General features: G+C 47.2%; 1 protein-coding gene across 1 annotated transcript; it reads left to right on the forward strand.

Moving 5' to 3' along the window:
* The first annotated feature begins 17,510 nt into the window (after nt 1-17,510).
* Nucleotides 17,511-28,982, forward strand: Chrna9 (cholinergic receptor nicotinic alpha 9 subunit). Its single transcript, XM_051165159.1, has 5 exons — nt 17,511-17,693; nt 17,945-18,090; nt 19,592-19,746; nt 22,282-22,814; nt 28,436-28,982. The coding sequence occupies exons 1-5, from the start codon at nt 17,630-17,632 to the stop codon at nt 28,975-28,977; spliced, it is 1,440 nt and encodes a 479-aa protein (XP_051021116.1). The 5' UTR covers nt 17,511-17,629; the 3' UTR covers nt 28,978-28,982.
* The last annotated feature ends 22,141 nt before the right edge of the window (nt 28,983-51,123 follow it).

The raw sequence follows: 51,123 nt of genomic DNA on the forward strand, positions 1-51,123 counted from the left end.
TTGTTTTTGTGCCATAACAAAATACTTACAGCTGGATAAGTTACAGAGAAAGGAGGTTTATATGTTTCACAGTGCTAGAATCTTAAACAGCCACATCTCATGAGAGTCCCGTGTTGCTTCATAACACAGCAGATGGCTTCACACAGTGAGAGAAAGAAAGAAGCAGTAAGGTGCACCAAGGTCAGCTTTGGCTACACAGAGAGTTCTGGGCCACCCTGGACTATGTGACTCTGACACAAAAGAAAACAATAGCCACAAGAGGGCTCAGCTCTGGTGCTTTCTTTTTTCTTTTTTCATTTTCTTTTTTTTTTTTTTTTTTTTTTTTTTTTTTTTTTCTTTCTTTTTTCCTTCTCGTTCAGAAAATTGCTCTTTTTTTTTTTTTTTTTTTTTTTTTTTTTTTTTTTTTTTGCTGAAAATATAGTCAAGGTCAACAAAATACACCCCCTGGGCTGAGCAATGCCTTCAGCGGCACTTGGGAAAGATCACATGTCCCTAGAGGCTGAAAGGCTCTTGGCTCAGCCCATCCTCCAGAGCCAGCAGGCAGAGCCAAGGGTTCTTTTGCCCTGGTTCCAATTTTCAGTGTTTTCCTCCTGATTAAAAGCCCTTTGGCTGCCTGGGACCAATGACAGTAAATGACCCCTGAGACTGTGAGGCAAACCTTTTCACATCTTAAGATGCAATCTGTCTTGGGTAGTCGCATTCATGGCAGAACTATTGTGGCGTATGTGGGGCGTGGCCTTTGGCTCCCCTCTCCCTCTCAGTGTTTTCCCACACCTTCTGAAATGACTTAGATTTCAGTCAGATTATATTCACCTATGGCAATCCTTATTAACTCAGTCTGTCATCAGTAATAAATTAAAAAAAAAAAATCTCTGGCTACTGTCTGCCTCTGGGGTCATAGTAACTCAAGTCCCCATGACCAGAACTGGGTGGCGAAAGCTCGTTTCTGTCTAGCAGGAGTGTGATTGCAGAAGCACTCGTCTCTTACAGTTTCTTGCAGGCCCATGCGCGCGCACACACTGTAGCAACTGTGGAAATGGCCATGGTTTCCCAAGCCCGTTGCCTAGAAACCACACCTTGTTTCTGAAACTAATTTAATCAGGAGAAGTCAGCTCGTGACTCAGGCCAGACATGCACGGCAGGCTTTCCTCTGGGTTGTACGTTGGTTTTTGTGGTTTTTTTTTTCCTTTCAACGTCTTAAAAAAAAAAAAAAAAAAAAAAAATGAGAAGAATGGGGAAACAGAAGAGAGGTCTAGAGGCACAAAAAACGTCTCCTACAGTCTCATTACCAGAGCCAGCCCACCCTTGTCTCTCCGGGATATTTTCTCTTTATTTTTACTTTTCTTGTTTTCTGTTGGTTTGCCTGTATGCACGTGTGTGAACCATATGTATTCCTGGTGCCCTAAGAGGCCAAAAGAGGGTGTTGGATGCCCTGAAGTTACAGACAAACATGAGCCATCACATGGGCGCTGGAAACCAACCGCCAGTACTCGGCAAGAGCAGCAAGTGCTCTGAACGCTGTAGCAGTCCTTCTAGCACCCCCCTCCCAGGCCCCTCCCATCCACTAACACCCATGCCACCTCCCCCCCCCCCCCGCCCTCTCCCCCCACCCCCTCGGGAAGGGGGTGTTTTCTTTTAAGTAACTATTTAGTTACTATTGTAAGTGTGTGTGGTGGAGGTAGGGGGCGATGGATGAGCCGCAGCTGGCACACGAAGGTGAAACAATGTGTCTGCACAGCTGTTTCTCTCCTTCTGCCTTTACCCAGTGTCCCTGAGCCCTCTGAGCCATCTCTCTGTCCTGGAAATATTTTCTTCCCCCTGAATTTTAAACATTATTAGGAATAATTTTGGCATTTACATTAATATTAATATTGAATCCAGCCATCTGACAAATTGTTCCAACTATTTTCTAAAATCTATATCATATAGCAAGTCTTTTATTTACTTAACCAATCTCTGAATGCTAGACATTTTGGTTATTTTTGTTTTTTGTTTTATTTTGTTTTGTTTTTTTCAAGACAGGGTTTGTCTGTGTAGCCTTGGCTGTCCCGGACTCACTTTGTAGAGCAGGCTGGCCTCGAACTTACAGAGATCCGCCTGTGTCTGCCTCCCAAGTGCTGGGATTAAAGGTGTGCGCCACCACGCCTGACTCATTTGGGTTCTTTTCAATGTATTATATCTAAAAGAGTTATCAATCATTTTAATGCAAACATTTTTTTGCTATTTTTTTGTTCTGTTCTGTTTTGTTTGTTTGTTTGTTTTGGATGCTTTTGTTTTGTAGCCCAAGTTGGTCTTGAACTTGTCATCCTCTTGCCATAGCCTCCCCAGAATGAGAGAACAGGCTGTGCTACCATGCCTGACCATCAAAAGACAAGACGTTTCAGAGACCCTGAACAGTGTATGGCCGCTTAAAAATATTAAACTAATACATGCTTATGACTCTATGTAATGAGTGGGAGGAACGCTGAGGATACAGCCACGCCTCAAACTCACTAGCAAGCGCTCTCCCCTGAGCCGCGCACGCAGCCTTCTGTGATGCCTTCACACACTATCTATATGTAAGAGGAAGGTTGCTCACTTATCGTATGTGCGGTGGGGGAACACATGTGCACAGCACGGCACAGGTGTGAAGGTCGGAGGACAGCCTGCGGGAGTCAGTTCTCTCCTTTAGCCACGTAGCCCTGGGGCTCAAACTCAGGTCATCACGCTTGGCTGCAAAGCATCTCTACCCGCTGAGCCTCTCACCAGGCTGAGTTCATACGTGTGAGTACAGGGACTTACATGATATAACATGTGTGTGAAGATCAGAGAAGAACCTCGGGTGTCTGTCTGCCCAGTCCATGGAATTTGAGACAGGGACTCAATTCTGTATGCACCAAGCTAGCTGGCCTGCAAGTTTCCCGGCATTCCCCCGGCCCTACCTCCCACTTCACTGTAGAAGCACAGGGATTGCAGATGCATGATGGGATATTATTCCCTGCTTTGTGTGGTTTCTGGAGACCCAATCGCAGGGTGTGGGCGTGGTAAGCCCTTTACACACTGAGCCATCTATCCAGCCACATGGATAAGATTTTTTTTAAGTTTCAACAGCACATTAAAAAGCAAATCCCCCTCTTAGCCCCTGCCGGACACAGCTCCCACCACAGGCTTTCTGTGATTGTAGAAGCCAGTGGGCACATGTCCTTTGTTTGACAGTATATCTGGTTCCACCTTCTGTTTGTTTCACTTTCTCTATCTCAGACGTCTTTCCAAACAGGCCCACTCTTTTTAGAAGTGATAGAACATTCCATTGGATGACGTTGTCATTTATTTGTTCTAGACAGGGCCTCTTCAGGCACAAGATGCACATTCCGTCAGTGAGCTGCCAGCTGCTCCTTCAGTGCCATGCCTATGCTGGGGGAACAGAGTGTGACAAAGGCAACACATGGCTGGAGTTAGTACTATGGTCTAACCTAGGGCTCCTCAACACTTTTCTGACTACTCTGTACTTTTTTGTTTAAAGCGGAGTTGAGAGTTGGAGTTTATTTAAGAGATTTTTTTTAAAAAACATAGAATCAAGCACATGAGTTATTACAGAAAGGTGTTCAGGGAGAAATTAACACACACACATGCATGCACACTCATGTGCATGCACACGCACACACATACACACTCTTTTTTTCACACATACACACTCATGTGCACACATACACACAAGAGTTGTGAGCTTCTCAAGAGACCCATTCTCTGTACTTTTTTTTTCTCTTTTTTTTTTTTCTCTCTGTACTTCTCCATTAAAATTTTCAGCAAATACTTCCAGGTATGTATATTTTCCATTTATAAATTATATTCTTCTATAATGTCATAAATATATTATTATTCACATGACAGAAAATGCACAAAAATAGGCACAATTGCCAGCCACAGTAGAACACAGCCACAGAGCCAGCATTTGGGGTCTGAAGCAAGAAAACTGTGAGTTGCAGACCACCCTGGGCTGCACACGAAAGTCTTGTTTCAAAACAACAAAATCCAAAAAAGCATCTTAATGAACAGAATTAAAGGTAAAACAAATAATATTAAAATCATTTATTTGTATGATTATACATTATATAAAATAGAAGGAGGAGGAGGAGGTAGTAAGGCGACTGGTGTTGTTATTAGAAGGGGAAATCCCAAACAGTCAATTTTATCAATAAAGACTCAGAAGCCAGATGCTGAGGTAAAGACCTGATAGCTCAGAGAGGCAGAGAAAGCACCCAGCTGACCTTCCTACTCAGCTTGTGTCCCAAAGAAAAAAGCCAAAAGCCAAAATCCCAAGGCCAGAAGCTTGTTGGCTCACCAGACAGCCCAGGAGGAAAAAAAGCCAAAGAGCCAAAGAGCTAAAGAGCTTCCTCTTCTCAATGTCTCTCCTATCTACTTAATCTCTGTCAGCTGATTTCGTGGTCTTGACCTGGGGTTAACTTTATTACATCCTGTGCACAGAAAGCTCTTGGATTAAAGGTGTGCGCCAGGGCTGAGCCAGACCATAATCACCTGCTTACAATAAACACAAAGTTCTTGGCTTAAAGGTGTGTGTTAGGGCTGAACCACGCCAAACTAAAGACAGGTTTTTACAGTTCACAATCTCAGGGTTCACAATAGGATCAAATACCCTGAAACAGGGTGGAAGGCAGAGGCAGGTGGATCTCTGTGAGTTCGAGGCCAGAGTGGTCTACAGAGTGAGTTCCAGGTTCCAGGATAGCTAGGACTACACAGAGAAACCCTGTCTTGGGGGAAAAAAAACATATAAATTAAAAAAAGAAAGAAAGAAAGAAAGAAAGACAAGCAATGCAATTGGCTATGATCTGTAGATGGGGCATCTCTACCAACACCCGACCCTCACCTCTGCCCAGACTCAGGGAACAGCAGAGAAAAGAGGGCAGAACAAATGTCAGAGCTGGAGCACAGGAATTCGTGCTGTGAAATGCCGTCCTCTAGAAGTGACAGACGTGCTGTTGAACATGTGAACAGCAGCTGTGACACCCATACAAGCACAAGATTGAGCCGGTTAAAGACGAGGGAGGAGCTACTGTGCCCCAAAGCCAGCTAAGGAGCTGCTGTGCCCCCCAAGGCCAGCTAAGGAGCTGCTGTGTCCCCAAAGCCAGCTAAGGAGCTGCTGTGTCCCCCAAAGCCAGCTAAGGAGCTGCTGTGTCCCCAAAGCCAGCTAAGGAGCTGCTGTGCCCCCCAAGCCCAGCTAAGGAGCTGCTGTGCCCCCAAGGCCAGCTAAGGAGCTGCTGTGTCCCCAAGGCCAGCTAAGGAGCTGCTGTGTCCCCAAGGCCAGCTAAGGAGCTGCTGTGCCCCCAAGCCAGCTAAGGAGCTGTTAGCAGTTGATGGCCTCCAGGGAAGGGAGAGTCACTTCTCTTTGGGGTGAGGGATCATCACTCGTAGGTTCCCATGCATCTATGGGCAGCACTAACTGCACTTAATGGGTTAAAAAAAAAAATCAGTTTTATTTTTAAATAAAAATGAGACTGTTATTATAATTGTTCTGGAGTTTGCCACAGGAAGAGACCCCTCCCAAAGATGTAAAATCCAGAAGAGATGTTCAACAGAGGAGCAGAGGGACTCATACTTACTGCCTTTCTCTGTGTGCTAATTCTTCAGGACAGGCACTGTTCCATCATTGTCTCCAGGCTTACCACAAGCCCACCCTGTATATGTGTGTGCTCACCCCTACTCCCCCCCTACCTGTTTTTGTCACTGATGAGTATCCAACCCAGAGCCTTCCATATGCTGGGTCAAATATTCTACCACTGAGCTGCCTCTCCACGTCACATGGTCTTGACTAATATATGGAGCCTGCCACAGTTTGAATATGGTTTGAGTGTCCCCCGAAGGTTTATGTTGGAAGCTTGGCCCCTAGTGGGGCATAGAGCATTTGAGAGCAGTGTGTGTGGGGGGTGGGAGGGAGTCATTGAGTTGTTGGGGTGATTCACTGATTCAGGGGACAGCAGTGGTAAAAGTCTAGGCCTGACTCCTAAGTGTCTCTCTGGCTTCCTGTCTAGCAGGATGATCACTCCTGCCATAAGTCTCTCTAGAACCCAACAGACACTGACACAAAACGCTTGAATCTCCAGAAACAGAGAACCCATGATCTGTGTCTCCAGTGGCAGCCCCACCTGGGTCCTCCTTTTTCCTGGCCTCTCATCTGGAAGGTAAGTCACCCTGCCCGCCCCTCCTTGACTGGTATACTCTCCTGGCATTATTACATAACTCATTCTTTATTACTCAGCTTACAAGGGCGTCTTTTTCTCCAATTTGTCCATAAGCACCTTAACAAGGCAAGGATTCTCTTATGAGCTCTGTGCTGTTTTTCGATAAATGTTTCAGTATTAATTGAATGGCAGAGTTTTGTTTCTGTTTTGGTAAACAGGCTCTTACCACACAGCCAGGCTGGCATGGGACTCATGATCCCGCCTGCCTCAGCTTCTCAAATGTGGGATTACAGGCCTCTGCCACTAAGTCTGGTTTGGCCTCAGAATTCTTACAACACTTGCTTCCTAGTGTCTGGTCATCACACTTGTAAACATCTCTAACCACATTCCCCAAGCCAGGCATTTATTCTTATTTTTAAAAGGGGTCAGTAAGTCGGGCGTGGTGGTGCATGCCTTTAATCCCAGCACTTGGGAGGCAGAGGTAGGCGGATCGAAGTGAATTCGAGGCCAGCCTGGTCTACAAAGCTAGTCCAAGACAGCCAAGGCTAACACAGAGAAACCTTGTCTTGAAAAACAAACAAACAAACAAAAAGGGGGAGGTCAGTCACCATGGGCTGGAGAAATGGCTCAGAAGTTAAGAGCACTGACTGCTCTTCTTGAGGTCCTGAGTTCAATTCCCAGCAACTACATGGTGGCTCACAACCATCTATAATGTGATCTGATGCCCTTTTCTGGCGTGCAGGTGTACGCATGGGCAGAGCACTGTGTACATACATAAATAAATAAATAAATAAATAAATAAATAAATCTTTAAGAAAGGGGCGTCACCACAATCTTGTTGCAGTTTAAGGGAAGGTAAATCTGGGGTCATCTGCCCAGCAGCTTACAGTCTGGTGCATATATTGTCTTGGCTGTTTTTCTGGATTTGAGTCAAGGGCGGAGCCCAAGTTCGGTTAGCTTCTTCCATTCTGACTGGAATCTTTCAGCTCCAAAGCTAAGAGGGATCTGCTCTGACAGGCTGGGACATGGATGGGAACAAGTGCCTGGAGTCTCCACCAGAGCCTTTACTTGTCTGTAGGTCTGGCCTCTCACAGATACAAGTGCAATCAAGTCTCGAAGGGCAGCTACTGTGCTCCCCTATGGTGGACACAGGGCAGCCCCCTGTTTACTGGAGGCTAACCAAGGCTGCCCGAAGAGGGTGTTGTGGGAGAGGCTGTGCTGGCACTCAAGAGGACCCCAACAGGACTGGCTCGAGCCATGGCTGTCCGATATTTCACGAGCTTCTATTGGGTACCTCTTGTATTCCAGGTGTGGAGCTACCAAGACAAACAGCATTTGATGTCGGTCAGCCTGGGTTTGGAGAGAGAAACTAGGCAACAACAGAATTAAAGAGGAGGAAGGAGTGCTGCGTAGCTAAGCCAGAAACTTGACAAACATGGCTGAGTGAAGGGCAGAGTTCTGCCTGGGGAGGATGGAAAAGGTGTCCTCAATTAAGTGATTTTCAAAATGAGTCCTGAAAGAAAAGGGGCTCACCTACTGGGCAAGAGAAGGGTACATATTCTTGGCTAAAGGACAATCTGTACAACGTGGAGGCTTGAAATGGGGCAGCAGGTGTCTCCTGTTGAAAAGTCTGGGTTGGACAGCAGGAAGTGAATCCGTGGAAGGTAGGTAAAAACAGGGCTTTGTACGTTGTGTTTTAAAACAGAGGTGAGATCAAGGAAGTCTGGTGGCATGTTAATGGCAATGTGATGGTAAGATGGGGGTTGAAATAAGACACCTTGGGCTGGAGAGATGGCTCAGAGGTTAAGAACACTGGCTGCTCTTCCAAAGGTCCTGAGTTCAGTTCCCAGAAACCACATGGTGGCTCACAACCATCTACAATGAGATCTGGTGCCCTCTTCTGGCCTGCAGGTGTACATGCAGGCAAAACACTGTATAAATAATAAGGAAGGAAGGAAGGAAGGAAGGAAGAAAGGAAGGAAGGAAGACAGCTCTCAGGTTATGGCCTGAAGACAGGGTAATAGAGACTGCATTCATGAAAACACAGGGCAGGGAAGACTGAGGCTAGAGTGAGTTAAACTTTGGCTTTATCTGAGGTGGGGACATCCAAGTAGAGTTGTGTCATCAGTGGTTGGTCTGAGGGAATTGGAGTTCAGGGAAGATACTGGTTTCTGATAAAGGCTGGATGGTGCTTCCTTCTTCATTGTCATTCAACAAACATTGTTTTATGCCACCGATGAATGATTCCAGGGCACTGGGGAAACAGAGCAGGGCTGCCTGTAAGTGTGGGTGCTCTTGGAGTGATGGACTGACAGCTGCAGATAAGCTCAGGCCAAACAAACACAAGATTTTCAGCTATAAATAAACCTGCCTCTGCAGTCAGAGAAGAGGAAACATAGCCATGGAAACATCATGCCTGCAGGGTGACCATGTTAGCAAGTCTCAGCCAAGAGCCCCAGAGTGGTGGCCTGGCTGCCAGAAAAGATGCAAGTCCTGGGTTCAAGGGCAAGCTGGGTATCTGCCTTTGGAGACACTGTCGCTGTTTAAGATCTTTGCGTGTGTCCCCACATGCAGGCCTCAGAACTGCCTTGCAGTGTATCTTTTATTTGAGTTCTTTGGAGATGAGTAAACTGGTCCAGGTGAATGTGACGGTTCCAAGATTTGAACGCAGGTAGTATACTTCTCAGGGTCTCTTAACCACTGTCATTGGGTTCACTTTTCAGGGGGCTTTTGTTTTCTGAGCAGCCTACGGATTTTGTGATGGGCAAGATGATGTTTTATATTGAGGCCTCAGTTATAGGCGTGTATTTTCCCCTCACGAATGTTCTTTCAAGGAAGCAGCATGCAGAGGCTTGTACCGAGCCTTCTGAGATCTGAGTGTTCCTGTCCTGCAGAGTGCAGCAGAGGGCCTGAGCAGTGACATCATCAGCACTAGGGCTGCTCGCAGAAGTCAGTGGTAATGCTTTTATGCACTCACAAGAAGATCTTGGCCCTGGCCCCCATCCTGTGGTGTGGACCTGTTACTTACAGCCCTCCACACCTGTTTCCTGCAACTGCTGTAACCCTGGAAACATCGCAGGGGATGAAAGATTATGGTGGAAAGTTCCTCTGCTGTCATGGAAGCCAGAAAGAGTCACTAAACACCCAGCACAGAAGTCAGCATCAGACATTGGGGGAAGTGCATTCTAGGAAAAAGGAACTTAAATTTTGAACCTGCAGGAAATGATGTGTCTAGTACAAGACCAACATGGCTTCTCATATATTTCTTAGGCAATTACATTCCTTTAATCAGTATTTTCCAGGAACACAGCACACATATAACTAGGAAAGTGAAACTTAAGGTTAAAAAAAAAAACGTCTCCTCAAACAATTAGGCATCTTACCTATTTAGTTAAAACCACAACAAGTACAGATTGGCCCTTAAATATGTGAGAAACCATAAGATTCTGCTTATTATAATTGCAGAGATAATTATATAAAATTAATTTTTAAAGTGCTACTATCATGGGTTGAAAGTCGTGCCACTGATCTGTCACCTTGGAGCCTGCTCGTGGGCTCTTCTGTTGAGCTCTGTGTTCCATCACAACTGCTAGGAGTTTCCACAAATGCCCAAGGGGAGGAGGGCTGGGACTCCATCCTTAGAAACCCAACATTGAGGGGATGCTTTTCTGAAAAGCTAGGAGAAAGCAGAAGAGATTTCAGTGCCACGGAAACCCATGAAAACGCCTGTGCAAGGATAGTGTCTGCAGATTCTCTTTGGAGGCTTACGAAGCCACTGCAGGTACTCTGTGGCCAGGGCCTGACACTGCTCCTGTGGTTCACTTGGAACAGAAATGTCTAAAGGAACAAGGAACGGTGGATTGGGTAGGTTGGAGAAACAGAAGGAACATTGTCACTGCCGTTTCCCAAGAGCCCTTGCAAGGATGGGTTGTTTTAGTTACATTTCTATTGCTGTGAAGAGACACCATAACAGAGGCAGCTTAGAGAAGAAAGCATCTCGCTGGACTGACAGTTGCAGAGGGCAGTGGAGTTCATGACCATCATGCCGGGGAGCATGGCAGTAGGCAGGCATCGGAGCAGCAGCTGAGACTCACATCTTGATACACACACACACACACACACACACACACACACACACACACACACACACACACACGGAAGAGACAGCTGGACACCAGGAATGGCAAGAGTCTTTTGAAACTCAAAGTCCCCCCTTCTCCCCAGTGGCACACCTCCTCCAACAAGGCCACACCTCCTAATCCTTTCCTCACAGTTCCACTAACTGGGGACAAAATGTTCAAACACAGGAGCCTGTGGGGCTGTGCTCACTCACACCACCGTGAGGACGTTGACCAAGGAAGGGATTGTTTGCAGAACGAATGCAGGAAAAGTTCAGGTCAGGAAACCAGTGTTATCTGAGATAGTGTATCTTGTGGGGCCTGGATGAGAGGAGACGCTGACAACAAGCCTGGTAAACTGAGATTCAGTGGCCAGCACAGCTTGTCCAGCACTTCGTGTCAGCCTTTGCTGACTTTACCAGGCAAATGGTTTGCACAGTGTTTTCAAAAGTTCCCATCCTAGAGCTGGTAAAAGAATGGCTCAGTAGGCAAAGGCATTTACTGGGCAAGTCTGGAGACCTGGGTTCAATCCCTGGAAGCCAATGTTGTGTGAGAGAGTTTCCCCCAGGGAGATGCAGCGTGCACATACAAGCTTAACTCACCCCACCAAGGGAGACCACAGCAGACCAAAGCAACGTCTTGTCTGGAGAACCGGTGAGTTCTGACTAGGGTTGTTCACGGGAGTGTGGGCGAGGGGTTACCTAAAGGAGCAGGGATGACTAAGCACTGAAAAGCCCACCCCAACCAGGCTGACGACTCAAAAGCTGTAAGCCTGGACACTGCCCAGCTCACAGACAGCTCGACAGGCCTGAGAAATCCCTCTGCAGCTTAGCTAGTCAGCATCTTCTCCTCTACCAGCTGCTTACTGCTTCTATAAAGTGGGGGTGGCACCTTCCAGAATCTTCCAAGTTTCTTCTTTACCAGATATGTTGCAGTTTTGTTTACTTCTGGAATCCTATGAGCCTTGACGTCTTCTGCAGGGAATGTTTCAATTCAGAGGAATCCGATAAGCCACACCTACCTAAGAGTGGACACATATGCGCATGCATACACACACACACACACACACACACACACAAACCACACTGCATTTAAATTCCACCTTGTAGAAGTGCTTGGGATTCAGTCCTCCAAAGCAAGGGACTCACTGCTCTTCTGAGGTGCTTCTGGAATATTCTGTTCTGGTCTAACAGAATTGTGCTGCTGTAGACATTGATCTGGCTGAGGTTGAGGAAAGAAAATGCAAGAATATTCTAGGAAATATATTGATTAAAACCATAGACTCCAGTCTATTTCTTAGCTTAAATCAATTGATAGATTTTATTGCCATTAGCATTTTACTGTTAACCCGAAATCCTATATAGATGGATGTATTTATGCAGATGTGGTACTTCAAATGATGCTGGGTTGGGCTGTTTTGTTTTGTTTTGTTTTTTGATGCTGTTTCTTGGGTGGGTTTAACACAGTAGATTTCACCTCTAACACTGTTTTCTGCTCTGTACAGAGAGCTGAGGGAGTGTACAGCGACACCTGGTGGCTAGTGAGGTGAAGTACCTTGGCTTTGTTTGAGCCTTGTGAATTTGAATTATTTCTCAAATTTGGTTTGTTGCTTGAGAATTACATCTTTCTTCCACTTCTTTTAGTAGGTTTGCTGTTCTATATTTAAGACAAATAGACTTTAATTCTTTTAGATTATTTCTAGAGTGTCCAAACTTTTTAAAAAGACCATTCATTGGGTGAGTTAGTCAGGTCTATAATGACCTAAATATTTTGTTTTGCTTTGTTTTTTAAGACAAGGTTTCTCTGTGTAGCCATGGCTGTCCTGGACTCGCTGGCCTTGAATTTATGGAGATTCTCCTGTCTGTGCCTCCCAGAGTGCTGGGATTACAGCGTGTGACACGGTACCTGGCTTGAACTGAATCTTACCTGGGTCAGGACCAGAGGAAGGCAGGAGAGTCATTTGTCCAGACTAAAAGTCTAAAGGGTGAAAAAGAAAATCTTAGTAATGAATAGAGAGGATGATGATGATGATGGGGATGGTGATGAAGAAGAGGATGATGATGATGAAGGGGATGATGGGAGTGATGGGGATGATGATGATGGGGATGATGATGATGGGGATGATGATGATGATGGGGATGATAATGATGGGGATGATGATGATGATGGGGATGATGATGATGATGGGGATGATGATGATGATGGGGATGATGATGATGAAGAGGATGATGATGGGGATGATGATGGGGATGATGATGATGGGGATGATGATGATGGGGATGATGATGATGATGGGGATGATGGGGATGATGATGATGATGGGGATGATGATGATGAAGAGGATGATGATGGGGATGATTATGATGGGGATGATGATGATGATGGGGATGATGATGATGATGGGGATGATGATGAAGGGGATGATGATGATGGGGATGATGATGATGATGGGGATGATGATGAAGGGGATGATGATGATGGGGATGACAATGATGATGGGGATGATGAAGGGGATGATGATGGTGGGGATGATGATGATGAGGGGGATGATGATGAAGGGGATGATGATGATGATGGGGATGACAATGATGATGGGGATGATGATGACGAAGGGGATGATGATGGTGGGGATGATGATGATGAGGATGATGAGGATGATGAAGAAGGGGATGATGATGATGATGGTGATGGTGATGATGAAGGGGATGATGATGATGGGGATGATGGTGGGGATGATGATGGTGGGGATGATGATGAGGAAGGTGATAGTGATGACTGGTCAGGAAAAATCACACAGGGCATTCACCGCTGTCTTTTGAGAGTTTCTCACTGGCCTGGAACTCTCTTGCTCACTAGGCTGGTGGACCCAAAAGTCCAGGATTACAAGTGCAACCACATAATCTGCTGGGTATGCACGAGTGTGTTTAAAAGGAGTCTGGGGCATTGAACTCAGGTCCTCACGCGTGTACAGCAAGTACCTCACCCACTGAACCATCTCTTCAGCTTGAAACTTACCTTTCAAATTCACCTGTTAATGTGCTCAAGAGGTGGGCTTTTGGGGTTAGATGAGGCCTTTTTGCAGGAAGGTGTGGAATTAACAGCATTTATGAGGAGAGGGAGAGAGGCTTGAGCAACTGCACCTCTCCTCTCTTGCCAGAAGATGCTCTGTGTTGCGCTGTGATGCAGCAGCGGGACCAGAACTCAGCACCATGCTCTTGGACGTCCCAGCCTCCAAAGTGTGAGACATAAATCAGCCCACGAATCCTCTAGTCCTGGTTGCTCTATGGCAGCAACACCAAGTGGGCCAGAGACAGGTGTCTCAGTCAGTGTTCTGTTGCGTGTACAGAGGAAAGCAGCTGACTGGGCTGGCCGGCAGCTCAGGGGCTAGTCCACTGTCATCATGGCAGGGAGCATGGCAGCATGGTGGCAGACACGGTGCTGGAGAAGAAGCTGAGAGTTCCCCACCGTGATCCGCAGGCAGCAGGAAGAGAAGACTGTTGCTGGGCCTGGCTTGGGCTCTTGAAATCTCAAAGCTCACCCCCAGTGACACACTTTCTCCAACAAGACCACACCTACCCAACAACACCATGCCTCCTAATCTTTCTAAGGAGTGCCACTCCCCAAGGACTATGCATTCAAATATATGATTACAAGCCGGGCGGTGGTGGCGCACGCCTTTAATCCCAGTACTTGGGAGGTAGAGGCAGGTGGATCACTGTGAGTTCGAGGCCAGCCTGGTCTACAAAGTGAGTCCAGGACAGCCAAGGCTACACAGAGAAACCCTGTCTGGAAAAACCAAACCAACCAACCAAACCAAACAAAACAAAAACAGATATATGAGCATATGGGGGGCCATTCCTATTCAACCCCCACATTAGGGAACACACAGTTGAGAGAGAGGTTGGGAGCTCCGCGTTGCAAAGTATCCTGGGAGGGCGTCCTTTGGTTTGCCTGGTGCCGGCGTGTGTTTCCTTATTTCTTTCACCATGGATTAACATGGGAAGTAGGCTGGTCCTATGAACAAGACAGGAGGGTCTCCCCCAGACCTATCATCTACCCAACTCTTGTATTGTCACCAAAGAGATGAATGAATGGTGGCAAACAACAGGGAAATACCCTGCGACTGTGACCACACTGTCTGAAGTGAAAAGAGGAATTAGAGCCAGTGGGGTACCGAAAGGCTCAGGCTATTCAAGAACACTTGTGACCTAATGAGGCAGCTAGAATGTTCCCAAGGAGGAGAGAGCCTCTCAGCCCAAGGTGAGGAAAGACCCAGACCTTAGGGGGCTTTGTGGGGAACAGTGTGTGTCTTCTGGCAAGGCATGGATGTGAGAGCCTGCTGCCGTCCCGCAGATGGTTCACCTGGTTAGATCAGGTGCCCGGATCATGTATCCATCACTCTTCTGACCCAGAAACGGCACGGCCCTGAGCACCTGCTTACGTCTCTTCGCGAACTTGGCTCTTTTCTTGGCAACTAAATGGAGTTTTTACTGACTCTTGGAGCCTGTGCGCCTTAGTGGGGGACATCATATTAACTTTTGTTGACAGCTTGCCATGTACCAAGTGTGTGCTTGGCAATTTTTCTGTTTTCTCTTCGGTCCTCACGATAACCGCTTGGGGTGCGTGTTATGTTTCACTCTTGCAAATGTAGAACTGAGGCGTCGGGAGCCTCACATGACTGATATAGTTGGGCCTAAGAGTTGAACATAGGTGGCGAGACTCCTACTGTGTCCTAACCTCTTTCTGTCACATGAGGCTCAGTAGAGATACAGCAAGGAGTGGGAGGGGGTGGGAGGGGGTGGGGGAAGAGGGAGACATGGGACGAGGTGGAGCACGCCTTTAATCCCAGCACTTGGGAGGCAGAGGCAGGTGGATCTCTGTGAGTCCAGCCTGGTCTACAAAGTGAGTCCAAGACAGTCAAAGCTACACAGAGAGACCCTGTCTGGAAAAACCAAAAAAAAAAAAAAAAAAAAAAAATAAAAAAATAATAATAATAAATAAAATAAAAAATCAATCATCTAATTCACTAATTTCTTCTGACACTTAATGCCTTGGTAGCAAGAGTTTCAGGTCTCTTTTATTGGTATGACTTGGAGTTATTGGAGAGATGGGAGTTATATTTGGTAGTTATTCTCTCTCTCTCTCTCTCTGTGTGTGTATGCATGCGTGTGCATGTGCATATACGTGTACATGCATATATATATATATATATGAATGCTGGTACTCGGGTGTCATGCATGGTTTTGGAAGTTAGAGAACAAGCTGGAGATGGTTTCCTTGCTCTTGACTGCCAGCGCGTGAGCTCCCGGCAGCCTCCTGACCCTCCCACCTCTTCGGAGTCAGGGATACAGATGTGCATGGCACTGCCACTTTGTGTGGGTTCTGGGTATTTGAAGTCAAGTCCCTGCGCATCACCCGCTAAGCCATTTCCCCAGCCCTCCCCTCGTGAATTTTGGAAGGAATTCACACTTGATCTTAGCCAAGAGACCAGAAGCAACATCAGAATTTAAAAGTTTAGTTTGTGTTCATTGACATCTTGGCCTCAAGGCACGCCCCCACCCCAAAAAAAAAACTCCAACAACAGCATTGGCTTAATTAGCATTTTGTTGGCATCAGGAAGTGACCATCATCATCATCATTTTTAATTCTAAATGACCCATTGAATGACCCGCTACTGAGTTGGACCACAAGTAACTAGAAGCAGCCACTAGGGCCGTGAGTGCCAAGTCTTTGAACACCCGGTACGAGAGCCTGCTTGGAGCACTGTAGGGGAATAAAAGAAGCAGGTGGCAAGGCAGAGAGAGTTTTAGCCTGCATCGAAAGTCATACCTGTTGAAAGCCAGCACAGGCGTGCGCATGTCGTGTGAGTATAACAGTTCATCGGAGGTGGCCTTGACCCATCACTGGCCACCAGCTGCGGGAAGCAAGCTAGCATGTTTATGTCTGGACCTTGGCTTCTCCTCCCCACCCCAGAACAACACGGTGTTAAATACAGCTACAAAAGCACCCACAGTTTTGCGGATTGGGTGAGCAGTTGTTTGTCAAAGGAAGCGTGACCCTACTAGGACCTAGGGCTTGTGTCACTGGATGATTGAGACTGGGGCATGAGGGCAATGATGTCTTCTCAAAGGACAGAGGCGGGGGGGTGGGGGGGGGTGGGGGACAATTAGAGACACACTTAGCTGGCGGCTTGGATGTCTGTTCCACCTGGGGCATATGTTCCTGAAGAGGGATGGTATGACTCACAACGGCCTGTAACCTGAGCAAACAGAGCTATCCAATTTCCTCGCTCTGATCCTAGGCAGCTTCCCCGGGCAGGAAGAGTATAGCCATGCGATCCCAGATTACAGATGCAATTGGAAACGGGCATGTGTGTGTATGTGTGTGCGTGTGTGTGTACAAAATTAGTTATGTGAAAAGTGAATGAAACCATATAAAATAGAATTTCGGTGGAAAGCAGAAGCCCTGTGGAGCCACGCTGGTTAGAAGTCAGTCCTATAGGATCTGGTTAGCCTTTGAAACATCTTTTTTTTCTTTTTTCTTTTTTGGTAAGAACTGGCAAGTCTTTGCTGACTTGGTAAACAGAGACGTTCAGAATCTGCAAAGCTGAGAAGAGGCGGGAGTCTCTAGCACGTCCTTGGGGTTGCATAGGTGTGGACTGGTGGCTTTGGGGGGACAGGATTGTTATTTTCCCTAGTCAGTTTGCTCAGACGCACTCACACAGTAACCAGGAAGCTCACATTTCTTCTCCCGTCCAACACACCCTCGCACGTGTGTGTTCCGTCCATTTGCTCTGCCCGATCCCTGCCCGGTGGGAACATGGAGGACAGGGAGCCAAGAAACTCAAACAGCTACTCATTCTAGAGACAAGGCAGCCATTTTCCCTCCCCTCTTCAGACGCTTCTAGAAGGGCAGGGTGGTCCTCGGATGTCAGCTCTGTGCCTACAGTCATTCGGCTTCTCTTGGACTCTGACCCAAACGGAAACCAGCTGTGTCAGCTGTAGCAAGCTCCCACCCTGCTCTCATGGGGTCTTTGAGTGTCAGGTGTGCCCTTGGCTCCTGCTTCTACCTTTTCCTCTTTGGTCTGGAAGGAGGGTAGCCATGCTCTCAGCTCCCTCCCCAAGAGCAATGTCGCTAGCCGCGCTCCCCCCCCCCCACACCTCTCTGGGCTCCTGGCATCATGGTTACTGGAACGGCAGTCTCATCTTACCACAGGGGAGGGCAGGCAGTCTCCATCTGTTTTGTGACAGTGGCAGTGAGGGTGCTTTGGGTCCTTCACAGACAGAAGTGGAAGTCCTCGCTCTCGTGCTGGGACAGTCTACATGTTGCGGAAAGATGAGCCGGCCCTGTTCCTGCATCTCATTCTGTTGGATGTATTTTGCTGCCTCTGGACTCAGAGGTGAGAGGCGGGTGCCACACTCCCATATGGGCGCCTCTAGAATCTTTCTGAATAGGGCCAGAAAGACAGGATGACTGATGTGAGTTCGTGGACATGTTCATGCCTCTTTCTGACTCACGATGACCGGGTCAGAAAAATAGCTCATCCATTCACTTCAGAGCTGTCTCTAGCTGGTTTGGAGCCATCCCCCATTTTGACCCCAGAGACGGTATTGTTTTGAAATGCTGATCCAGGTCTTTCTCTTTGAGCAGCTGTCGAAACAGCAGAGGGAAAATACGCCCAGAAGTTGTTTAATGATCTTTTTGAAGATTACTCCAATGCTCTGCGTCCGGTAGAGGATACAGATACGGTCCTGAATGTCACACTGCAGATCACGCTCTCTCAGATAAAGGATATGGTGAGTGACGTTGGGTGGCGACACTTTGGAAAGAGGGTTACAGTAAAAACAAGCATTTGCTTCTGAGGCAAATGTCTTAATGGGACCTTGGGAGAGAGTGAAGTGGGCAGTCCTGGGTGCCAGTTGGCATGAGGAGAGAGAGCCAGGGAGAGGAAGCATTCTATAGACCAAGTGCTGCCTAATGTCGCTACCATTCACAGTCTAAGGCAAGGGAAAGAGAGACAGTGCTGCATGTGATAGGATCCTATTCATGAAATGTCCAAAATAGGTCTGTCCATTCAGTCAGAAAACAGAACATTGACCGAGCATGGTGGCACACGCCTTTAATCCCAGCGCTCGGGAGGCAGAGGCAGGTGGATCGCTGTGAGTTCGAGGCCAACCTGGTCTACAAAGTACAGGACAGCCAAGCCAAGGATACACAGAGAAACCCTGTCTCAAAAAAACAAAACAAAACAAAACAAAACAGAAAACAGAGCTTTGGTTGCCAGGGACTGCTTAGTGCCTATAGGTATGACGAAAGTGTTCGTGAATTAAGATAGTTGAGATAATTGTACGGGGGGAGGGGTAAGTTTCTGGAAGCTCCTAACAATTATAAAATAGCTAAAATGCTACTTTTAAATATTTCATTTGAAAATATTTTATTTTATTTTAATTGTGTGTGTGTGCCTGTGTGTTTGTGCATGTTAGTGCAGTGACTGCAGAGACCAGAAGAGGGCATCGAATCCCCTGGAGCTAGAGTTACAGGCAGTGGCGAGCGGCGTGACCTGCGTGCAGGGAGCTGACCACAGATACACACGCTTTGAACTCCGGTCCCCTAAAATAGTACTTTGAGGTCATGTAGATTTAATCACAATTCAAATAAAGGAAGGTGGTATTTTAAGATGACATGACTGATTTCCTGCATATATGTATTTAATTATGCAAAGTTAGGAGGCGTGGATGGTGTCTTTTTTTGCACATGATAGGTATTTCTTGACTCTTGGCTCAAGTGTGTCCTTCCTTATCGATCCATTTTCAGAGAAAATTGAGCAGTTGGCCTATGGAAAGATACAAAGACTTAAATACCCGTCTCTTTTACATCTTACACACTATATCAAAAAGGCATTAAGCGTGGCCAGATAAAATTTGATTTATATATTCATTTATTTTGGTTTTTCTTTCTTTTTCTTTTCTTTTCTTTTCTTTCTTTCTTTCTTTTTTCTTTTTCTTTTCTTTTCTTTTTTTTTTTAGACAGGGTTTCTCTGTGTAGCCTTGGCTGTCCTGGACTCACTTGTAGACCAGGCTGACCTCGAACTCACAAAGAGCCACTTGCCTCTGCCTCCCAAGTGCTGGGATTAAAGGCGTGCACCATCAAGCTGGGCTTCAAATAGAATGTTAAGAGGTCTTGTTTATGGGTGGAAAACAGATGGGCATTCTTGAGAGTCCTGCTATCAAGAACAAGTGTCCCATAGCCAGCCGGAAGCATATACTGGATAAAGTGACTCCTGGATTCATCCTTTAGGATGAAAGAAATCAGATTCTGATAGCCTATCTGTGGATCCGCCAAACCTGGCATGATGCATATCTCACGTGGGATCGAGATCAGTATGATGGACTGGACTCGATCAGGATTCCCAGTGACCTGGTGTGGAGGCCGGACATTGTCCTGTACAACAAGTAAGTGCAACTCAGACTAGGTGGTTCCCTGCAAAGAACCCACTGGTTTAGCAGAATCTCAGACATCACGTCAAGGGGACGTTTAAAATACACTCGGAGTGTGAATCCATGTTCTTATCCAAATCTCAGATGACAAAGCATCACGCCCTAAAAGCCTAGAGAGCTGGACAGAGACCATCAAACTTTACACCATGCACCTTTCAGGGACAAAAAGCAGAGGCATTTGTCTAAGGTAGAAGCAATAAGCACAGACGAGGTGACTTGAAAAAGACATGTTTGTTAGCTCATACTTTTGGAGGCTGGAGAGTGAAGTGTCACTTTGTTTCCTTCTGTGGGCTGGCCAGCAGGAACCCGCTCCATGCTCTTCCCCCAGCTTCTGTCATTTGCTATTCTCTGTGTCCCCTGAGTTGTAGAAGCATCACTTTGGTCTTTGCCTTCATCTTCACACGGGGTTCTCTCTCAGTGTGGCCTGTGCCCAAATCCCTTCTCTTGTAAGCAGACTCTTGGTGCAGGCTGAGGTGGCCACCCTGTTCCAGTGGGAGCTACATCTTAGCTCACTGTATCTACACTGACCCGTCTCCTCCTCCCCTGTTCCCTCCTTCTCCTCTTCCTCTTATGTGGTTTTGTTTGTTGTTGTTGTTGTCGCTGCTGCTTTGTTTTGTTTGTTTGTTATTATTTATTTATTTTTGTTTTTCCAGACAGGGTTTTTCTGTATAACAGCTCTGACTGTCCTGGAACTCGCTCTGTAGTCCAGGCTGGCCTCGAACTCACGGGAGATCTACCTGCTTCTGCCTCCCAAGGGCTGGGATTAAAGGCGTGTGCCACCACCACCTGGCATTGCTTTGTTTTTAAAGACAGGATCTGGCTGTTGAGCTCAAACTACCCTGGATCTGGGACTCTTCCTGCTTCAGCCTCCCAAGTTACCATCACTCCAACTTAGCTCTGTTCTCCAGTAAGCTGGAAAGCGAGGACTTCAATGGGAAAGGTCTCTGGAGATACAGTGTAACCTGCTCAGGGTCCAGAGGTTATTTAAGAGAAACACTGTTGTTATTAGATAGGCTGAGCCACCTAGAATCCGTCCTGTGGATTGTAGGCTGTAGAGTGGAGGGGAGTTGGTCTCTTGGGACTGTTTTGGCTTTTCTCAGAGTAAAGCGTCTTGCACACTCATGGTTCATGTTTCTCACACTGGAAAGTGTTCTTGAAGCGCCTAGAGATCCTGACAGAACTCAGGTTTGGTTCAGTAGATGTAGGGTGTGGCCTGCAATTCTGCATTCCTCCAGGTTCCAGAGAGCCGTGTGTGCCGCTGGCCAACTGGCTACCCTTCCAGAAGGGGCGGGGTCTCTTGCCTAATTCAGGTTCTGCATCTCCACCTCCTTTCAGTTGTCAGGGGATCTCCCCTCTGTTCTGGAACCTCAGCTCCTGTGGGTTGAGAGGTGCTCCTCTGTTGATCAGATGGAAAATGGGGTTTATTGGGGGGGCACCTTGGGCAGAGCCTTTGAGCGATCATGAGGAGCTCTAGAAAAAGCAGCCGTGGGTAGCAGCCGTGAACCATTCCTTCCTCAGACTTCAGCCAAAGGTCACGACCTGCTGCTCATCCCTCATTTTAAGTGACCAGGGGAATGGTCCATGTGTCTTCCAGAGAAGCTAACGTTTAAGAACTAGGCTTTATTACTCTACCCTGCCTCCTCCTCCTCCCCACCCTCTCTCCAAGAAGAGGAGTCACAGGACCCATCACCACACTCATCCACAGAGTGTGATAGAGCGACATCTGAGAATTGGGTTGTTATAGATGATCTCTCGGGAGTTTTCTGTAGCTTCCACCAGTTCTTTCTGCAGAGCGAGGTCTTCGGCTCGCCCCACACTCCGGCTTCGACCGGGCACCACAGGGACCAGAGTTACCAAAATGCTTCTTGGCAAGTATACACAGCCACTCAGCTAAGCCTGCGCCAGCAGCTGTGTGTGTGCACACGGCAACAGTGCCTCTGCCTTGTAGTGGCAATGAAGGGAAACTAATTCCCTAGAGGAAAATGGAGGGACAGCAGGAACAGGTGTTGACAAAGTGAGAGAAGATACCCTGAGAAACAGTAAGCAGCTGTAAGATTACAGATGAGTGACTTTTTCCTCTGTGTTTTCCAAATAAACACACTCACCTATGATGACAGCAACAAAATCAGAGACGTAGATTTAAGCTTTGACAGGCTCCTTTCTTTTCTGGACGTCCTGGTCATTGGTAGCATTGATACGGGTTGGAAGGAACACGGAACAGAGATGCTTTAAGGAAGATGCTGAGGGAAGTGGTCCAGACCAGTGGCGGGAGGTGGAGGAGAAGGTGTGTTGGGAGTGATTCCAAACTCACAAGCCAAAGGGACAGAGAATGCGGTCCCAGTGCCAAAGATGCTGAAATAGCAGTGAGCTGTCCAGCGGCAAGTCAGCAAGGCCTCTTAGCAAGTGCCTGTTGTGGTCCTCCCGCTGTGGTCCTCCCGCTGTGGTCCTCCCGCTGTGGTCCTCCCGTTGTGGTCTTTATCTGCTCTCCAGGGCTGACGATGAGTCCTCAGAGCCCGTGAACACCAACGTGGTCTTGCGGTACGATGGGCTCATCACCTGGGACTCGCCAGCTATCACCAAAAGCTCTTGTGTGGTGGATGTCACCTATTTCCCCTTCGACAGCCAGCAGTGCAACCTGACCTTTGGTTCCTGGACCTACAATGGCAACCAGGTGGACATATTCAATGCCCTGGACAGTGGAGACCTCTCTGACTTCATCGAAGATGTGGAATGGGAGGTCCATGGCATGCCTGCCGTGAAGAACGTTATCTCCTACGGCTGCTGCTCGGAGCCTTACCCAGATGTGACCTTCACTCTCCTTCTGAAGAGGAGGTCCTCCTTCTACATCGTCAACCTCCTCATCCCATGTGTCCTCATATCATTCCTCGCTCCTTTGAGTTTCTATCTCCCAGCAGCCTCTGGGGAGAAGGTCTCTCTGGGAGTGACCATCCTGTTGGCCATGACTGTATTTCAGCTAATGGTGGCAGAGATCATGCCAGCCTCAGAAAATGTCCCACTGATAGGTGAGTGCATACTGGGAGCTTAGCTTTGTACCCTGAGGTTTTGGGTGCCTCAGATTGTAGCAATTGAAGCAACTGGCCTAACGATTTTCACAAATCGTGCCTGCAGATGGCATCTTTGCAAATACATATGGTTGTTGGAGCTAAATGGTTCGTATGATCTCCAGGTTTACAAAAGAATAATTACTTAATTTATATTTATCTATATATTTTTTTGAGACAGAGTTGTATAGTGTAGCCCAGGCTGGCCTCAAACTTGTTATTTAGCTGAGAAAGAACTGGATCTTCCGGTCTGCCTCCCTCTACGTCCTGAGAGTTGGGATAGCAGATGTGCTCCACCAAACCCAGTTTACTTGGTGCTGGGGATCAAATCCAGACCTTCATACAGGCTGGACAATCCTCTGCTTAACAGTGACTTCTGTTATCTGTTTGCAACGTTAGGCCTTTTTTTCTCAGAAGGAAGTATAGCACCTGTCACAGGAAGATGAGCTGGCCTCTCAAGTGAGTCTTCTACCCTGTATAACAGAAGTTTCCCTGCTCCACTTATTAAAACAAAGGTTCCTGTGCCAAAAGAGCTTCATTTAGCAATCTCTTCCAAAATTAAATGCTTCATTAAAAAAAAAAAATGTAAGAAATAAATATTAGCAACATGGCCCAGGATTTGAGAATGTGGTCATTCTAAAGCAGAATGCAATTTCTTACATTTTGGCTGTGAACCTGGCCTCTAACGGCTGATCCATCTCTCGCAGAATACACTTTCAAAAGTCTGCAGTCACGGGGGATGGAGAGGTGGCTCAGTGGTTAAGAGCGCTGTTTGTTCTTCCAGGGATCCTGAGTTCAATTCCCAGCAACCACATGGTGGCTCACAACCATTTATAATGAGATCTGACGCCCTCTTCTGTGAAGCAAGCATACATGCATTCATATACATAAATAAATCTTTAAAAAAAAAAAAAGCCTGCAGTAACATAACCTGAAACCCATGGTTGCAGCGGAGGCCGAGGCTGCTGTGCCTGCTGCTCTGCCACTTTGTTCCCAGATTCCCCTGCCATCTTCATACTTCTTGTCACTGCCACCAAGGAGACCCCTCTAACCAAAACCTTGTCTTGCTGCTGTCATAGATGCTTGCCAGAACCAAAAGTAAACTTTATTTTTAGTTCCTTAAGATACAACACAGCCGGGTGTGGTGGCTCACGCCTTTAATCCCAGCACTCGGGAGGCAGAGGCAGATGGATCTCTGTGAGTTCGAGGCCAGCCTGGTCTACAAAACGAGTCTAGGACAGCCAGAGCTGTTACACAGAGAAACTCTGTCTCGAAAAACCAAAAACCAAACCAAACCAAAACAAGACAAAAAACCAAACAACAACAACAAAACACACAAGGAGAAGTTTCAGAGCTCAGGGACCTAGAGAGCAGCAGTCAGAAGATGTCCTGTGACTGTGTGGGCTCTGCGGAGCACACTTACCCAATATTCAGGCAGAGCTATATTGGTTTTTATGGAGACATCCTTTTGTTTTGTTTCTGCTTTTTAGGGGAACAGGATCTCGGGTTGCCCAGGCTGGCATGTAATTGGTTTTGTAGTTGAGGCTAGCCTTGAACTTCTGCTTCTACCTCCCAAGTACTGGAGGTGAGGGGTTCCCTTTTATGTCCCTCACACTCACACACACAGAGACACAGAAAGAGACACACACATGACACACATGAGACACAGACAGACACACAGACACCTAGACACACACAGACATACACAGAGACACAGACAGATACACAGACACACAGACACACATGACACACAGACACACATACACACACAGAGACACACAGACATATAGACACACACACACACACACACACACACACACACACACACACACACACTTTCACCCTAAAATGAACACAGGTTTCTTCTCCAGTAATTAAGAGAGGTATTGGCACCTTGTCACTTTTATTACCTTGCAGGAGACAGAAAAGAGTGACACTGGCTAGGCACAGAGATACACATTTGTCACCACAGCACTCAAGGGTGGAGGGAGGAAGACCAGGAGTTTGAGGCCTGCCTCGACTACGCGATGCTATGTCGCAAACTAAAACCAAAACCAAACCAGAAAGGAAACTGTGTGTGAAGTGGGATCATGGGCAGGCCCCTCTCTCTTCCTCAGCAGTGACACGCAATCACAAGTCGACGCATTTCTAAGGAGAGATGATTCACAAGAGTTTGGGGAGCATTAATCATCCCATTTCCGCAGTAACATGCATTGTCTTTCTAGAATGTATATAGTTAGATCTTGGGAGCATGTGTTGAATATCAGAGCATTTTATTTGTTAGCACCTATGAAATGTGTTTCCTGCCTTTGGCTGCCATCATCATTGGAGGCAGCATCTCACCATCCATGCAGACTGGCCTTGGACTTGGACTTTCAGTCTCCCAGGTGCGGGGAGCTACCCCACTCCACTCTCTCCCTACCCTGTGCTTAGAGTCTGAATCCAGGACCGTATGCATGTTAAGCAAGAGCTAATGCCCTGGCCCCTTTGCCCGTCACATTTACAGAAAATTGTTTACTTTTTCTCTGTTACAAGTAGCATTTCACGTATGTTTCTGGCCCATATTCCTTTTATAGTTAATCTGGAGTTCTTAATAAATAATGAGTGGACGTCAAACATTATTACGAACGCTGCTCTGGGGTGGAGAGCTGTGCCAAGCCACCCTAACCTTAGAACAGCACTGTTTTTGCTTCAGATCAGGCTGGGCTGAGAGCAAGGCCACTGCTGCCCTCCAGGCAGGACCATTAACAACTCATCAGAAAAATCACACAAGCCACAAGCTATGGCTGCAAACTCTGGGCTCCGGTTTACAGTTTACTCTGAGCCATGTCTGACTCAGGGCAAGAGCAGAATTACCTCAAGGCCAGGCTGTTACCAACCACAATAAACCCAGGGACTCCGTGACACTGCAACACTGCCCAACTGTCCCCTCAACTCCCCACCCCATAAAAGTTGCCCCTAGCCTCTTTCTGGGCAGTTTTTCTCTCCGTCTTCGCAGCTCTCTCACAGTATGTCCAACACACTTTTTTCTCTGCCTTGTGCCTTCAGCAAATTCACTCGGAGGCCTTTTGTCACAGGCCTGGCAATGTTGTCCTCAGCAAGGCAGCTACCAAGCATCTTGTCTCTGTGAGATAACCGTGTGAGTTTTCTTTTTTGCCCGTTAATGTGGCGAATCACATCAACAGGCTTTCCTGTATCGAATTTTGGATTCCTCTGCCCAAGCCTTCTTTTTCGTGATATATTGAGATACTCTGGGGAGTGGGGACATGTGTGTGTGTCGGGGAGGCACTTGTCTAACTTGTAGGGAGCTCTAAATTCAATACAAGTACTGAAAATAAATAAGTAAAAAGGTACCATGGCGATGTGAATATAGCTCGGTTGGTAGGGCACTTGCTTAGCATGAAGGAAGACCTGGGTTCAAGCCCCACCACCATTTAAATCCAGGCACAGTGATGCATGCCTGTAATCCCCAGCAGTTAAGAGGTGGAGGCAGGAGGATAAGAAGTGCATGTTCAACCTTGGCTGCATGACAGATTCAAGGTCAGCCTGGGCTAACATCTAAAATAAATAAATAAATAAATAAAAGATATTTTAAAATTCCATTACATAAAACTTTTCCAGCCGAGTGTGGTGTTAGTGCACACCTTTAATCTTAGCACTCCGGAGGCAGAGGCAGGTGGATCTCTATGAGTTTGAGGCCAGCCTGGTCTACAAAGTGAGTTCAGGACAGGCAGGTCTGTTACACAGAGAGACCTTGTCTTGAAAAACCAAAACCAAACCAAACCAAGCCAAAAACCAGAACAAACAAAATGCCCTAAAAAACAAAAAAAACCTTTTCCAAATATGACTTTAAAATGAATGTGTTACTGTTTCTTTTATTACCATTTTTTTTAAAGGATAAAGGCTCCTGCTCTCTTCTTCTCCTCTTCCCATGAGTGGCCTTATTAAAAATTTATCAATTTTCCATGCGTGGTGACACATGCCTTTAATCCTAGCATTTGGGAGGCAGAGGCAGGCGGATCTGTGAATTCAAGTTCAGCCTGGTCTACAGAGCAAGTCCCAGCACAGCAGGGTGACACAGAGAAACCTTGTCTCAAAAAAACAAAACAAAACCAATTTATAAATTTTGGCCAGGCACTGGTGGCACACGCCTTTAATCCCAGCACTCGGGAGGCAGAGGCAGACGAACCTCTGTGAGTTCGAGGCCAGCCTGGTCTACAAAGTTAGTCCAGGACTGCTAAGGCTACACAGAGAACCCCTGTCTTAAAAAAAATAATAAAAATAAATAAATAAAACTTTTATTACTGCCTCCTTTTTTTGAGAGAGGCTCTATCTATGTTGCCCGGGCCAACCCTCACCTCCTAGGCACAAGCATCCTTTTGCCTCCATCTCCTAAGAAGTTGTAATGACAAGTGTGAGTCGCTGGACCAGTCTTATTCCTCACTTTGAAAACTCGCCCTTGGTTTTCTCTGTGGCAGGGTGGGGTGAGGGTGGGGCTGGAGGTGCGTGCCCATGCACTCACATCCCAGGTTACTCAGAGGCATGAGCACTCCTCCCCATCACTCCCCATCTAACCTCATTGAGGCGGGAGCTTGTCCCAAAATGAAGTTCTTCGTTTCAGCCAGGCTGGCTGGTCAGCGAGCTTTGGGGCTCTAGCTGCCTCTGCCCACCAGTGCTGGGGTACCTATAGGCACAAAGAGCCCCACACATGGCTTTTTGCGTGGATGCTGGAGCCTCTAGCTTTTACATCAGGTGGTGTCACCAGCTGAACCAGCTCATCCTTAGCCCTTAACTGCTGGTTTGTTTGTTTTGCTGTTCAATATTTGTTTCATTCATTTGTCCCTTCCTATGCCCTTCCCCTCATTTCCCCCTTTGCTGAGCGTTTGCCTTATGTAATCAAATCACACTTAAAGACAGTGGTTCTGCATCTCCTTCCTTAGGCAACAGTAATTGTCTCCCACAACACCGAGCCCTGGAGGTATTCTAAGATCCAGTCAAAGGTCATTGTTGTCTCTTCACTGAGATTGGACTGGTTCGTCACATCCTGGCAAACATCTGTGAACTTTTTAAGTCACAATCAAGGGTGGTCCTGAGGTCTTTACAGTGTCGCTTCTGCGACACCTCATTGCACTGTTGGATACTTACTACACTTGTTTTACAGAGCATGAAGTTTAACAGGATTTTATACTTTGCTTTGGTTCTGAGTCTGGTGGGTAATGATGCTGGACTTCAAACTTAGAAAGCCAGATTCCAAAGTCTCTACTGGTGACAAGTAAGGTAGACCAGTTTCTTGGGTTTCATTTGTTTGTTTTTTTGGTTGGTTTGGTTTTTTTGAGACAAGGTTTCCCTATGTAGCCCTGGCTGTCCTGGACTCCCTTTGTAAACCAGGCTGGCCTCGAACTCACAGCAATCTGCCTTCCTCTGCCTGAGTGCTGGGATTAAAGGCTTGTCCCACCACACCCGGCTTGGGTAGATTAGTTTCTTAGGAAAGGCTTTTTGCTTATTTTTTGGTTTTTTTTTTTTTTTTCATCAAATAGGAAGAAGTATAAAAATGAGCTTAGCTGGTACTACTTCCGTTCCAGGTAAATACTACATAGCCACCATGGCCTTGATCACCGCCTCCACAGCCCTCACCATCATGGTAATGAACATCCATTTCTGTGGGGCAGAGGCCCGGCCAGTGCCACGCTGGGCCAAAGTCGTCATCCTGAAGTACATGTCCAGGGTCCTGTTTGTCTACGACGTGGGCGAGAGCTGCCTCAGCCCCCGCCACAGCCAGGAGCCACAACGAACCTCGAAGGTCTATAGCAAACTCCCCGGGCCCGACCTGAAGACACCCAGAAACAAAGATCTTTCTAGAAAGAAGGAAATAAACAAACTCTTAAAGAACGACCTGGGGCGCCTGGGTGGGACCCCCCAGAGTGCTGACAGTTACTGTGCACGCTATGATGCACTGGCGAGAAACATCGAATACATCGCCAAGTACCTCAAAGAGCACAAGGCCAGCAACTCCAAGGGCAGCGAGTGGAAAAAGGTCGCCAAAGTCATAGACCGGTTTTTCATGTGGGTTTTCTTTGCCATGGTGCTTGTCATGACCGTTTTGATCATAGCAAGGGCAGATTAAGAGAAGAGAGGGGTGGGTTGGTAGGCCTTCGGTATTTTGGGGGTGGGGTGGAGGGATCAGTAAAATCCTGCTCCAATGTTTGAATCTGACTGCTGTCTATACATCATTTAGGGATATGTTCTGCGCGCCTTTATTTTTTAACTTCAATCAAATCGTAGCTATGTGTCAGGTTAAATCAAGGAGGAGATCCGTATTTCCAAAGGTTAGGAGGTGAGGAGAGGAGGTGAGGAAGGACCGCCCACAGTGGTGAGTGGCAGGCCTCAAATTTACATAATTCTTTATCTCTTTATTATTGCAGGCGGCAAGACACGTGTATTCTTGCTTGAGATTTAAAGGGGGGAAAAGACAAAGGCAAAACAAACGAACGAATTTATTTTCACTGAGTCTCCAATAAAACTTTTTTTTTTTACAAGAGGAAGTGAGTCATGAAGGCTCAGCATGATAGGCGCCCCAGGATGCCGTGTTCAGAAGGGGTTCAGTGCTGTCTGAGGGTTTTTATTGCTGCAACCAAATGCCATGACCAAAGAGCAAGTAGGGGAGGAAGGGATTTATTCTGTTCATACTTCCACATCGCTGTTCATCACTGAAGGAAGTCAGGACAGGAACTCAAACAGGACAGGAACCTGGAGGCAGCTGAGGGGTGCTGCTTACTGGCTTGCTCCTCATAGCTTGCTCAGCCTGCTTTCTTATAGAGCCCAGGACCACCAGGCCAGGACTAGCACCACCCACCATGGGCTGGGCCCTCCCCCATTGATCACTAACTGAGAAAATGCCTTACAGCTGGATCTCATGGAGGCATCTCCTGAACTGAGGCTCCTTCCTCTCTGATGACTCTGTGTCAAGTTAACACAAAACCAGCCAGTATGGGTACATTGCATCCCAAGTCTCAAGTGACAAATTATTTTGTGCTGGCCAGTTTATGGTAACTCTACCATACCTGTAATTCTAGCACTGGGGAGATAGAGGCAGGAGGACCACTGAAAGTGCAAGGGCAGCTTGATCTGTATGAAGGCTATATAATAAGATCCTGTTTCAAAAACGTAAGTTAGCCAGGCATGGTGGCGCACACCTTTGATCCCAGCAGTGGGGAGGCAGAGGCAGATGGATCGCGGTGAGTTTGGGCCCAGCCTGGTCTACAAAGTGAGTCCAGGACAGGAAAGGCTGCACAGAGAAACCCTGTCTCGAAAAACCAACCCTCCCCAACTCCCCCCCCCCCAAATTAAACTAAACACAATAGTAACAAAGTTAGGGTTTTTGTTTTTTTGTTTGGTTTGGTTTGGTTTGGTCTTACAGAAAGTCTGGTTTCAGACATTAAAGGGGAAGAGAGGTTTTTTTTTCCCATAATGGTGATGTCACATGTGTTTGTTACTTTGCACTCTAAAGGTGAGGTCCATGCTATGCTACATCTTTAATTAAAGTGCGATAGATGAAGTTGTACTTGCACTTAACTCAGCAGGCTGAGCCTACCCATTGATTCACCTTCTCACTGGTGTCCCAGCACCTACTAAAGTACTGACTCACATTTGCATAAGTGTCACAGAGTGCAGATACCTGGGCAGTTGTGATGGTGACAGTCCTGTGAGGCAGGCAGGAATCACTCTTCCTTCTCAGGGGAAGAAACTGGGGTCTGGGGAGGTGGATGTTAGTAACCTGTCTCTTCAATGTCCAGCTCAGTGATAAGTGGGCAGGAGTTCTACTATTGGTACTAGGCATGGGTTTAAGTAGGACCAAGCCTGCTGAGGTCATGGAAGGTTATAATTTAGAATAAGAAAGACCGAGAGACCACTATTTGTTTGATTTTTTAAATTTTTGTTTGATTTTTGTTTTGTGTTTCTAGGACAGGGTCTTATGTAGCCCAGGCTAGCCTCCAACTTACTTTGTAGCCAGTGTTGACCTCGAATTCCTCTTTCTCCTGCTTTTACTTGCCAAGTGCTGAGACTGTGGGCATGTGACTCCATAGCCAGGAGAGAGCATGAGGGTGCTGGGAATTGAACTCAGGTCCTCTGGAAGAGCAGGCAGTGCTCTTACCTGCTGAACCATCTCTCTAGCCCCCAGGTTCTTGTTCTTAATTCTAGACTTTCTGCCTTATTGACTTTCCTTAAAAACAATAACCAGGCCGGGGGGGGGGGGGGGGGGTGGCGGCGGTGCACACCTTTAATCCCAGCACTTGGGAGGCAGAGGCAGGTGGATCTCTATGAGTTCAAGGCCAGCCTGGTTTACAAATCAAGTCCAGGATAGCCAGGGCTACACAAAGAAACCCTGTCTTGAAAAACCAAAAAAAATCAAAAACCAAAAAACCAAAAACAACAACAACAGCAACAAAAACCCACCACGACAACAACAACCAAAAAAAAAAAAAAATCACTTTTACAACTTTAGTTTTAAAAACAAAACCCAAAAAGTCCACAAAAAACGCATCAGACTTGGGAGCAGGCAACTTTACCTCCTGAGCCATCATCTCCCTGGCCGCTTAGTTTACTTGCTACACAGCTCAACTGCGTCTCCACTTTTAACCAACCGTGTCCTCAAAGATGGCCATGCTCTAGTCCTCAGAACCTGGCAATGGGGACTCAAGATCAATAATCAAACAGCCCCAGGGCAGAGTTTCTTGGGGTATCTAGGTGAGCCCAGCACAATCATAAGAATCCCTTTAAAGGGAAGAGAAGGCAAAAGAGAAAGAACCAAACAGTCAGCATCTAAGGCCTTGGGTGGTGCTGCAGGCCTCCAGAATCAGGAACCACGGGCCAACAATATTCAACCTCTAGTTGCTTGAGAAGCCACAGGCACAGGTTGCCTGACTCGTTGAACACTGATGTCAGCACACCAAGAATCATGTCAAACTTCTGGCCTTCCCCAGCTCTGGCATGATATGTAGGCATGAGTTCATAATGATTGATCACAGCACATATAGAAAACCAATGCACCAGCCAGCGAGGGCCACGTGTGTTCTGCGGTTAGGCGCGGTTTACATGTATTTTCCCGAGGTTCATCTGTTGGAACCAGGGTAGTGATGTTGAGTGATGATTAAACCTTTAGAAGGCGGCGCCGAGAGGGAGGGTCTTAAGTCAGCTGGGGGCAATACTGTAAGAGGAATTGTGGGATCCCAGTCTCTTTCCAGCCTCCTGTTTGGAGAGGTTTTTTTTTTTTTTTTTTTTTTTTTTTTTGGTCCCCTACGTGTTCTCACAACTGCATCTTCCATGAGGTGATGTAGCCGGAGGGGCCCTCACCAGGACCTACGCCACGCTGTCCATACTGTAAGCCTTAAAACCCTGAGCTAAATAAACCTATTCTCTATAAATTTTGCTGCTTTGGGTATTTCATTGTACTAACACAAAGCTGTTACAATGAGCTCCTGTTTTACAGATTACATTGTTCATAGCTGGGATGGGTTCGTCCACAGAGGGGTCTTGCTCAACCATTTTTTTTTTTTTTAAAAGAATTTTACTCTGAGAAGTTGAGAAGTACTGGGGTCTAAAAGAAATTTAAGCAAGTGGGTGATGTCATTAGGTCTTTGTTTCAGGAGTAACCCTGGGGTCATAATTAGAAGACTGAAGGAAGAGAAGAGGCTGGGAGAGCTGCCAGAACTATCCTTACCAGGTCAGAGAGGTTGTAATGATGGCTTTGACACCAGAAAGAAGAGCCGAGTGAAAAACAAAAAACAAACAAACAAAAAACCAGAAAGCTCACATGTCACACAAAATAATGTGACTGAGAATACACACATCTGGTGACTGGCTGGCTCTGGACTGTGTAGGAATCGAGTTTGAAAGAGATCTAAGGGTGAGAAGACATGAGCCCAGTTGAGGAAGCCGCTCAGGTGTAGGCTGGAACTCAGGCTCAAAGGGTAAAGCAGGCTCAGGACATTTTAGGAGAGGCGGGGCGGTGATGGTGCACACCTTTAATCCCAACACTCGGAAGGCATAAACAGGTGGATCTCTGTAAATTCGAGGCCAGCCTGGTCTACAGATTGAGTTCTAGGACAGCAAAGGGCACAAAGAGAAACTGTGTCCTGAAAAACCGAAAAAAGGCCAGTTGCTGTGGTGCAGGCCTGTAATCCCAGCACTCAGGAAGGCAGAGGCAGGTGGATCACTGTGAGTTCGAGGCCAGCCAAGGCTACACAGAAAAACTGTGTCTCAGCGGTGGAGGGGAATGAAAGCAAGCAAGCAAGAAAGCAAGCAAGAAAGAAACAAGAGCAGGTTTACAAGGCAGAGCAGTACCATCAAACAGTGACCTGGGAAAGGTACAAGAGTCAAGCAAGCCTAGTAATGTGGGAGGCCTGATCACGCACAGCTTAGCAAGACTTAAAATGTCATCAGCCACATTGTTTATTGTCCAGCCACCTTGGTGAGGTGTACTGGGCCTTCTGAGGTCCTCATCTTTGTTTGTTCTCCTCTGTTGCCTCTGTGTCTACTTCTCCATCCACCGAGAGTTCAGGCCAACCCTTGCCAACACAGCCATGGGCAAAGCTGGCAAAGGGACTGTCTGTCTCAGGCAAACTGGAAACACAAGTTCTAGGATCCCTCAAGCGATGGGAGAGAGCCCACTTATAATGTCACGGGGTACAGGGCCAGCAAGGAGCTGTGTGCCTCTCTCTTCCCTCCTCTCAGGTGCTAGAAGTTTGTCAATAGTTCTAATCCTTCCAGCTCTTGAGAAATAAAAGCTGGAACAAAACTTCGCTGGCCTTTGTGCAGCTCTCTCTTTGCCTCTTCTCCCTTTAGCACATAGGGCTCCAACGGGCAGATGTGGAGTTCCAAATCCAAAGGGGAGGTAGAGGCACAAAGAGCCAATGTGAATCACAGGGCTGGCAAAGCAGACTGATTGCCTCGCAGGCAGAGAGGAGGTGGGGAGTCTTGGCCACCTGGAGCCAGGAGTTCTGATTAAGTACAAGCCCCGCCCCCATGCGGAAGGACTTTAGGGATCTATATCCCCTCACCTTCCCTGCTGCAAGCTCCTCCCATGACTTGCCATGGTTCAACACAACAGTTTGTGGATGTGGACACCATGTCCTTCATACAGAGAACTAAGCAATGACAGACAGTGCGTGACTGATTCTGAGAAGCGTCCAGCCCAACTCCGCCCCCTCCCCACCTTTGCTGTCCTTTTAGGCCCTGACTTTTCTCCCTACTTCAGTTCACACTGGTACTGGTCATTGCTGGGTGGCCTGGAGACCTCTGAGGCCTGTCCATGGCCTGTGCCACAGCTCACTGCTTCCTTCTCAGAACACTTCTCATGTTCTGAGCGGCGGATTTCTTAAGGGGCCCGTCTCGCGCTCTTCTTGCTGCCGATGATTAGAACCCTTCAGGATTTCATCCTTGGCTCTCCTCTCCTGGGGCTTTGACTATGACATCTCCCCTGGTGATTCTAAAACTCTTTGTCCAGTCTTGGGCTCCTACTACCACCCACCCTCAGACCCTCTTTACGTCATCTCTATGTCCACTGCCCCCTCCTCCTAACTTAAACACCTCACGGTCTTTAAATTCAACATATCCCAAACAAGGCTCCTAGTCCACACTGTAACCCAAGTCCGTTCCCCCTCCGCCACTCCTGGTGTTTAGCGATAGAGGAGGTGGGAGGCTGTGACCAGCTGAAGCCAGGACCCAGAGCCCAAGCCCTGATGCTGTGGGAAAAGACTTGGGGTCACGCACGTCCCCTTCACCCTCCCTGCATCAACTCCATTGGCCAGGCTAGAAGTCAGGCGGCCAGTCTTCCGGCCTCTTACCAAACCAACAGTGAACCAATCACTGGTCCTTTTCACAGCAGCCTGATTCTCTGTATGCCTCTGACAATGGTCTCATTTCAGGTCTTGGCCGCCTTTGTCTGAAGGGTTGCACTGCTGCTTTGTTTTTCTCTCTTTTAATCCCGCTCTCCACCCCATCTTCTCCACTCTTGCCAAACTCATCTTGGGACTCTTCCACTTAAAACTTTCAAATGGCAAACTAAGTGCCTACAGGACAAAAGCCAACTTTCTTAAAGGGACAGGGATTAAACTGTGGGTTCAGGTTTCAGCTAGTTCAGGAAAAGCACCCTTGTGTTCACAGCAGGGATGTGCCTTACCTTGTTGGCATAGAAGGCACCCAGCTTCTTAGTACTGCTCTTGCCCTTGGAGGTCCTGAGGCACCTGGGTGCACAGCCAGGGTCTTTGTAACTCTGTCTGTTTGCTGGAGAGAGAGAGAGAGAGAGAGAGAGAGAGAGAGAGAGAGAGAGAGAGAGAGAGAGAGAGAGAGAGAGAGAAGGAGAGAAGGAGAGAGAGGGAGAGAGAGAGGGAGAATGGCTGCCCAATCCAGGCTTATAACTCGGACTGAGACAGTCACATATGACTCTGAGTCTTGACGTATGTACGCACAGAGGAGTATCCAAGACCAACAGGCGAGAAAGGCATGAAAAAGGCGACCGTGAAGCCTCTGACTCAAGAAGAAACTGGAAGTGATAGCAAGAAAATCAAATTGAAACCAGGGCCAGACCTTGTAGTTCACATTGGGATCCTAGCACTGGGGAAACTGATGCAGAAGGAGAGTTGTGAGTTGGAGCCCTGCCTTGGCTACACAGTGACACCTTGTCTCAAAAAACAAACAAACAAACAAACAAACAAAATTTGGAATTGGGCTACAAATAAATTCAATAGAAATGAATAGAGAAAAGGAAAATGGATCTCAGTTTATGTAAGCATTTGACTATGAAAACAAGAACAATTTAAGTCAGTGAAGGAAGGCTACCTATCAGAAAATAAAATAAAACCAGGCCTTTTTTTTATATATAATACACAAAAATGAACTAAAATTCTGTAAACCAGTGGTTCTCAACCTTTCTAATGCTGTGACCCTTTGATACAGTTCCTCATGTTGTGGTGAACCCCAGCCCTTGGGAAACTGAGGCAGGGGACTACTGTGAATTTAAGGCCAGCCTGGGCCCCAAACCCAAACAATTAATTTTAAGTAAAATTAATATTTTACCACAATAAAAATAAAGGGAAACAGAAATGGGAGAGTTGGCTCGGTGGCTAAGAGCATGCGACGCTCTTGCAGAGGACCAGAGTTTGGTTCTCAGCACTCACACAGTGGTTTACAACTGCCTGTAATGCTAGGTCCAGGGGATCTGAGGCCCTCTTCTGCCACCACAGGTAGCAAGCATGCACGCAATGCACATACATTCTTGCAGGCACAGACACATACGCATAAAATAAAATAAATAAATCTAAAATATTAATAATAATGGGAAAAGCCGGCAAGGCGTAGTGGTGCAGGCACACCTTTAAACCTAGCACCTGGGAGGCAGATCAGGGGAATCTCTGAGTTTGAGGCCAGCTGGTCTACATAGCAAGTTCTAGGCTGCACAGGGATGCATAGTAAAATCCATCCCCAATAATAATAATAATAGTAGTAGTAGCAATGGTAATAGTAGCAGTAATAAATGACACAATACATAGGTTAGGCTGAATAGGATAAACAGAAACAAACGTTTAAGAACAGTCTCCTGGGGCCAAGGCTACAGTTCAGTGTGAAGTCTGTGCTTAACATGTCCACACCCAGCTCTGAGCGCGACCACAGTACTAAAAAGGGAGGGCAGGTTGTAGGGGTGGCTCAGTGGTTAAGAGTACTTCCTGGGCTTCTAGAGGAGCAGAGCTCAACTCCTAGCATTCAGATCAGGTGGCTCACACTCACAGCCTCATGGGGGTCTGATGCCTCTTGTAGCCTCTCCAGGTAGCCCCGCCCCCTGCCATATATACATATTTTAGAAGATAAGATAAAATATAATTTTTACCTAGAAAAAAAAATCCCTTATTTGTCAGGGCAGACTGTAGTCTAATCCTTGACCTCAGTGGTGTAATGTTGAAACTGAATTTATAATACTCCACTGAGCTCTTCACTATGCACTCTTTTTTTTTTTTTTTTTTTTTTTTTTTTTTTTTTTTTTTTGGTTTTTCGAGGCAGGGTTTCCTCTGTGTAGCCTTGGCCATCCTGGACTCACTTTGTAGACCAGTCTGGCCTCGAACTCACAGCGATCCGCCTGCCTCTGCCTCCCGAGTGCTGGGATTAAAGGCGTGCGCCACCACGCCCGGCTCACTATGCACTCTTATGACTGTGCCACACGGTGCAGTGAAAGAAGCCAGGACAATGTGTGGGATGACAGACACTTAAAATTAACCGCTCACAGCCAGGCGTGGTGGCGCAGCTCTGTGGGTTCAAGGCCAGCCTGGTCTACAGAGCGAGTTCAGGATACCCAGAGAAACCCTGTCTCAAAAACAAACAAACAAATTAACCACTCACAGTCTATACATCTACCTAGAAATAATCACTATCAACTTTAGATATTTTCTTTCTTTTCTCCTTTGCACATATGTACATATTTATTATTTACCCTCCCGAGGTTTTGTCCTGAGGAGACAGGATCTTCACTATGTAACTCCAGCTGGTCTTGAATGTCCTATGTAGCCCAGTCTGGTCTTGAACGTGGGGATCCTCCTGCCTTAGGCCTTCCCGAGTTCTGGTTTTAGAGGCATATCTGGCGTATTTGCTCACACACTCAGTCAGTATTCACTTAGTGTGATTTTAGGAGTGCAATGCTCAAGTCACGAAACGTCACAGACCACCAGCGACCAGTCAGATGCAATGTTGTACACAGGGTCTTTTTTATTGACCTTGCTCCAGAGCAAGGACTGTCTGTTCCCCAGAGGCTGAGGAAGGTGAGCGTCCTTGACTCCTTCCAACACAAGGTTTTTAACGGCAGAAACCGCAAGCAGGACTTTCCCAGCCTTGGCATCACATAATTGGGTAAGAGGCTTAGGGGAAGTTGGCCTTAATTGATAAGGTACAGGGCAGAGGAGCTTTGAGTCATGCTGCAGGGGGACGCTTATCTAAATGTTTCATCTGCTGTAGCTGTCACACTGCGGGGGTCTGTCACACAACTGGGGAAGGGGAAGCTGGCCCTAATCTGATAAGGTGAGTTTTTATTTGGATCTCAGGGAAGTGAGCACCTTGTCTAGCTCCCAGGGAAGCTGACTTCAAGCTGATTGAGCATAGGGCAGGGAGGGGGCTTCTGCTCAGGGAAGCTAGCCTTGTCCAGTTCCCACAGGAGCTGGGTCATGTACTGTCAATAGAAAATTACCCCCTAAACTTAGAGGCTTACCTGGAAAAACACCGAGTGTTTTCTAAACAGTTTCTGTGGGCCAGGCACATGTAACTTAACTCGATGCCTCTGGCTCACAGTGTCTCATGAGGCTGCAGTCACAACAGGCCACAGCCTCACTTATCTGAAGATTCAGAAAGATGAAGACCTTCTTCCAAGCTCCCGGGCCTGCGCTGGTCTGAGTACCTTGCTTCCTTGTTGGCTGTTGGCTGGCAGTCTTCAGTTGCTTGCTACACAGCATTTCCAGGAGACTTACTGGCCTCTCCCCTTAAAAGTCTAGAATCTATTCTTAGCCCAGGTGTGTGAGAGTCTCTGGCTGTGGCCGGGCGGCTGTGAGCTCTGCTGTGCCTCACCCACAATGTGACTATACTGAGAGGTAGGACCTTTAAATAGGAAGTAAGGCTCAATAACTTCATTAATAGTGTGATCCTGGGACTGGAGAGATGGCTCAGCGGTTAAGAGTACCACCTGCTCTTCCAGAGGTCCTGAGTTCAATTCCCAGAAACCATATGGTGGCTCATAACCATCTATAATGGGATCTGATGCTCTCTTCTGGCATGCAGGTATACATGCAGATAAAGTGTTCATATACATAAAATAAATAAATAATACATCTTTTTAAAAAATAGTGTGATCCTTATCTACTGGCATTTGTGCCTTTTTATTTTTTTATTTTTTGCTTTTTTGAGACAGAGTTTTTCTGTGTAGTCTTGGCTGTCCTCGGCTCACTTTGTAGACCAGGCTGGCCTTGAACCCACAGCGATCCACCTGCCTCTGCCTCCCAAGTGCTGGGATTAAAGGCGTGCGCCACCACTGCCCAGGATTTGTGCCTTTTTAAAATGGGGAATAGGCCGGGCATAACAATGCACATCTTTAATCTCAGCACTTGGGAGGCAGAGGCAGAAGGATCTCTGTGAGTTCGAGGCCAGGCTAGTGTACATAGTGAGTTCCAGGATAGCCAGAACTCACAGTGAGACCCTATTTTTAAAAAAAAACCAAAAAACCAAAAAAAACAACCAACCAAACAAATAAAACCCAAACCCCCAAACAACAACAAACCAAACAAAAACAACAAAAAGAGGGGCACCTGAGGGTGGAACTCAGCGGTGGAACACTTTGTGGAGGCCCCAGGTTTAAACCCCAGAGCCACTAGAAGAAACCAGGAGTTCAGGAATACAGGGGAAAGTGGAGAGATCCCAGCAGAGCAGGGAGAGCCGCAGGCTGAGGCGAGCTCGGAAGGAGCGGCCGTTCCCTTGGATTTCAGAACCGTGCTGTAAGAGTGTGGGGTTGGGTTCCAGAAGTCTAGCACACAGCACATCAGATGTCACCGTCTTCCTGCCCCCACCCCCATTCCCTTCCTTAAGGAGGCAGAAGTGCATCTGGCGCCCTCCCAAGCCCGTGCCATCCACCTTCAAGCTCGCTGACTTCCTGTTCCTCCTCACCTTGTTCACTGTCTTCCAGCCGCAGAGGGTCTCTGCCTTCCCTGGACCTCAGGGCCTTTGTATGTCCTCCCAGACAGCCACAGGGCTCTCGCCCTGAGCCCTTCCAGTCACCCCCTTATCCCTGACACTGGGCACCCCTGGTCCTCCTCACCAGCCACCTGCAGTGATTTTCCTGACCCCTCTGCCTTTAGCAAAGCCCACTTTGAACTCTGCCACCTCCTTAACCCCTTTGTGGCCATTGTATAACCTAAACTGACGCGCAGTGTGGGACGTGAGAATTATTAACTTTATGACCGGAACAGAAAAGGCTGTGGCTGCCATTGACCACTTACCAAAATTAAATTAAGAGTGCTTTGTGGGTTCCAGCCAATGAAACAGATGCCACTTGTGAATTTATCGCTATTTGCTATATCCCAGCTTTGTGAAAAGACACAAAACTACTCACTTGTCTCTGACACAGGGCAGTGGAAACAGAAAAGGAGGTATTAGAAAGCCTGGTACCATGGAGCCAGACAGAGATGTTGGCTGGATGTGGTGATCCGAACTTGTAACGCCAGCCCTGGAGAGGCTGAGGAAAAGGATCCTGAATTTGAGGCCAGCCTGGGCTACACAGTGAGATCTTATCTCAAAAAACAAACAAACAAACAAAGGCCTTTTAAAATTTTGGATATCAAATACCACTTTAAATTTCCCAGTGAGAGATAAAATATGGTCCCAACGCTCTGGAAGCAGCTGTATCCCTCTGAGTTTGAGGCTAGCCTGGTCTATAGAGTGAGTTTCAGGACAGCCAGGGCTATACACACACACACACACACACACACACACACACACACACACACACACACACACACTGTCTTGAAAAAACAAAAAGGAAAGCAAGAAAGCCATTATGGACAAGTTGACAACCTGTTAAGCTCAGAAGGGCCCCAAGGGTTAATGCATGAAGTTACTCAGAAAAGGAACGTGCTTAGTTTAGCTCAGGGAGAAGGACAAAGGCTTGGTTGTCCACTGAGGTTGTGAAATTTGAGGCAGAAGTTTACTATGGTCATAAAACTCCAAGGCTTGTGGTGGGAAGCATAACGGGTCTTTTTTTTTTTTTTTTTTTAAGTTTTTCTAAGATCCCACCTGTAGCCCCCGCTGGCCTCAGACTCAGGCCCCTTTGCTTCAGCCTCTTTCTTGAGTGCTGGGATTACAAAAATGGGACTTTCTCTGGAGTGCCAGCTCCCGAATAATGTCGCCGAGACTGGTCATGTTTATTATAAGCTTGGGCACTATAGCTGGGCAGACCATCTGCTATTCTAACCTGATGAAACCAGCCTGGCCTACATCCTGCCACGTGGCCCGTTCCTTTTTTCTCTCAGGCCCTTACCCCGGTATCTGTTCCTTCTTCTGTGTCTCGGGGAGCAACTCCTCCAGCTGGTGCCTGACTCTTTCCCAAAGCTCCCATCTCTGCCAAACGCCCCGCCTTCCTCTTCTGCCTCAGCTATTGGCCAGTCAGCTCTTTATTAAACTAATCAGAAGGTGTTGGAGGGAAGGTGTTAAAGATAGGATGCAGCCGAAGAATACCAATACCAAATACAAAAATCAGCATTTGAATAATACAAAGACAGTCTTTTCACGGTGCACCAAAAGGTCACCCCAACATTCTGCAAACGTGGCTTTTATTTCCTCAGAGGAGAGGACGAGATGAGAGCCGTACCCGAGCGTTTCTAATACCTCCCCAAACACCACCACCAGCTGGGGAGTAAGTGTTCGAACCCATGAGCCCTTCGGGGACACCGCAGATCCAAACCCCATGGCGCAGAGAATCCTGGGTACAGCTGACCCCAACATAGCCAAGGAAGGAAAAGGCGCACTGGGATTGAGGCTGAGTCAGGAGCCTGACTGGGGAGATGCTTCAAACCAAAGACTGTGGGTGTGTTGTCAGCGGTGACGAGGTTTGCGCAACCGTGGCCGTGGCTGAGAAGATAGACAAGAAAGTCTCTGAAGAAGGAAATGGCGCCCGGTGGAGAGTTCTGAGCCTGGAGTCTGCACCTCTGGGTTTGCGCCTCACTTCAGCTACCAACTAGCTCTGTGACCTCTGAAGAGGCGCCCTGCCATCCGGGGCCTGCATCTCTCTCCAACTGCACAGGAGGAGTAGCTTGGGCCCTGGCAACCCTGAAATGCCAAAGTAAATGTGAGGTGTTTCGGAGCCTCGGGAGACTCTTTATAGGGACTGTCATGCAAAATGGAGTGAGAGCTAAGTCTCTGACACACCACAGGAGCCGGAGGGGGATCAGAGGGACACAAGAGGGAAGCCCCCAGGGGAGGAGTGTTTGATGCTGTGCTTCCTGGTTCTTTTTATGTGGTGGGTAGTTCTAGAAGAATAACGTTAAGACCTCAGTCTCTCTTGTGGACGGGAGGCCTGGCATCCGGGTTAGGAGACAGGCACCAGGACCTGGAGGAGGAAAGCACCCTGCACACCTCTTGGTTCACCCTCCACTGGGCCTGTAGGCCTATGCTACCAGGTCCACTTAGGAGCCGCATTGCACACAAAGATGGGCGTACACATTTCATCATTTGGGGGGGGGGTGTGTATGTTGCATGCCCGTGTGTCTGCGCATGTGCATGGGACTGCATGTCCATCCATATGTACAGAGGCTGGAAGTCATGGTCAGGTGTCTTCCTCTATAACTGTTCACTTTTGTTGTTGTTGTTTTGTTTTGTTTGTTTGTTTGTTTTTGAGACAGGGTCTCTCTGTGTAGCCTTGGCTGTCCTGGACTCACTTTGTAGACCAGGCTGGCTTCGAACTCACAGCGATCCGCCTGCCTCTGCCTCCCGAGTGCTGAGATTAAAGGCGTGTGCCACCACGCCCGGCTCAACTTCATCTTATTTTTTTTGAGACAGGGTTTCTTCTGACCTTGGAGCTTAGAGCTCACCGTTTCAGCTAAGCCAGTGAGCTCCGGGCATGCACCTGGCTCCTCCACTCAGTCCCCCTATCAGAGCTGGGGTTGCAGGCACATTTCACCACACCCTGCTTTTATGTGCCTGGGCCTCAGGCCTGCTGCTTGCACAGCAAATCTTTTACCCACTGTGCCGTGTTTTTATTACTCTTGATTTCAGGAAGATGCTTCTTTATGAAGTCTCTGGGTAAAGACTTGGCCACAGAGGGCGTCAGGTTTTGTTGGACTTTTACTAATGAATCATTCTTGTTTGAGGAACTTTTTTTTTTCCACTAAAGACGGGATCTCTATCCATATTGACTTTGAACTCCCTTGGCAGCCACGAATGACCTTGAACTTCTGCTTTTCAGGGCTTTGCCTCTGGAGGGCTTGGATTACAGGCCTGTGCTGCGGCTTGGAGGATTTGAGAATTTGAACCCGGGGCCTCATGAAGGCGAGTGTACCTCCAAGTGAGCTGAACTCCTGCCGGAGAGACTTCTCGCACACTCACACTTGTATTTCCTGATATCTAATGTTTGTATTAATTTGAGAAGCCATCTAAAAGTTGTAGGCAGTACTAAAGTCTTTGCATCTAGCTTTCCTGTTTGCCTTTTAACAATTGATTGCTTTTTTAAATTTTTATTTATTTATTTAGTTTGTTTTTGTTTTTTGAGACATGGTTTCTCTGTGTAGCCTTGGCTGTCCTGGAACTCTCTTTGTAAGACCAGGCTGGCCTCGAACTCATAGAGATCCACCTGCTTCTGCCTGCCCCACCCACCCACCCAGAGCTCTGAGGGCTGGCTGCAAATAAACAGCTGCATGGTGAGAGATGCTGGGAGGCTGCTGCCTGGTGATACAAGCAGCCGGCTTCCTTCCTTCCTAACCTGATGGCATGTGGGCGTTATTACATCCACAGCAGATTAGAACCCTGAGGAAGGCGGCCCGGGAAGCAGGCCAGCTTGTCCAGGTCCTCTAAGCTAAGGCCCATCTACTCTGCCCATGGCCTTCCGAGGCCAGCGGGACTGCTCATGTGACGTCCCTGTGTGCAAGCGGGTTAGAGAAATTAATGGCCCGGGGCCAGGCCCACCCAGAAGATCTTGAAAATCCTGTTTTGTTTTGTTTGCAATGAAATGTATATATTTTTACATTATTTCCCTTCCTCTTCTCCTTTACACCTCCCCCATATCCCTCATTGATCCCTTTCAAACTAACAGCCTCTTTTTTTTTAAAGGCTTACTTTTTATTATTTTATGTGTATGAGTATTTTGCCTGCATATACCTGTATGTACCACGTGCATGGTGCATGCTTGGTGTCTAAGGCGGTGGTGAAGCCTCCATGTGGGTGCTGAGATCAAACCTGGGTCTTTTGAGACAACAAGAAGTGCCCTTAATCACTAAGCCAACTCTCCAGCCCTACACACACACACACACACACACACACACACACACACACAGACACACACACCACACACACACCACACACAGACACAGACACACACACCACACACACACACACCACACACACACACACACACACACACAGACACACACACCACACACACACACACACACACACACACACACAGACACACACACACACCCACACACACACACACACACACAGACACACACACACACACAGACACACACACACACAGACACACACACACACAGACACAGACACACACACACACACACACACAGACACACAGACACACACACACAGACAGAGAGACAGACACACACACACACACACACACACACCCCTGGCTGGTTGTGTGTCAACTTGACATAAGCTAGAGTCATCAAGGAGGAAGGAGCTTCAGTTGAGGAGGTGCCTCCATGAGATCCAGCTGTAAAGAATTTTCTCAGTTAGTGATCAATGGGGGAGGGCCCAGCCCATGGTTCTATAAGAAAGCAGGCTGAGCAAGCCATAAGGAGCAAGCCAGTAAGCAGCACCCCTCCATGGCCTCTACGTCAGCTCCTGCCTCCAGGATCCTGTCCTGCTTGAGTTCCTGCCCTGATTCCCTTCAGTGATGAACAGCGATGTGGAAGTGTGAGCCAGATAAACTCTTTTCTCCCTAACTTGCTTTTTGGTCATGGTGTTTCATCACAGCAATAGAAACCCTAACTAAGACTATACATATATATACACATATGTATATACATACATACACACATACACACATGCATGTGCGTATATGTACATATGTATGTTGTGTGTGTGTGTATCAATCAACCCAGGTTCATTAATATATATATGTATACACACACACACACACACACACACACACACACACACACACACACGTAATTAAATTGAAAACAAAACAAAACAGGACTTTTAAGGTCCTCTGGTTGGGCTTTGGCTTCTCTGCCTAAACATCCTGCTGAGTCTGTTTAGTGTTGCCTGTACATATATATATTTTCAGGGCTGACCACTTGGCATTGGAAAACCAATTTAAGAGCTCATCCCCGGGGAAGACTAACTCTACTTTCGTCAGCAGTCATTAATGGCCTGTAACTCTTCTTTTAGGGATGGGGGTCCCCTGAGATCTCCCCTTCCACACTGGCGTGTCTGTTAGCGTTGCCATTGTTGGGGGGAAGGGGTCTTGTTTAAGCAGCCATAATGTTGAGGTCTCATTGGTGAAACTGTCATTTTTAGGGTACTTCCTGCTCCTGTGCCTCATGTAAGTTTCATTATACAGTTCTAGCTGGCCCGAAATTCACTCTGATAGACCATGCTGGCCTCAAACTTGCAGCAATCCTTCTGCCTCTGTCTCCTGAATGCTAAGATTACAGGCATAAGCTACCGTGCCCAGGTAAAGCGTGGTGGGCAGACACTTCCTCCAGTACTAGACTGAACCCAGCGCCCCACACATGCGAGGTAAACCGTCTTCCTCAGCACATGTGTCTATTGCTTTTATAAAGCTATTGGAGACTCAACCCACATACTTGGCTGTGCTAATAGAGCGCTCTACAGCTGAGCTCTGCTCCCAGCACCTCCTGAGTCTGATTTCAGTGACTAAAAAGGCAGCCACATTCTACGGATGGCCTCTTCTTGAACTCTGGAAGAGCTCTTTCTGTCCAACTAAACTCCTTTAAAAATAATAACCACAGGGCTGGAGAGATGGCTCAGTGGTTAAGAACACTAGCTGTTCTTCCAGAAAGTCTGAGTTCAATTCCCAGGAACCACATGGTGGCTCATACCCATCTAAAATGAGATATGGTGCCCTCTTCTGGCCTATAGGTGTATATACATAAACAATTAAAAAATTAAAAATAAACAGCAACATTTATATTGAGTTAGTGACTACTAATAATCTGGAGATGATTTAAAATATACAAGAGCCTGGCCACAGTCAAGCACTACTGTAATCCCAGCACTTGAGAAGCAGAAGCAGAAGGGTCAGGAGTTCAAGGCCATCCTTGGCTTGTTGGAACTTCAAGGCCGTCCTTGGATACAAGAGATTATGTCTCTATATACAAAATAACCTTGACCTGCATTGAAACATGATCCTTAAACCATAAATAAATATATATATATATATATATATATATATATATATATATTCTGACAAATGCTTATAACCCTTCACTCAGGAGGCTGAGGTGGGAGGACCACAGCTTTGAGGCCAGCCTAGGCTACACAGTGAGGTCCGGGTAATGCTGAGCTGCTTAACCAGACTGTCTCCAAAAGGCAAGACAACACACCCCAGCAAATAAAACAACCAGGGACCTTTCTTTTCTTTTTCCCTTTTTGGTTTTTTTCGAGACAGGGTTTCTCTGTGTAGCCCTGGCTGTCCTGCACTCCTTTTGTAGACCAGGCTGGCCTCGAACTCACAGAGATCCACCTGCCTCTGCCTCCCGAGTGCTGGAATTGCGTGCGTGCTTACCACCACTCAGCCCCAGGACAGATTTCTTAAGCAAAAGGCTAATACACTTCTTCAAGCCTCTGTTTCCTCCTCAGTGGGAAGAAGCTATCAACACCTCCCTCCTGGCTTTGCTGAGGGCGGAGATTGCACAAGTCTGCCATCTGGCAAGTTAGGGGTAAATTGTGCCTGTTTCTGAGCCCCATCTAGAAGCCAAAAGCTCCAAAGGAACAAAACAACCCAGGGAGAGCACAGCAGAAAAAACAGTGAGTGGGCCCTTTGGTATATAATTTAGACAAAAGATGGCTTTGTGTGACCTTTTTCCTCCTTCTGGATAAAAGACGGAGTGAAGGTGCGGTTCTGCTGTTGTAGCACACACTGTCAGAAAGAACATGAAGTGCCTGGATTGTCTGGATTTCCACTAGGAAAATGGCAAGGGCCTCAGCCAGTGCAGGGCGAGGACCAAATGCTCAGTGTTCAGCCCTCTATGGGGCTCTTCTGGCTCCAGAAATGTCTGCCTTGGGTCTGAGTGATTTAAGGCAGTGTGTGTGTGTGTGTGTGTGTTGTGTGATGCTGAGTGGGAGGGCCCTGGCGGATCAGAGTGGAAATTTTCCATTCTTACTTTGGCTTCCTTGCTAGTACATTTGAGTGAACAAAGGAGATAGAGTAAGTCAGGCCAGGATCAGGAAGTGGACAGTCATGGGACGAAGAAGCGGAGTGGGAAAAAGACAATGGAGCTAAAATCTTGATCACTGGGCTTTGGCGGCTGGGGAAATCTTAACTGGCACACCGCTCCTCCTCCTCTCAGATAAAGACCCAGTGGATCATGGAGGCGGGTTCTTGCCTAGGTCCGGAGCTGATGAATCTGGATCCCTCAGCTCCAGTTAAACCCTTTTTCTAGACCCAGGAACCAGGAAGGAGACCCTCAGAAAGAAGAGTCCAGCAGGAAGAAAAAAGGTCATTTCTATCCAAATCTCAAGAGCTACGCTGATCAGCTTAGCTAGCCCTGGGGTGATTCGTGAAATGGAAGGAAACCTGACGCCAAGAACTGGCCACGGGGACAAGCCTTGGGGATGGAGGCCAAGTGTTCAAATAAGAGGTTGGAGTTGAGCAATGGGATGGCGGCACTCCAGGCCCTGGAAGGGACCAGATGCACCTGCCTAGGCGCTGAAGCATGACGGGACTCCGGCAGGCCTGACCCCAAGCCGAGAGAAGGGGGGAGCGAGCAGAGCGAAGGGCTTGGCTGGAAACGCTGGCTGTAGTCTAGAGCATCCTTCCTGCATCAGAACCTCAGGAATCAGGCTCCTGACCCTGCTCTTACAACCATCTCTAGTCATCTTCCGACATATAAACAGTTCAGAAGCTAAGAGGCAGAAACCCTTGCCTTCTTCTTTTCTTTGGCTGACCACAAGACCGTGTAGGTTTTAGGACATCACCTCCCATAACTCTGAGCCATACAAAATGACAAAACCACCTGAGGCTGGAGTGTTCTGTAGGTCAGATCAGCAGCCAGTGGCCTGCTCTACCCAGCAAGATGCGATGTCAAAAATGAAAAAGGTAAGTGAAGGTTCTGACACCGGTTGGTGATGGTAGTAGCATCTTGGACACATCGTGTCCGCCACCTTCCTTTTTATTTTTTATTTTTGCATCTAAGTTGGCTTCTGTGTTTCTTTACTGCTTCTGAGAGCATAAATCTTTAGCTAAATTCCCCTTCTATTATTGGCCAGCAGCCAGCAACAGCTACCTGGTTGGTATGGGCTTAAGCTTACCTACAACAGAAGCCGAGCACTCACCTTGATGGAAAACACATTTGATGGAAGTGGAAGACGTTCACACATCCCACCTTGAGAAACACTTTTGAAAAACAGCTTGTCACCAGGTGTGGTGGCGCACACCTTTAATCCCAGCACTCCGGAGGCAGAGGCAAGTGAAACTAAGTTTGAGGCCAGCCTGGTCTACAGAGTGAGCTCCGGGACAGCCAGAGCTACACAGAAATCCTGTCTCAAAAACCAAACCAAACCAAACCAAACAAAAAAACATCAAAACCACTTGTCACACTCACTAGACTGGCTTTTGCAATGCTGGAAGAGAGACTTGGCCAATCAGCGACAAATGGCTGTACTGCCAATGCTGCGGTGCCCCCACTGAGTTCAGATCTATGCTCAAGCCAGAGGTTTAGAACCAAGGCCAGGGTCACCCGCCTAGCCAGGGAGCAAGTGTTTTGAAGTGGTAGAGCAGGTTAGATTTTGAAATGCTGAGAAGAAAAGGAGCTCTGGTTCCTTTTGAACCAATGCCTTAGATGCTAAAGGTCTTGCTTTAATCATAAAGGCTGAACCAAGGACTTCCTCAATCCTGAGAGCTAGCGTTCCAAAGCTTCTTCCTTACTGGGATACAGGAAGAAAGCCACCCCAAGATTTATAAGCTGCACTGAGAAAGCTACAGAGTAATACTCCCTAATTTTCCCCAATAATCATAATGGTAAAAGACGGTGGATTTGGGGAATGCCCATGGTTCTGTTTTCTAGGCCCTAGGATCCCCTTTGCTTCTTTGTAATAACCAGGGATTAATTCTTTTTCCTTTTCTCCCATCATGCTATGCAGTTCTTTCCTTCCTTCCTTCTTTCTTTATTTCTGTTTTTCTTCTTTTTTTTTTTTTTTAAAAAAAGACAGGGCCTCACCATGTAGCTCTGGCTGGCCTCGAACTCCCTATATAGAGCAGGTGGGTTTCAAACTCACAAAGTTCTGGGATTAAAAATGTGTGATACCACAACCAGCTCTCTGGATTTCTTGTTGCTCCGCCATTCTACCCCAAATGTTGCGGAGTAAAAACTCATTCTAGCTACCCGCAAGGACAACCCCATCTTCCCTCTTTTTAAGAATTCTAGAAAATGAACCAGGTGGTGGTGGCACACGCCTGTAATCCCAGCACTTGGGAGGCAGAGGCAGACAGATCTCTGTGAGTTCGAGGCCAGCCTGGTCTACAAAGCAAGTCAAGGACACGGGGGCTGGAGAGATGGCTCAGAGAGTAAGAGCACTGCCTCCTCTTCCAGAGGTCCTGAGTTCAATTCCCAGCAACCACATGGTGGCTCAGAACCATCTATAATGAGATCTGGTGCCCTCTTCCGGCCTGCAGGTGTACATGCAGATAAAGCACTCGTCTATATAAAATAAATAAATCAATCTTAAAAAAAAAAAAAAAAAAAAGAAAGAAAGAAATCTGTCAGAACATGCCCTAGAAATGACAAGCAGCCCCCTGGTAGGTGCAGTACACTCTCCCAGATGTCCCTTCCACTTTCACAGCTTCTGTATGACCAGAGGTTGAGAAGGGCCCACAGCATCAGCAGCCTCCCTGAGGAGGGCTGAGGGTATTGAGAAACCAGGGGCTCCTCGGCACCCTAACGGTATGTTGATCCCAGAGGCGACAGAGCACGTGCGGTCTCAAGGGATGCAGGCTCACACACCTGACCCCAGAAAAGAGGGTTTCATAGTCACCGCTGGCCACTTGGCGACAGACTGGGAGTAGGCGACAGAAGAGATTTTCGGAGTCCCCTGACTTCATCCTTCGTCTTTGAGTGACTACTGTCCCCTTTTCTACCTCCCAAGTGTAACTCGTCCTCACCCTGCTCACAGCGCTCTCCGTTTCTTCTTTCTTTTTCTCTTTTTGTATTTAGATGGGTCTCACTGTGCAGGCCTGCCACGCTGGCTTCAGTGGGGCAGGCCTCATACCTCAGCTTCCCAAGTGCTGGGTTACAGGCGTGTGTCACCATACCTGGCCCTCTGTCAGCTAAAGCAAGTTTCTTTTTTTCTATGCTGGAGAACAGGGGACAACTAGTTTTTAATCCTTAGGACATTAAGTTCCTTCTTTTCTCTTTTCTTAAAAGTAAGTTAAACGATTGTTTTGGAGACCGGGTATATAAACTATCATATGGGGTAATAACTGGAGGAGGGGTGTGTGTGTGTGGGTGTGTACGTATGTATGTGTGTGCATGTGTGTATGTGTGTGTGCACATATGTGTATATGTGTGTGCATGTGTGTATGTGTGCATGCATATGTGTATGTGTGTGTGTGTGCATGTGTGTATGTGTGTGTGTGTTTCTTTCCTCTGTGTTGGCTAGATGACCAATCTACTGAAGGGAGGAGGTTATCAGGATGGTTGATGAAGATTACCAAGAGGAAGTCAGGATTGAGTTTTTGATGTTGAAGACAAGGTTTCAGAGCAAAACGGCATCTTGAACAGTAGACTTGCTGAAGGGGAGGCATTAGTTACCTGCGCACGCAAGAGATGGCATAAGTAAAGGGATGCAGTCTTGATAGTTTGTTTATCACAGGACAAGCTATATGGAGGAAATGCCAAGAAGTTGCTTACTGAGCAGAGACATTCCAGCTGGGAGGGGGACTCAAACCTCCTGAGCTGTCATTTAAAAGCCTGGAGTCTGAGTCCCTTTTTAATGACAATGGGTTCTCCTAGCTGCAAAGCAGCCCTTTGATGAACATAAAAACATTACTATGGAGAATTAAAGGTATGCCCAAATAAGCCAAGCTTTAAACAAACAACAAAAAGACAAAACCCCACACGTCATGGAAAATGAGCGAGCCCTGCATGCAACCCCATCTTTTCTGTTAACAAAAAAAAAAAAAGAAAGAAAGAAAGAAAGAAAAACACACACACACACACACACACACACATATATATATATATATATATTTTTTTTTTTTTACAGATACATTGACCTAAGATGTTCTGGAGCCATGAATGGTGGCACACACCTTTCCTCCCAGCACTTTCGA

This window comes from Acomys russatus, chromosome 22 (genome assembly GCF_903995435.1).
Source record: "Acomys russatus chromosome 22, mAcoRus1.1, whole genome shotgun sequence".
Lineage (NCBI taxonomy): Eukaryota > Metazoa > Chordata > Mammalia > Rodentia > Muridae > Acomys > Acomys russatus.

Bases quoted from the DNA above. Each gene is read 5' to 3' on its own strand.
- Chrna9 (XM_051165159.1), top strand. From the start codon at position 17,630: ATGAGCCGGCCCTGTTCCTGCATCTCATTCTGTTGGATGTATTTTGCT. The intron at 19,747-22,281 runs GTAAGTGCAACT...TCTGCTCTCCAG, and splicing joins GACATTGTCCTGTACAACAA to GGCTGACGATGAGTCCTCAG. The intron at 22,815-28,435 runs GTGAGTGCATAC...CTTCCGTTCCAG, and splicing joins AGAAAATGTCCCACTGATAG to GTAAATACTACATAGCCACC.